Source organism: Erythranthe guttata, chromosome 4 (assembly GCF_056151865.1).
Source record: "Erythranthe guttata isolate IM_541 chromosome 4, IM_541, whole genome shotgun sequence".
Classification (NCBI taxonomy): Eukaryota; Viridiplantae; Streptophyta; class Magnoliopsida; order Lamiales; family Phrymaceae; genus Erythranthe; species Erythranthe guttata.
The window spans coordinates 7,039,464-7,100,861 of record NC_142536.1 but is presented as its reverse complement, the minus strand read 5'-3'; the positions used below and the strand labels follow the sequence as shown (position 1 = coordinate 7,100,861).

Below are 61,398 nucleotides of genomic sequence, written 5' to 3'. Positions count from 1 at the left end.
AAAAAGAAAAGAACAAAAGAAAGGAGAAAACGCGAATAGAGATAGCAGAAGCTTGGGATACCCTTCCATTTGCACAAGTAATAAGAGGTTGCATGTTACTAACCCAATCTATTTTTCGAAAATATATTATATTACCTTCATTTATAATTGCGAAAAATGTTGGACGTATATTTCTATTTCAATTTCCGGAATGGTCTGAGGATTTGCAGGAATGGAATAGAGAGATCCATGTTAAATGTACCTATAATGGTGTTCCATTATCCGAAACAGAATTTCCGAAAAATTGGTTGACAGACGGTATTCAAATAAAAATATTATTTCCTTTCTATCTGAAACCTTGGCACAAATCGAAACTACGATCTTCTCAAAAAGATCTAATGAAAAAGAAAAAAGAAAAAGATGATTTTTGTTTTTTAACAGTTTGGGGAATGGAAACTGAACTTCCTTTTGGTTCGCCCCGAAAACGACCTTCCTTTTTTAAATCCATTTTTAAGGAAATGGAAAAAAAAATTGGAAAATTAAAAAAGAAGTATTTTCGAGTTCTAATAGTTTTCAAAGGAAAAACAAAATTACTTCGAAAAGTTTCAAAAGAAATAAAAAAATGGATTATCGAAAGTGTTATTTTTTTTAAAAAAATAAGAGAAGAACTGTCAAAAATAAATCCAATTCTATTATTTCGATTAAGAGAAGTAGAAGTATATGAATCGAGCGAAATTAAAGAAGAAAAAGATTCCATAATAAGCAATCAGATAATGTACGAATCGTTTAGTCAAATTGCATCTGCGAGTTGGCCAAATTATTCATTGACAGAAAGAAAAATGAAGGATCTGACTGATAGAACAAGTACAATTCGAAATCAACTAGAAAGAATCACAAAAGAGAAAAAAAAAGTAACTTCAAGAATAAATAATCTTAGTCCTACCAAAAAAAGTTATAATGATAAAAGATTCGAAAAATGGCAAATATTAAAAAGAAGAAATGCTCAAATAGCCTGTAAATTACCTTTTTTTTTTCAATTTTTTATTGAAAAAATATACACAAATATATTTATATATATTATTAATATTCCCAAAATAAATACGGAATTCTTTCTTGAATCGACAAAAAAAATTATTGATAAATACATTTACAATAATGAAAGAAAACAAGAAAGAATTAATAAAAAAAAGAAAAATTCAATTCCGTTTATTTCGACTATAAAAAAGCCACTTGATAATATTAGTACTATTAAAACAACAAATTCACAGATTTTTTATGACTTATCCTACGTGTCACAAGCATATATATTTTACAAATTATCACAAATCCAAGTTAGGAACTCGTCTAAATTAAAATCTGTTTTTCAATATCAAAGAATCCCCTTTTTTCTTAAGCCTGAAATAAAGGATTTTTTTGAAACACAAGAAATGGTTCATTCGAAATTAGGAGATAATAAACTTCCGAGTTATGAAATAAATCAATGGAAAAACTGGTTAAGAGGACATTATAAATATGATTTATCTCAGATCAGATGGTCTAGATTAATAGCAAAAAAATGGCAAAATAAAGTTCATCAGCGTCGTATAGCTAAAAACGAAAATTTAAACAAACCGCATTCATATGAAAAAGACCAATTAATTGATTCCAAAAAACCAAAAAAATTTGGAGTATATTCATTATCTAATCAAAAAGATAATATTAAAAAATACTATAAATATAATCTTTTATCATATAAATTTCTTAATTATGAAAAATGCTTTTTTTATAGATCTCTGTTTCAAGTAAATAAAAATAGATATTTTTCTTATAACGTGCCTAAAGAAACCTTTTTTGATATGCCGGGTAATATCCTTATTACTAATTATCTAGGAAAGATTGATATTCTATATATGGACAAAAAGATCGATAGAAAATATTTTAATTGGAAAATTCTCAATTTTTATCTGAGACAAAAACTCGATATTGAGGCCTGGATCATGATTGATACCAATAGGAATCAAAATACTAAAATTGGTATTAATAATTCTTACAAAATTTCTAAAAAAGATCTTTCTTCTCTTATGAGTCCAGAAATAACTCCATCAAACTCAATCAAAAGATTTTTTGATTGGATGGGAATGAATGAAAAAATGCTAAACTGTCCCGTATCGAATCTGGAACTTTGGTTCTTCCCAGAATTTATGTTACTTTATAATGCATATAAAACTAAACCTTGGGTTATACCAATCAAATTACTTCTATTAAATTTGAATAAAAATGAAAATAGTAGTGAAAATAAAAAGATCAATGAAAAGAAAAAAGGAAGTTTTTTGATAGCATTGAATAAAAAGCATCAAAATAAGGAAGAAAAAGAACCCACAAGCAGAGGAGATCTTGGGTCCGGTCTCTCACAAAAAAAAGATATTGAAGAAAATTATGCAAGATCAGACATGAAAAAGGGGAAAAAGAAAAAACAATACAAAAGCAACACAGAAGCAGAACTAGATTTATTCCTCAAACGGTATTTGCTTTTTCAATTGAGATGGAACGATACTTTGAATCAAAGAATGATCAATAATATCAAGGTATATTGTCTCCTGCTTAGACTGATAGATCCAAGAAAAATTACTATATCCTCGATTCAAAAGAGAGAACTTAGTTTGGATATAATGATGATTCAGAATAATTTAGCTCTTACAGAATTGCTGAAAAAAGGAATATTGATTATAGAACCCATTCGTCTGCCTGGAAAAAAAGATGGACAACTTATTATGTATCAAACCATAGGCATTTCGTTGGTTCATAAGAGTAAGCAGCAAACAAATCAAAAATACCAAGAGCAAAGATATGTTTCTAAAAATAATTTTGATGAAACTATTTCACCACATCAAAGAATAACTCGAAATAGAGACAAAAATTTGTTTGATTTGCTTGTTCCTGAAAATATTTTATCGGCTAGGCGCCGTAGAAAGTTGAGAATTTTAATTTGTTTCAATTCAAAAAATCGAAATGACATAAATAGAAATTTCATATTTTGGAACGGAAAGAACGTAAAAAACAGCAGCCAAGTTTCACATGACAATAACCATCTTGATAGAGATAAAAAGCAATTAATGAAATTAAAGCTCTTTCTTTGGCCTAATTATCGATTAGAAGATTTAGCTTGTATGAATCGTTATTCGTTTAATAGTAATAATGGCAGTCGTTTCAGTATGTTAAGGATACAGATGTATCCACAATTAAAAATTTGTGAATAATACACCCTTTCTATATATCCTATACCCTAGAATAATTTTAATATAAGGTATATGAAAGTAAACAAATATACAGATCGCGTGTCTTGTCTCATATTTCATTCTAATATCCAATATGAAATGAATAACGTCTCAATTAGATCTCGAAATGAATCAACAGGACCTTCTTAATTTTAGGTCTAAATTTTTCGACGCGAAAAAGTACTAATCCTTTTCTAAATCCAATTTGAAATCAGATTTATTTATTTGAATTCAGAAAATTAGGAGTTCATAAAGATATTCAAATTAGATTATTGTATATACCACATTTAAATTAATGGCATTATTATTACTGATCAGTAAAATCCATATATGTAAAAAGGGAAGGGGGCGTTTTTTTATGGTAAAAAATTCATTCATTTCGGTTAGTTCTCAAAAAGAAAAGGAAGAAAACCGAGGATCTGTTGAATTTCAAGTCTTCAGTTTCACCACTAAGATAAGGAGACTTACTTCACATTTGGAATTGCACAAAAAAGACTCTTCATCTCAGAGAGGTTTGAAAAAAATTTTGGGAAAACGTCAACGACTGCTGGCTTATTTGTCAAAAAAAAATAGAGAACGATATAAAGAATTAATTGGTGGGTTGGATATTCGAGAGAGAAAAACTCGTTAATTTGAAGCGTGATATCATTTGAACTTAGTCGTTTAAATTTTGATGAACTTCTTTTTACTTTCAGAAATGCATGGAAGAATGACTCGAAAAAAAACTTATGATTGCACCAACTACAAGAAAAGACCTCATGATAGTCAATATGGGCCCTCACCACCCATCAATGCATGGTGTTCTTCGACTGATCGTTACTCTGGATGGCGAAGATGTTATTGACTGTGAACCGATATTGGGTTATTTACATAGAGGAATGGAGAAAATTGCAGAAAATCGAACAATTATACAATATTTACCTTATGTAACGCGTTGGGATTATTTAGCTACTATGTTCACAGAAGCAATAACTGTAAATGGACCCGAACGGCTAGGAAATATTCAAGTACCTAAAAGGGCTAGTTATATCAGAGTTATTATGTTGGAGTTGAGTCGTATCGCTTCTCATTTGTTATGGCTTGGCCCTTTTATGGCAGATATTGGGGCACAGACCCCTTTCTTCTATATTTTGCGAGAACGAGAATTGATATATGACCTATTCGAAGCTGCTACCGGTATGCGCATGATGCATAATTATTTTCGTATCGGAGGAGTCGCTGCTGATCTACCTCATGGATGGATAGATAAATGCTTGGATTTTTGCGATTATTTTTTAACCGGGGTTGATGAATATCAAAAGCTTATTACACGGAATCCTATTTTTTTAGAACGAGTTGAAGGCGTAGGCATTATTGGCTCAGAAGAAGCACTAAATTGGGGTTTATCAGGGCCAATGCTACGAGCTTCTGGAATAAAATGGGATCTTCGTAAAGTTGATCGTTATGAGTGTTACGACGAATTGGATTGGGAGATTCAATGGCAAAAGGAAGGGGATTCATTAGCTCGGTATTTAGTACGAATCAGTGAAATGACAGAATCCATAAAAATTATCCAACAGGCTCTCGAAGGAATTCCAGGGGGACCCTATGAGAATTTAGAAATCCGACGTTTTAATAGAATAAAAGACACTGAGTGGAATGATTTTGAATATCGATTTATTAGTAAAAAACCTTCTCCAAGTTTTGAATTGTCCAAGCAAGAACTTTATGTAAGAGTTGAAGCACCAAAAGGAGAATTGGGAATTTTTCTGATAGGCGATCAGAGTGTTTTTCCTTGGAGATGGAAAATTCGACCGCCGGGTTTTATCAACTTGCAAATTCTTCCGCAGTTAGTTAAAAGAATGAAATTGGCTGATATTATGACGATACTAGGTAGCATAGATATTATTATGGGAGAAGTTGATCGTTGAAATGATAATTCATACAACAGAAATGCAAACTATCAATTCTTTTTCCAGATTGGAATTCTTAAAAGAAGTCTATAGCATCATATGGATGCTTGTCCCTATTTTAACTCTTGTATTAGGAATCACACTAGGTGTATTAGTAATTGTTTGGTTAGAAAGAGAAATATCTGCAGGGATACAACAACGTATTGGACCCGAATACGCTGGGCCTTTGGGAATTCTTCAAGCTCTAGCAGATGGTACAAAACTGCTTTTCAAAGAGAATCTTCTTCCATCTAGAGGAGATACTCGTTTATTCAGTATCGGGCCATCCATAGCAGTCATATCCATTTTACTAAGTTATTCGGTAATTCCTTTTAGCTATCACTTTATTCTAGCCGATCTTAGTATTGGTGTTTTTTTATGGATCGCCATTTCTAGTCTTGCTCCCGTTGGACTTCTTATCTCGGGATATGCATCAAATAATAAATATTCCTTTTTAGGTGGATTAAGGGCTGCTGCTCAATCAATTAGTTATGAAATACCATTAACTCTCTGTGTATTATCAATATCTCTACGTGCGACTCGGTGAGACAGAAAATTTCCCCTATTTCTTTCTAGCAAGAAAATGAAATAAGTTAAACTTTTTTTATTCATCGTTGGAATTGATGAATTAAACCAGATAGTTATATGAGTGAAATAAAACGGCTTATAAATTTGCTGTTAAAGGAATTCAATCTCATTTCCTATGTACAAGAATTAAGTCAAAGGAAATATAAGCACTTGAGACTGTTTATCCCAACATCAGTTGACAAGATTGGTTCATTAGTCATCATGGCTTGAAGCCGTTTCAAACGATCAATCATATGGGGTTTTTACTATCTATTACCATAGATGTATTACCCTAATGCGAGATTCAAATCAAAAAAATGAGTGGATGGTTAGTAAGACCAAGATACACAAAGGATTAGTAATGGAGATTCTGTAAATTATTCAAAAGGATATTTCTTTATAGAATAATAATTTTAATTGGGGCTTTAAGTTGGTAGAAATGATTTAAGAAGTACTCCCCACGATTTCGATCCAGAGTATGTTCCTATCCACCGATTAAGTAAATAACTATCAAGAACGAAGAAATCTTTTACTTTGGGTAATGCCCTTATTTTTTTCTGAGAAAGTAGAATAGGAACGAAAAAAATCTAAAGACTAGAATTCTAATTGCAAAAGGATCTCTTTTTTTTATTCATAATTATTTATATTTTATTGATTTTTATTTCGAGAAAAAAATTCTTGTTATGTAATGTCTAATTATTTTTCGTAATTTAAAATAATAAAATGATTAGGTTGAAATATCTATGCGATATTCCTCTAAAAAGTATTTCTTTATTCAAAGATAAAGTTATGAATCAACAAAGAAAAATGAAAATTCTTAAAAGATCAGATCAATTCAGAAGCACTTTTTATTATAAATTTAGTTATTATAAATTTAGCAGACAGAATTCCATTGGTCTAATTCTAAGCCTTAGGATAATAGTTTGACTCTCTATCGAGCCTACAAACACATCAAAATTAAATAATGTTGAAAGATCCTTCGATTTATTTGTGACCTATGAGGAGCCGTATGAGGTGAAAATCTCATGTACGGTTCTGTAATAGCGATGGCAACAGTGATGTTATCGTCGACTATGATTATCTAACAGTTTAAGTACAGTTGATATAGTTGAAGCGCAGTCAAAATATGGTTTTTGGGGATGGAATTTGTGGCGTCAACCTATAGGGTTTATCGTTTTTCTAATTTCTTCTCTAGCCGAGTGTGAGAGATTACCTTTTGATTTACCAGAAGCCGAAGAAGAATTAGTAGCAGGTTATCAAACCGAATATTCAGGTATAAAATTTGGTTTATTTTACGTTGCTTCGTATCTAAATCTACTAGTTTCTTCATTATTTGTAACAGTTCTTTACTTGGGGGGTTGGGATCTTTCTATTCCATACATATTCGTTCCTGAGTTTTTTGACATAAATAAAAGAAGTAAAATTTTTGCAACAATAATCGGTATTTTTATTACATTAATTAAAACTTATTTGTTCGTGTTCATTGCTATTGCAACAAGATGGACTTTACCAAGACTGAGAATGGACCAACTATTAAATCTTGGCTGGAAATTTCTTTTACCTATATCTCTAGGTAATCTATTATTAACAACTTCGTCCCAACTTCTTTCACTGTAAAGGAATAGTCTATTTTCACAACTTGTCTCAAACAAGAGAAAGAAACAAGTCAAATTATTTATCGATATTCAGATATGTTCCCTATGCTAACTCAGGTCTTGAATTCTGGTCAACAAACAGTACGAGCTGCCAGGTACATCGGTCAAGGTTTCATGATTACTTTGTCCCATGCGAATCGTTTACCTGTAACTATTCAATACCCCTACGAAAAATTGCTCACATCGGAACGTTTCCGAGGCCGAATCCACTTTGAATTTGATAAATGCATTGCCTGTGAAGTATGTGTTCGTGTATGTCCTATAGATCTACCTGTTGTTGATTGGAAATTGGAAACGAATATTAGAAAGAAACAATTACTTAATTACAGTATTGATTTTGGAATCTGTATATTTTGTGGTAATTGTGTTGAGTATTGTCCAACAAATTGTTTATCAATGACTGAAGAATATGAACTTTCTACTTATGATCGTCACGAATTGAATTATAATCAAATTGCTTTAGGTCGGTTACCAATGTCAATAATAGACGATTACACAATTCGAACAATTTCTTCGAATTCACCTCAAATAAAAAATGTATAAAACCCTTGATTCAAAAAACATTTACAAATTCCAAATAGCTTTTTTGGATCTAAAAAAGGAAGGGGGTTTTTTTTTGGTGAATAAAAAAAAATGGTTGGTTGGGGAAAATTGCAGCTTCATTTTGATTGAAAATTGATTTATATTCGAATAATAATTTCAAAAAAAAATAGAAAGTTTCAACCTCTGCTTTCGATAGGCGAATAACTGTATCTACATCAATCCAAGCTACCCCCATTTAAGTTTCATTTAATTAAAAATTATCCTAAAAAATAGCATAACTTCTTTTTTTGTCCTGGTCAGGTCAACAAAGGCATGAAATATTTAGATTTTTTTCTATAAAATCAAATGGATTTACCTGGACCAATACATGATTTTCTTTTAGTCTTTCTGGGATCGGGTCTTATATTAGGAAGTCTGGCAGTAGTATTACTTCCGAATCCAATTTATTCGGCCTTTTCGTTGGGATTGGTTCTTTTTTGTATATCTTTATTCTATATTCTATCTAACTCGTATTTTGTAGCTGCTGCGCAGCTACTTATTTATGTCGGAGCTATAAATGTTTTAATCATTTTTGCTGTGATGTTCATGAATGGTTCAGAATATTACAAAGATTTTCAGCTTTGGACTATTGGGGATGGAATTACTGCAACGGTTTGTACAAGTCTTTTTATTTCACTAATTACTACTATTCCAGATACATCCTGGTATGGGATCGTTTGGACTACAAAATCAAATCAGATTCTAGAGCAAGATTTGATAAGTAATAGTCAACAAATTGGAATTCATTTATCAACAGATTTTTTTCTTCCATTTGAACTGATTTCAATAATTCTTTTAGTCGCTTTAATAGGTGCAATTGCTATAGCTCGTCAATAAAAAATTTTTTAAATGAGTAATTCAAATAGAATCAACGGAAAATGAATGTTATAATCCTTTTATTTTATTTGAATTTTTGTCTAAAAAATAGAATAGAAAGCCTTTAGTTTCTTATCTATCTATTACCAATCTATTCCCTTGTTTTGTTCCATATTTGTTAGAATCGAATCGAGTGAATTATTGTTCAGATTGAAATGAATCAAGATTGATAAGGAGTTCAAAATGATGCTCGAACATATACTTGTTTTAAGTGCCTATTTATTTTCTATTGGTATCTATGGATTGATCACAAGTCGAAATATGGTTAGAGCCCTTATGTGCCTTGAACTTATATTAAATTCAGTGAATATCAATTTTGTAACATTTTCTGATATTTTTGATAATCGTCAATTAAGAGGAGACATTTTTTCAATTTTTGTTATAGCTATTGCAGCGGCTGAAGCAGCTATTGGACCAGCTATTGTTTCATCAATTTATCGTAACAGAAAATCAACTCGTATTAACCAATCCAATTTATTGAATAAATAGCATTTATTATATAAATATATAAATAAAAATTTGAATATTCATAAATTAATTCAAATCCGCAGGTTGGATACGGGTAAGATATGATCGTGGTTACAAAAACATAAGAAATCAAAGTATTTTGGCCCTCGCCCATAATCCAATTGGGAAATAGATTGATTCTGATCACTCATTGATTCGTCTGGTATCTAAATATCGGATTCATTTATAAGTTAGTTTACTAGACCGAAAATTTCTGACGTTCAAAAATGTATAGATCCAATGTCACATTCAGTAAAGATTTATGATACATGTATAGGATGTACTCAATGTGTCCGAGCGTGTCCCACCGATGTATTAGAAATGATACCCTGGGACGGATGTAAAGCTAAGCAAATAGCTTCTGCTCCAAGGACAGAGGACTGTGTTGGTTGTAAGAGATGTGAATCTGCCTGTCCAACGGATTTTTTGAGTGTTCGAGTTTATTTATGGCATGAAACAACTCGCAGTATGGGTCTAGCTTATTGATACCTTCCATAAAATTATACTTGAATCCATTTTATTTTTTTTACCGACAAAAAAATCCATGCTCTAAATATTTAGAGCACGGATTTTTCTGGCCCAAGAAGCGTATCTTGTCTTTACCACGAACCATTTTCCTTTCTTAACACTAATTGTAGTTTTGCCCATATTTTTAGGTTCCCTAATTTTCTTTCTTCCGCATAGAGGCAATAGAGTAATCCGTTGGTATACTATATGTATTTGTATCTTAGAACTTCTTCTGACGACTTATGCATTCTGCTATCATTTTCAATCGGATGATCCATTAATACAACTAGTGGAGGATTATAAATGGATCAATTTTTTTGATTTCCATTGGAGATTAGGAATAGATGGAATCTCTATAGGACCCATTTTACTGACGGGATTCATAACTACTTTAGCTACTTTAGCGGCTTGGCCAGTTACTCGGGATTCTCGATTATTTAATTTCCTGATGTTAGCAATGTACAGCGGGCAAATAGGATTATTTTCTTCTAGGGACCTTTTACTTTTTTTCCTCATGTGGGAGTTAGAATTAATTCCCGTTTATCTACTTGTAGCTATGTGGGGAGGAAAAAAACGTCTGTACTCAGCTACAAAATTTATTTTGTACACAGCGGGAGGTTCCATTTTTCTGTTAATGGGAGTTCTGGGTATCGGTTTATATGGTTCTACTGAACCAATATTAAATTTTGAAATATTAGCCAATCAGTCCTATCCTGTGGGCTTGGAAATAATATTTTATATTGGATTTTTGATTGCTTTTGCTGTCAAATTGCCAATCATACCCCTACATACATGGTTACCAGATACCCATGGAGAAGCGCATTATAGTACTTGTATGCTTCTAGCTGGAATCTTATTAAAAATGGGAGCGTATGGATTAGTTCGGATCAATATGGAATTATTCCCCCATGCTCATTCTATATTTTCTCCTTGGTTGATGATAGTAGGCGCAATGCAAATAATCTATGCAGCTTCAACATCTCTCGGTCAACGTAATTTAAAAAAAAGAATAGCCTATTCCTCTGTATCTCATATGGGTTTCATAATTATAGGAATAGGTTCTATCACCGATATGGGGCTCAATGGAGCCCTTTTACAAATAATCTCTCATGGATTTATTGGTGCTGCACTTTTTTTCTTGGCCGGGACGACGTATGATAGAATACATCTTGTTTATCTTGACGAAATGGGTGGAATAGCTATCCCAATGCCAAAAATATTCACGCTGTTCAGTAGCTTTTCGTTGGCCTCCCTTGCATTACCAGGTATGAGTGGTTTTGTTGCCGAATTAATAGTCTTTTTTGGACTAATTACTAGTCAAAAATATCTTTTAATAACAAAACTCCTAATTAGTTTTGTAATGGCAATTGGAATGATATTAACTCCTATTTATTTATTATCTATGTTACGTCAGATGTTCTATGGATACAAGATATTTAATGTTCGAAACTCTTATTTTTTTGATTCTGGACCACGAGAGTTATTTCTTTCGATCTCCATTTTTTTACCCGTACTAGCTATTGGTATGTACCCAGATTTCGTTCTTTCACTATCAGTTGAAAAAGTTGAAGTTATTCTATCTAATTCTTTTTATAGATAGTTTTTTTGCAAAAAAAAATGATAATTTTGAAAAATGTTCATTTACAATGACAAAAAGAAGGCTTTTTCTTCTTATCTTAAGTAAAAAAAATGAATGTGAACTGGATAGAACCCCGCGAATCACTACAATATTTGATTCAGGGGGTTCTATCCAGTTCACACAAAGTTTTTTTATCTGATATGCGCTGTACACTTTTCGATTCCTATTCGAAAGAACCCCCTTTTTTAATTTAATTAGATGTTAATGTAAATGAACCATAACTATGTAGTCCTATTCCTAATAGATTGACTCCAAAATAGCATATCCAAATTATAAGAAATCCAATAGACGCCACAATTGCTGAATTTGTAGCGTTCCTTTTTTTATTGGTTCGAGTATGTAAATAAATCGCGAATATGATCCAAGTAATAAAAGCCCAAGTTTCTTTTGGATCCCAACTCCAATAGGATCCCCATGCTTCATTAGCCCATACTGCTCCAGAAAGAATTCCTATGGTTAAAAAGATAAATCCTAGACTAATAATCCGATAACTCCAATAATCCAATTGTTGAATCAATTGCGACCTGTAATAATTCCTTGGAGAAAAAAAAGAAATATTTTGTAAAACATTACTTTGTTCATTCATGTATTCGATTTCACCAAAGAAAAATGATTCATTTAAATTTAATAAATGATTACTCGTAGAAAAAAATTTTCTGTTTTTTCTAACTCTAATGACTAGAAGTGATACTGATAATAATGATCCACATAAAAGGGCCGCATAGCCCAATATCATCATACTTACGTGCATTATTAGCCACTCGGATTGAAGGGCGGGTACTAATATTGTAGATTGGTGTATTTCAGTTAAAAGACCTGAAGTAGCAAAGCCCTGGGTAAAAATAGTACTTGGGCCGATTATTATGCTTAGAATATTTTGATTCTTTTTGAAATACGTAACTATATGAGTAAGGGAAAAACTCCATGAAAGGAAAATTAAGGATTCATATAAATCACTTAGTGGAAAATGTCCTGAATAAATCCAACGAGTAATTAATAATCCTGTTATACAGAAAAAAGAAATTATCATGCCCTTTTCGGAAATAAAATAATTAAAGACCAAAAAACATAATTAATTTTGGGTCCAAAATAGACCCAAAACCAAAGCCCAACGACCCACGGGCAGGCCAAATTGGTTGTGACGGCACGCGTATGGCTTTGTACTAAAGCTCATAATTGTTTATCAATAATACTATTCCACTTTTTAAGTGTTCTCATCAATGTTCTTTTTCTAATGTGGGATATTGCATTTTCACCTTCTCATTGACTACATTAGATTCATCTACTCGAAACGTAGATCGTGAATTTAAATTATATTTCTCTTACTCAGATGAAACTCTTTTTTTTTAGGGTTAATTCCACTTTACCCCCTTGTACTTTGGCTGGATATTGTTTTACCCCCTTGTACTCTCAATTGTATCGATTTGCCCCCTTATACTTTGGTTCGATATCACTTTACCCCCTTCTACTCTCAATTCATCCATTTGCCCCCTTGTACTTTAGCTCGATATCACTTTACTCCCTTCTACTCTCAATTGCATCGATTTTCCCCCCTATATTTGAAAATTTATCTCAATGTGGCACTGGCCGTTAGTTTTCAGACCTTTGACCTTAATACCGTTTAATCTAAGTTTGAAAATTACAAAAAAAGTCACCCTCCCAATTTAAATAATTATTAATAAAATAAAATAAACAAAAAAAGAATTGTGGCTGGCGTCGTGGACTATGTTTTCTCGTTGTATTGATTTTTTTTATTATTTTTTTTTTGTTGTTTCTTTTTTTTTTTTAATAATTATTTAAACTGGAAGGGTGATATTTTAGTAATTTTCATACTTAAGTCAAACGGTGTTAAGGTCAAAGGACTGAAAACTTACAGCGAATGCCACATTGAGACAATTTTTCAAGTACGGGGGCAAATCGATGCAATTGAGAGTAGAAGGGGTAATGTGATATCTAGCCAAAGTACAAGGGGCAAATCGATGAATTGAGAGTAGAAGGGGGTAAAGTGATATCGAACAAAAGTACAAGGGGGCAAATCGATGCAATTGAGAGTACAAGGGGGTAAAGTGATATCCAGCCAAAGTACAAGGGGTAAAGTGGAATTTACCCTTTTTTTAATATGGAAAATGTAGAATTATCATTAGGCATAAATAGCCAAAGAGGGAGGAAGAGAAATTCCTTCCCAAAGTGTCAAGAGTTACAGCTCTAGATAAAGCATGAGCAAAAATCTCTTTACAAAAGCAAAACAGAAAAAAACCAATAAGTAGTTTGAAAACATACACTTAAAAAAAAAATACTTTAAAAACAAAAGACAGTCTTCAATGAAAGCACCATATGAAGTAGACATTATATGGAACAACATAAATAACTTCGATAACAAAAGAAATCCAAAATTTTCGATGATTAAGAAAACATGCGTCGCTACATCTCTAAATCAAAATACGATGTTCAAAACTATTTGTGCTCAATCCATAATAATACAAAAAAGTAAATTAGAAGTTATCAATCGCTGTCTTCGGTTCGTGACTTCTTCTTCTTCGACTTTGATTTGCCTTCACTTATAGCAGATGGAACATCTTCCATAACGACATCTTTACTCTTCTTCGTCTTCTTCTTTTTTGCAGTTCCATCTTCCCCACTCAATCCATTCACCTCTACTTTTTCTTCATCAAGTTTTCGTTTTTCCTTCTTTTTCTTCTTGTTTTCCGTCTTTGGCTCCTCGTTCGCATCTCCATTCACAGCGGCTTTCGGTTCGTCATTGTCTGCCAAAAGGGTTGAAAAAAAATCAAGTTTTTCATTCAGACGAGCAAAAAGCACAAAGTCGAACTTGGAACTTTGATGTTTTATTTTTATTTCATACAGCTGAGAAATGGATTGCAGTTAGCCCAGAAAGATAAACACAAATAGACAACATATATTTTTTTTCCTAAATATGCGAAAGTGGGCCTAACCTTTGCCGTCAGCTGTTTCAATAGCAGACTTCATCATATCAATGTTCTTGCGAGGAGCAACACCTTTATCGTAAAAATCTAGGCGCTCCTCGACTTGTTCACGGAGTTTATCTCCAAAAACGGTAGTACTTTTGTCTGCAACAAAATATATATCATCATCATTCACCACTTACAAAAAAATTATAGAGCACAAGAAGAGATAAACCAAACAGATGTTCGAAAAAAAAGACAAGATAAATTGTTACCCATGAAACAATCAATGCGAGAGGCAATCGAGCACTTGTTAGCAAGATAACGAGCCATCCGCCCTTTATTACGAGCAGATGCACGACCAATGAATGAAGAATGGAATATAAGACCATACTTTGGAGTATTCCCACGTGTTTTCAATGCCCTGAAAACATTCAGTGCAAGACATATAATATAAACGAGAACTCATTTCCGATGAATATTCCATAAAACCAATAAAGCAAATAATCGTTTACGATGCTTTAGTAGGAAGTACCTAAAGAGAGCCTTTTCAGCTCCAAGAATCTGAAGGGTGGACGAAGGACACTTTGCCAAGTTTGTCAAACTACCGGCATGAGATATTAAGCGGGCCCCAACAACTTCACCGATCAATGCAGCCAAATTAGGTGCAATGTCATTCATTTTGGCGACGAGATAATCGTACAGCTTCTTCCTGTACTCGGCAAGATCCATCACTCTTTGTGCAAATTGCTTCACATTCATCAAGTCTATCGGTGACAAATCTTGTCCTGCAAAATACAAAAAGAAAAAAAAACGAGTGTCAATTATACGATAAAATCATGCACCAAGACAAACGAACATCAGACACCGTACCCATGGATGCTTTGGCAGCCTCTATGATTTCCTTTGCTTTATCTTCGTCTCCGACAATGTCTGTCAGACCAGATAACATATCCTCAGACAACTGTGATTTATCGTCTACGTATTTAGCAACTTTGGCATACAGATAGTTGTCATTGACGATTTTCACTAGTTCGGGAAAATGCCACGAGTACCATTCTCTGCACAAAACGCAAAACAACTACGTAAGCACAATGTAATTACATAAGCCAACAGTTTAAAAGACAACACACGAATAATTAAACCATTATAAGAGGATTATATTAACAGTAGAATTAATAATAACTAACCTCACTCGCATGGAAAACGAATTGATATCTTTATCGAGTGTATCGAGGATAAAGATTGCTTGAATAACCATATTATCGACTCTGTTCACATTGAATTTCACCTTAGCCCTGCTGTAACTATGGCCGAGACCCAGTTGTGCTTTCTCCAAATCTCCAGGCTGTTCAAATTTCACGGCAAGAATGAGTAAAACATTTACTTCATTTCTTCAAATTGTAATAACACAAATCAAGAAGCAATATAACTAAAACGCGAAAAGATTGGAAAACGGCCCCACCTTTAGGTTTTCAATGAACCTATCAAAATGCAAACGCACACCGCGAAGAATCTCGAGAACAAACTCGTTGCTTTGGCACGGAATCTTGGTCACTTCGAAAATATGTGACCCGAGCTTCGGCTCGGCCAATCCCAAACTGAACTTCGACTTCTTTCCTTCTTTCACCTTGGGTAAACTATTCTCCAGAAAGTTCCTCAGTTCATCAGTCATTTGACCTTAATATCCCATATCATCAAATCCAGCAAAAAACGTCAGTCGACTTTCCGAATAACCAACGGTTAATTTACATTAACAAAATATCAGAAACCACAACTGGTAAATTCGTTGCAAGCAACAAAAATCGAAGCATGTAAAAAACTTAATTTCATCTCAAACAGCATTTAAAAAAAAATCCATTCCCTTATCAAACAAATTAACATACAGAAACTCAAAATTAACTCTTCTCAAAAAAAAAGTACAGCAATTTAAGGCCTAATTCAAAACTTGTTTTTAAACCCGTTTTACCTTCGGAGACAGCGTTGCATTGGTTGAGAGCATCGAGAGCAGAACCGTAGGGGGTGAAAGCGACGAACTTGACCACCTTGCCGAACCGGTTGAGGTCGGTAACGGAGGTCCGAACCGCCTCGGTGTTCTGCCCGATTTCATCAATACCGTGAGCTAAGAACAAGCCGTATCCCGACGCCGACTCGTACAGTACGTACAGAGCCATCACAGAGAGCAAGAAAATACGGTTTTCCCCGTTTCTCCGCCGTGTATATGCAAGTGTGGGAGTGGCGGTGCTTGGCGGGTGGGCGGAGGGGTTTTGTAATTTGTGAAATTAGGGTTTTGGTGGGGTTTTATTGTTGGATTGTGGAACGAGTGTGAAAATACGGGCCCACATTATGAAATAAAATAAGGTTATTAATAAAATTAAAATATATAAAGAAACATCTTATCAAAAAAAAGTACAAACAAAAATATATGAATAGTAAAATTAAAATAGTTTTGATTTTAAAGGAAATGTAAACATATTAATTCAAATAAAATGTAACTAGCTATTCTCCTCCTGCAATGCACGGGATAACATTGTAAAAAAAAAATTGAATATATGATAATTAAGTTGTATTAAAAAAAATTATATATTATTAAAAGAATTAGTTGTGAAATTTAAATTACCAAAACAATATAAAAAGTTAAATTAGCAGGGCAAAATGATTATGAACAAAAAAATTCACATCAATGTGTGTAAAAAAGAGAGATTTATAAAAAAAATAAAAAATTAGAGGGATTATGATTTTGCTAGCCGATTTGGAAATCTGATTTGATATGAAAGTAAAAGAAACTCGAAAAAAGAAAATGAAATAATGATAATAATATTAATTTACAAAGAATTATAAATATGTCATTAGGATTTTTTAGATTGCACTAGCGTTTCTTTCTTTTGTATATAAGATTTAATTAAATTTTATCAACCATGAATCTTAATATTATTTGTTTTTTTTTTTTTTTGTATATAATATCTGGTATTTCTTTGTTAGGTGATAATAATATTGCTGCAGCACTCTATATATTGTAATGAGAAATCAGAAGTACATAATGACATACCTCAGTTATTTTTTCTTAGTTAGAGCAACTCCAACGGGAGTATCAAATGGATTATCAAATCCATAAACCACCTTTTTTATATTCCTAAATTAAAATTATCCACTCCAATGGGAGTATAAAAATGGGTAAGTATTTTGATATTCTACCTCTTTGAATGTAAAAATACATCCCGGAAATTGAGTTATCAAAAAAATAACTACCTAAACATCCAATCAAAAAATGACACGTGGCAATTACAAATAAAAACACTAAAAAACTTCCAATTGATTATTGATTTAGATAACTATGGTTGGAGTAAATAAATTGTAAATGGATATTAAAATATTATCTTAATTATCAAATGAGTATTTGATAATCCAATTTTGATGTGTAGCATTGGAGTTGCTCTTATTATCGAAATCAATTGACAAAAAAATGCATATTACAACTCATGTACATGGGTCAAACACAAGTCTTACCTAAACTTTATTTTGCATGTGTTTTGGCCTTTGGACGTTCACTCGGTTGTCAAACCGACCGAATCGAACAAAACAAAAAGAATCGGTAAGTGTAAAATACCGAATCGAAAATTCGATTCAGTATTCGGTAATATATGTTATATTTTTTGTTAAAAAAATATGTTAATCAAATTAAGTTATAACAACCGAAGTATTATTACAGATAATCCATAAATCATCTATTTCACAAAATTTGTAACACTTTCAATCAAACACAATAATTCCAACAACTTAACATAAACAATAATAATTTATTTTTTTATCAAAAGAAATTATTAAAAATTCGTTAACTACATATATAAAAATGTTACAATGTTACGAATAATTATATTTTGAACGATTTTATTGATTATAGGTTTGTAAGGTGAAAGAGAATATTTTAAAATTGATTACATATTATAAGTTTCTATAAATAAATATTATTCAATAAAAATAAACTTCGCACCATTTTTCACTTGCTCTTCTATCTCGCTAAATTTACAAATACATAAGTGGGAGAATAAATTTTGTATAAAAAAATTAAAAATAAAAATTGACACATCATCCGTTGTAATAAGGTCTCCCTTGCGGCTCCGACGACACAACAGCGAAACCCCGTCCCGTATCCTTCATAACCAAGAATATGGGTTGGATTATGTTCAGTCCCATTTGCGTATGGCATAAAACTTCGTTCAATTAGTATAAACACTCGATCATTATGCTACTCTAAGAGTGCAAGAGGATTAGTGATATACACACGAAAAAAGCAATGATGAAAAACGTGAGAAAGATTAATTTTAAGAAAACTTGAACAATGAAGAGAAACAATGGGAATACAAAGAGAAGATAACATGTGTGGAAAATGAAGTTAAGATGTTTAAGATATGTGAGACGCAGTTGGTTCGAAACTGATGATGAAAAACAGTTTTTGCAGGACAAATTAAGTAATGTGGATGGTGTCGGAACTTTTATGGTTTATACTATGATTTCACTAATTAATATTGGGTAATATTAGTTGAGTTGTGTTATTTCAATCATCAATAAGTTGAGTGAAAATTATTTTTAAAGTAAATATATCGGATTGGGAAGAAAACATAGATGGTCAAGATTCGAAAAATAACGGGCGGGTTGGGTTTAAACTTGGGCTTGGGTTTTCAAAAGATATTACCCTTTTGAATTAGAACAATTGAATTTAGCCATTTAGTTTTTAATTAAATAATTGAATTGTTGGGCCCAATTTAAAGCCCAAATCAAAATATTATGGTGCTAATTGTGGATATATAAGTTAACAATGTTGCATATCTTCAGATTCGCCTTTTTTTTTTTTCGGTGCAAGTTCTGAACAAACACGACGAATAGTTATGTCTGTTTTGGAACAATGTTTCACTCTGACATCCAAATTCCTTGAAGAGTTGATTTTTCAAATAGCGAATGTGTACTTTCAAGTTCACCATGGATTGGATATTGAAAATCGATTGTTGTACTTTGAGAAACTACCAAATAAAGTATGTGTACTTTCGGCAGCCCATAAATATTATCTCAAATGAATTTTTTAGCAAGGATCAAATAGTATTTTGTGTTTCGCAATTCCAGTTCTTTTCGACAAACAAGTAAGTATTTATGTCGATGCAAATTGTTACATTTACTAATAATCTTAAGACAATACAATTTCTGAGTTTTTTTTTTCTTTGCGCACATCTTATATTCTAGTTTGAATTTTTGCCCGAAATTTGTTTATGTACTTTCAATAGAGAAAAATACCTGACAAAATCAGTCTATGCTTTTTATATATTTCAGCAAAAAAAGTTGCATAAAACGAATCTATTTATTGCAAAACTTTTGTTATTTTGTTTTTTGGAAAACGGCATAATATTTGCATAATGAATCGTGTATAGTCTGACTTTGTTTCAGAGAAGTTAAATTGAAACATCACGTGGACTTAATTGTTTATGAGAACGACAATGTGCACATTTAAGCAGTTGTAACAGAGGTCTACCTAGTGAGCGATACTCGAGGGTTGTAAGTAGACATTGGGATACTCGTCACATTTGTTATGACAAGAGCATGTTCTTTTTCAAGAAGTTGTTGGAGCAATAACAAAAGCTCTTCATGGAAGAACAATGTCAAGCAGGGGCGGAACCAGGATCAAAACGTAAGGAAGGGCAAACTAAATTTTGGATTTCGAGGCAGCGCCTAAAAATAATTAGGTTCACAATACATTGCTAAAATAAGTTTGTATTGTTCATTTTTTTTAATTAAAGTAATATATATTATAATCTTATCATATTTCATATGAAAAAAAAATATATACTAATTAATCCAAATGATTCTAATAACGTATTGCACTTAATATTTTGGGGATTCGATGCATTGTCCTAGATTATATTTTAAACATATTGATTAAAAAAATATAAAAAAAGAAGAAGTAAATATTCATAAATTTTACTTAAATAGTACAATTTTTTTCCATTTTATTTTATATTTCTATATTAAATATGATATATACATCGATAATTATTTCAACATTATGGAGAAGAAACAAAAAATGACGGTTAAAATAATTAAAAAAAATGTAATTAGGCCAAAACTAATATTAAAAAAAAATATAATTACAAAAATACCTAAAAAAATTTTTACCCCCGCCCCCCACCCACAAATAGTACCGACGTGATCGTAAACTTCACTTTTAAGAAAGACGTTACCTTGAATGATGTATAACGTGTTCCGGATATTAGAAGAACTTAATTAATGGTTTTGTTCTAACAAAGAAAGAGTTCAAATTAACTTGTGTCAATAAATATGTTCTAATCAAATGAGTGTTCTATGTAGGAAAAGAATACCTATGTGATGATCTCCTTTAAGCAAATGTAACCGTTACCCGCAAAAACTAAGCTATTAAATAATATTAATACTATTTAGCATATTTGATTAAATTTATTTTTGTGATATGATTTGTAAGATCCAATTATATCTTGGTAGAATATATGTGTTAAAGTATGTAAACCAAAAACTTTGATTCCAAATTATTAGACCAATAACTCTTTCTTCAAAGTTGCCTTGGTCATTAAATTAATTATATATGTTATACACTAGTGCCAAAGTAGTATTAGTTTCAAACTATTTACATAATAAAATTTTGCGTAAAATCACTTGCCGTTACAAATTTTGATTTTACATTTTGATTTGAATAACACTCATGTATAACATATATTCAAAATAACTTTCTAACTTTTAATCACTTTTTATTCAAATTATTTTTCTTGGTTTCACAATTATTATAAAGATTAGTTTGTGTGCAATCTCTGTGACAACTAACCAGATTATGTTCTATATGTTTCGAGTAATTAAGAAAATGCTTGCTCATGTGTGTTCATGGATAATTCAGCAAATCAATGCACCATATTCACATCGAATGAGGTAGCCAAACAGATAAATCAAAACTTAAAGACATGATTAAACTTGAGTTTATCGGACAACTTATGGAGAACTCTTTTTATGTCTAGTGGCATATCAAATAGATTTCCAAACACGAAAGATGATATACCATCGTCTCAAAATGTGGGGTGTTTGACTGCAAGTGAAATATGCTCGAATTGGTACTTGAGGAATATAGTAATGCAAACTGGATATTAAATTTAAAACCAAACTTGAATACTCGGCATGATCGCCATAGATATAATACCGTGAGACTGTTCCTCTTTAATGGAATAATTTCCATTAATTTTGCGAAATCCAAAGATAACCTAGCGAATCGATTACTAAAGGTACATCTGATCATGAGGGAGTGAGTTTAAAGCCTAAACATGCCTACATTACCTTATACGAAAATCTATCTTGGCAACTGGAGGTCTTACGGGCCAAGTTCGATAGGACAACCAGTTATGTGTAGCTTAAACAAGTGTAACACTTTGGTTAATTCCATTTTATTCTTATAATGCGATTAGTGCAAACCTATAACATTAAAATAGTAAGATACAATTTTTAATACATCTATATCTTGTCAAATACAAGTGTTGTACTCTTCAGCCATGTTTTTATTAGACAAAATTAATCGAGACCAAATAATTAAGATCGAAGTGACAGAACCCATAAGAGGCACAATGTTCTTGAACTAGCCCGAGAACGAGATCCGAACAATTTTCTACATGGCTTGGTCCAAATTCTTGCTTCTTGGATCAATAAGAATAAGATCCAATTTGTTTCTCCAAGGAAAAATATTTTTGGAAAAAGAATTTCAAAAAGCAATTTGTTTAATCGAAAATAAAATATTTTTATTTTGAAAAACATCTTGAAAATTCAGCATTGATACGAACGAAAATCCCTTTGAAAAATAGATTGATTCATTTTGAAGGTAAAATAGATTTGAATTTGAAAATATCTTTTATCTTTAGAAAAAAATTATTATTCAGATTATTTGAATAAATTTTGAAAAATATTTTTATGGTCAAACATCCGAGTGATAATCAATATTTCCGGATATGGCAAAGTTCAAATTATTTTTCAATCTTATGAATCAAAGTTTCAAAATATATAAGTTGTCTGGTAGTTGGCAAGTTTGTCCTAGAAGTTGTTGAAGCTCTTGTAGTTGTTTTTTTTTTTTATGAGAGAAGATGTATGTAGTTGTTTAGTTGAAAAGCGTTTTTGAAAAAAAAAAACACTCCTCTTGAGTTTTAAAATTCAAACGCTTACCATATTTAAGTGATTTGATTGAACATAGTCAGCTGGATATCAATTACACTCATCATTAAATCAATGAACAGCTTAAAGATTGATCTTTACATTTCAAGAGATGAAGAGCTACACCTATAAATAATGGACCAATAATTCAAAACGAATTTTGACAAGAGCTAGTCATTTATTTGTTGTGTATTTCAAAATTCTCTTCTTACTTATCACTTGTTTCATTATATATGTTGAGAGGAATTCTATAAAGCTCTTAGATAGCAATTCTTTGTTGTAAGAGCTTGTTGAGTGCAAAAGATATATCTCCTGTAAGCATGTTGTTTGTGTGAAAGAGTGAATCTCTTGTAAGCACGTGTTGATATGTGAAAAATAGTGAGTCTCTTGCAAGCACGTCGTTGGTGTGAAAGTCATTAGAGTCTTGTAATCACATATTTTTTCGTGTGGAGGATCCAAAAATCTTGGAGGCACGTGGAATAAAAATCCGAGAGCCTGGCATAGTGGAGTAGATGAATTTTTCAACCACTATAAATTTGATAAATTTGATGTTATTTACTTTATGCACTCTATTTTATCGTATTTCGAAATAAGTTTGCAAAAAATCTATTACTTATTTTCCTCAAAGAAAAATATATTTTTCTAGAAATATTTTTTTTGAAATTTAAATCTGCAAAAATATTTATTAAAAAAAAGCCTAATTCACCCCGCTTTTAGGCATATTTATTCTCTCAGATACTAATCATATATTCGGTCTCGTAGTTTGTGTGAGTTGGGTCAGCTCATTGAGAATTCGTAAAGTCTAAAATTCTCTAAAGTACTCACAGAACTCAAGAGTGTTTAGGGTCAAAATGAACACACGGAGAACTTGTAACTAGTTTGTTTAGTATAGTTTTAAGTTTATTGTTTTAGTTTCAACAAACAGCCGGCAATTCAAGATAGTAATTCACTGATTGGCTAAGTAAATTCAATAAACATATACTAGGGAAGGTTCAAAATAAAAAATAACACCTATCTCGATGACATACTTATAAAGAATATTTTGACAGTTATGTCTCATGCAATAAGATTGATTAAACAATTTTATTCATGTGGTGGATTGTTTGAACTTTCATAGTTCATAGTTTATACTATACTTCCCCCGTTCCTAATTATCTGTCACTTTTGATAATCTTTCTTGTTCCATATTATCTGTCACTTTACAATTATAATACTACATTACTAATTTCCAATTATACCCTTATTAACCACCTCCAATACTCTCTCTTCATAACTCACTTTTTTAATCTCTTATTAATTGTATTTATAAAAATAACAACAATTTCAACATAGTTAATACAATTTTTTTTTAATTCCATGCGTACACTTATTCAGAATTATAAAGTGATCTTTAGTGTCTCCAAATCTTCATCTTCTCTTGCTCTTATAAGAAACTCACTCATGTGAAGATGAAATGAAATAACAAAATAAAATATAAAAGGACTTTGAACATAAAGATGAAGAAGAAACGAAAAAATTGAAAATCTACCGGAGCTTGAACAAAAATATGAAGAAGATGGAGAATCAAGAGTCCAACAATCCATGCCATCAAATTTTGAAGCTTTGTCGGTTGTTATTCCAAATCAAAAAGTTGTACGTGATTTTGATTTAAATGTAGTTGCGGATTGTGGATTCGTTTTGAACAAGTTTCCAACCGAAGGAGAAGAAGCTTTTGAGGACGAAGAAATTCAACAAATTATTAGGATAATGTTAAATATTTATTTTCTCAACTTTTATTAGACAATTATATATTTCATATTAATCTTAATTCGATTTTTTATTTTTCGATGTGGTTGAAGCTATCTCACTTATTCTGATAAAGCAAAATTGTGAAGAGATATAAATTACAGTGGGATAAAGCAAAATTCTTGCTGCATGGTTCAACTATTTTTGTTTAAATTATTTTTTTCTCCTTTTTTTGGTCGAGTGGGAGATATAATACCTCATATGTAGATTATATGGATAAAATTAAATATTGTCAATTAGATTATGCTATTGGTAACAAAAAAAAAACTCATGGAATTTCATTGCTCATTAGACACAAAAACATGACACAAAAAAACTCCAAAATAATTAAATTTGGTGATAACAAAATAATTGTTGCATCCCTCTTCTGTGCAAACACACACAAATTCTTGTCATTTTACTTAATTAACTTTAATAATCAAGCACTTCTTGTACTAATTCCGGATCACATTTTAACTGAGTAGGAAGTTGTCCGGCCCTTTCCAACATGGCTTTCTTAATGTATGGGATCTTATATTTCATAGAACCTTTGGCTCGCATAATTTCTACCATACATGCTTGTAGGGTTAAAAATTATACGATTTGACTTTGTCACTTCAAAAGCTTGGAATGATCTTTGAACGACACTAACAAGCTCGTCAATGGTTTTAACTGGCTCCTTATGCTGCAAGGACTAAATAACCTTAAAAAATCCAAGATCATGGATATTCAAATCTGGAGATTTCAGAGGTTGAGACGTTAAATGGATATCAAATCCACCTTGCGCAGCTGCTCGGCAAAATAGATCATCGTTGCGATCAACATGCGTTCTAGCATTGACTTGTTGAATAAATATTGAACACCTTGAATCCTCTATCGGCCATTTTTCTTTAATAGAAGGTAGGACCTTTTCAATTAAAAACGACCTTATAATTTCTCTTTTCACCGAAGGTATGGTTTTTGTCTCCATTGTACCTGCAACTCTATTGACACTCGTCCTTTTAGCAGGCTTTTGTGTAACAAAAAGGAACACGCCAATTTTTCCAGAGAATAGTTCATTCCCTTCCGCATCAAACCTTGGACGAGCTATAACGGCTAAAAACATCACTTTTCCAATGAAGTTTTTGCTTTTACAAGTATGTAGTGGTTCTTATTCATCCGGTAACAAGTAGTAATTCTCTGACTTTTTTGTCATCCAAAACCACTTTTTGTCGATGTGAACTGTATTATACATCCCAATGAAAGTCGGATCATGCGGCATGCTATTACTATCAAGCATCGATAGGCAGAATTGTAGTCGAGCTCTCTTGTTTTCCTCCGTTAAAAATGGTTTTATAGCACTTGAGTGTCGTCGTATTTGCCCTGACTTAAGACGTCTAAATAATGTTGTCTTTTTCACGTTCATAGAGCAAGATAAATAACGAAGAGTTGTTCGCCGGTGTAAAGGGATTTCACGTATTTGTTCAAGGTTAATTTGAACTCTCTTACGACCGCAATTTCTTGTCTTTCTATGAGATACATTAGCGTGCGTGCCACTGTACCCAGATTGTTTCCAAATACGTTGAACTGTTCGCATAGAGACTGAAAACTGTGATGCTATCATTCTTGTCACTCCTTGTTTGAATTTGCCATTAAAACTTTATTGCTGCAACATATTGTAAATAGCTTGACGCTCCCCATTGCTTACAGTTTTCAATCTGTTTACGTGACTTGATGGTTGTGGTAGTTCTTCATTTGCATTTACATCTCCATCTTCATCCTCATTTTCTTCATTGATATCCTCATCTATTCAATAGTTAAAAAAAAATTAAATATCCATGGATTACTATTATTGTTTTAACTGATGAATGGATGGACTTCATTACAAATTCTATCGACCAAAGAAAAGAACTCCTGACTAATAAGGGTAAGAATTAGAACATATACACTAGTATGATATTGATTTTTGTCCAGTTGTTACTCATGAAGATGAAGAGTTAAATAACCTATCCCATCAATGGTGTACTTTGTGCTATTTAAAATAAATTATACAGATGATATGCTTGCATGTGTTTTGGCATAACTGTAGGAGCAAAAAATTGCCATATGATGTTCGAAATTAAAAACAAATTGTACCTATACTATGATCGAGCCCAACAGGTGTTTGTAATGCAACTTCCACAATCGTATCATCTTCAATATATGTCGAACTTAGATTGAGATTGAGATCGGGAATTAAATATGCAACTTGTTGATTTGATTGGCTATTGAAGGCTTCATTTTCTGTACCGATAACCATAGCAATGTCAAAATTCGGCGACTTCGCATTTAGATCTATTCCGGTTAATGGTGTATCCATTTTGTTTTAATCGTCAACAATCATGTTAATTTCATTTTATATAAGTATTTTGGCTGAAATGAAAAATATTTGAGGCAAAATTAGCAGAAAATTTGAATGTTTAGGAGGGAACATGATATTTTGGCTGGAAAGTTTTGAGTGTTTTTCAAAAAAAATATTTAAATGCTTTGGATGATAACAAGGTGACGATAGGAGTTCAATCAGACTGTTTATATTCTTAGTTTATTGTTTAGAAAAACATGTTTTCATAAGAAAAGAAAAAAAGGAAAAATATGGTAGATAAGATGACTTTAGAACGAATATATATATATATATATATATATATATATATATATATATATATATATATATATATATATATATATATATATATATATATATATATATATATATATATATATATATATATAATCACTCAATGCCATTGATATGGTTATAATAGCCAATTAATGAGGAGAGAAATTAGTGGAGACTAAGGAGAGATTGAGTAAAATAAAGGGTAATTTAGTCTAAGATTATATTTTTTCCTAAAATTAAGCAATAATTAATGCTATTCTTAATCCATGTGCTGAGCTAAAAACGTCAATTATATGGGAACAGAGGGAGTAATTTTTACCAATTAATATTGAGTAATATTAATTGGATCATCTTATTTGTACATAGGAAGATTAATTTCATTTATTACTTGTTTGAAACTATGAATTAAATTGAATGAAAATGTCTCAAAGGTAGAAATCTTGGATTGAGAAGAAACATATATGGTCAACGTTCGAAAAACAAACCAACGGCCGAGTTTAAACTTGGGCTTGAGTTTCCAAGAGGATATCACCCTTTTTTGATTAAAACAAATTACTTTGATCTTTCAATTTTTAATTATATATAAATAGCTTTTAACCTATTTAAAAGCCAAAATCCAACTATTCTAGTAGCAATTGTAAATATGCGCTACTAATGTTGCAGATCTCCAGTTCTAAACAAACATCATTAATAATTGCTTAGCAAGCCTCAAACGATATTTTGTGTTTCACAATTTCGATTTGTTTCCACAAACAAGTAAGTATATTTGTTTACGCAAATTGTCATGCTTACCAACAAGAGGTAGAGTTGTTTTTTTAATTTTCGAGGTAGAGTTAAATGTATTTTGTTTAATTTCATATTATATGATAATTAATAATTTTATTTAGAAGATATAATATTTTAACTTGCTTTATATCTTTAGACATTATCATCGTGTGTATAGAATTTTATTTACTTAAACCTATATTTATTAGCCAACGTTTTGAGCATCGTGATAAGGCATTTGCACATGTAATCATGGTTGTCAAACTCTTAAGGTTTGCGATTCGATCGATTCGTTTCGAGTTTTCAACTTTTCAATTTGAATCTAGACATAATTTTTATTTGACATAACTCTATTGTTTTTGTGTTGGAACCACGGCTGCACTTTGATGATTGATCACCGAATTGGCGGATTGAAGCTCGTCCTCTATTTGCTCTCTCTTTTCTTAGTTGATAATTAGTTGCAATAATATCCACAATAATATGGAGATAGGCAAGGTGAGGCACGGACTAGGTCGCTTTCTTAAGACGAATTTCACGACCCCTTCCATAATGAGGTGCAAAAAGGTTCCGATCGTGTCGCCTATGGGATACAACAACCCAGCCTATCTCTCCGTTGTAACTTCACCGAAATTACACGTTCAAGTGAAGTAGAAACTTATACGCGACACACAACAAGAGCTCAACATATAATATATATAGGATCTTTAGAAAGTTATTTTTTTTTATCCTCTCTTTCTCTTCTACATGCAAAGCCACAATATCCCTTTATATAACATATAATATAACCCCCATAAAACCTCAATTTAATATAGAAATTATGGTATTTTATGTAGGAAAATATTGACTTTGAAGCTTTCAAAATAGTGGTCTAATGAACCTCATAAGAGTGGTCAAAGTCATTATTAAAATTTATAATAAAATATATTATTTTTATTAAAATAACCCAACATTTTGTTTTTGCAATTTATTGCGATTTTCTATACAATTTTTGACAATTCAATTGGTTTTATATGTTAAAAATAAAATTTAGCACCCTATTTGAAACAAAATAATTTAAATTATTTTTTTAACAATATGACAAACTTCTATATCAACATTGTTTCGAAGCTCATGGATATAGAACAACTTTGATGATGATGTGCTTTGTTTCGGATATCTTGATATAGCAGTCTTTAATAAGAGCAACATACAAACATTGTCTTCATATAACAATGTTGCTTTTTATTAAAGATAATCCACTTATCCTTTGAATATAGTGTACCATAGATCTCAACAATATACATTCACAACGTGCTTCATACAATGCCATAATTTTAGAATAAATTGGAAGAATTGAATCTTGATGTTTGCTTCACTCAAAGCCACAATATAACAACAACACCACAAGTAAAGATACATATCGACTTCAAGGTATACTACTATACACATAATCCACTAATGGGGTTCTTAACTATTTTGAGTAAAATAATCTCATATCGGCTGATCCATGAAGTACCAAAAAATATGTTTAACTATCTCAATGTCTTCCGTTTTTTGTGTCTAATTATATATTGACAATAATTTAACTGAAAATGCAATGTCAAGTTTTGTGATAAGATACACTAATACACCAATAGCGTTCAAATAAGCTAAACGTAATCCTCTATAGATAAAAAAATGGTATTTCTTTACATCCATTGATCACACAACCAACCATAAGGCTATTCAATGGATAAATGTATTCGTATAATTTATTTTAATTATTTTTTTTAGAAGTTGATTAACGAATAAAGATTTTATTTGATAAATACTTTATAGAAAATTTTATGTGTCCAAGATTTTAACATTTTACATTCTTTAATCATCAATTGACGGTCTTTGTGAACTCTTCGGGAATCATTACGAGATTTATACATCCATATAAAGCACTCAAGGATCAAAGATATGTGCTAAAAACAATCAAGTCCTTTTGTAGCACTTAAAATAAATTGTGAATTAATTTGTTACATCACATATAACATATAATCATAATTTTGAGAAAAGGTTATAGATAATAAATATAATTCATATAATGTTGTTGTAGAAAATCAATTGACGTTCTTTCAAAATATATTTAATTGGATATTTTTCAACCAATTTTGAAGGCAAAATATATCTTTTACCCCTAAAGTATCAAATTGAGATATGGTTATTCTTAATTTAAGAACGTTATTCAGAAATCACATTTCATGTCATATTTTAATAATTTAATACTAAAACATCTTACCTATGCACTAAGTTACGAATCAATAGGGGATCAATACAATCCAATCTAATTCAAGTTAAGCATGTAATCAAATAAGACATTCGTAACATATTGGACTCTTTATTTCAATATAATGGTAAAACAACTAAAATACCATATTAAACAGGATTTCATCATAATGTCACTAATTTACAATAATTCAATCATATTTTTAGTGTATCATTAGTAAAATTATTCTCTTTTTTTAGTAGCCACCAATAAATTTAATTGAATTGACTAGTCAGTTCCAATTTTTGTAGAAAGTGTAAATGACATTACACCTAATTTTATTCCGAATAAGCACATTTTATTTATTTATTAAATATTAGGAAAATTCATTTTGTGTTTATGTTGAGCAAAATATCCCATATTTTCATTTGAACTAAGTTCATCCCAATTAAGCACGTGGCCAACACCGATCCACAATAGCCAATCCCGCTTGCAGGACTGATAGCGGACTAAATTAATTTGACTAAACGCAAATCGACTACATGCAAATCAACAAGTTAATGATTTTGTTTGTTGGCTAACAATCACTATTTTGCCTAAACCAAACCACATTAACCACAAATAAATCACATGTTCCATCACAACAAATAGATCTCTACACAATTGCAGTTTGAGAGTTCAACCCTACTTTCAGGAAGCCGGCTAAATGCAAGTCGACTACATCCAAATTTACTAATTTTTTTGTTAGTCGACTAAATTTTTTTGTTGGTCAAATAAGTTTTGTTTGTTACTCAACTAATTATTTTGTTAGCCAACAATTTCTTTTTAGTTAATGAACTGAATTTATATGCACGCTCGTACGAATCAGTTGACAGAGTGTTTAAGTCAACTAAATCCAAATCAAATAATATTTAGTCACCTAACTTATCGTACTTTCTCTATATGAAATATCAATCGACTAATATCATGTGATCTAGTTTATTTTTTATATTCTTTGTAAGTCTCTATTACAATCTGCTTGTTAAATTAGTGTTTAAACCCATATAAAAAACACTATTTACAATCGACTTAAGCCAATATTTAAAAACTAACTAAAAGAGCAATGCCTTGTATGGAGCATTGCGGAACATTACCGTGGACACTGATTTTCAACTTCCATTGCAACGCTGCGACTTTGTTGTTGCCATAATGAATAAATTTCAGTTCAAAATGCTAAACATAGATTTATTTCAAATATATTTACCAACATTACAATAGATAATATGCAAAGTATTATTACAATTTCAAAAATAAATATTATAACAATATTGCATAAAATGACATGCAATATTAATACCATGTAGTATGTTGTTACCCCCTTAGTCGGTGATATCGGTAATGACTCGAGTGTGGCCGAGTCATGACCGAGAATGGGTGCCAAGCAAGGGTTGGCACAAGACAGCCACACAATTGGCCAATGAGTGGTTGAGTGTCGGGCAAGCATTCGGGGTGTTTGTCCGAGAAAGCAAGGATCGGCTTGGTTCAAGTGGGAACGGTGATCGAAAGTACTAGTGGTTGGCACGGGCGTTGCTCGGCAGCAAATGCGGACAAGCGTGGGCAGTGATCGGCATGCGGCCCATAACTTAGGCAAACGAACGTTCGAAGGAAATCGACCAAGACTTGACGAGTGTGGGCAAGTTGGCACAACGGATTGGCAAGTCAATGAAGGCAGCCCGATGTGTGGGCGTGCCAAAGACCGTGTGGGCAAAGAAATGGTGCCAAGAAGTGTTGGCACAACGCAAGCTACACATGGGCCGAACGGTGGCCGAGAGTTGGACAAGTATTGAGGTGCTTGGCCGAGAGTTACAAGGCAAGGGTTTCGAGTGATTGGCAAGCATTGAGGTGCTTGGCCGAGAAAGGCATGGCAAGTGTGGGCAAGGCAAGCGAGCTGAATTGCACGCGTGCGGGCGGATTCGATCCTTGGGCGCGCGCGCGCGCCGATTGGGCAAGCCGGACAGCTAATTGACTCGGGAAGTTAAGGAAGGCAGTTGCGGAGCGGTTGGCATCAGCAATGGCTTAGAAAACCGTCCCTTTATGTTGTATTAGTGTGCCAAGTGGCTGGCCTGCGTGCCGCCATGTGTCCCTTGGCAGTTTAGTGTGTAAACTGCATTGTAACTTGTATTTATAAGCCCTAGAGTGCACAAATCCGACCCATCCAGATAGAGGGACTCAGATTGCAATCGATAGCATCTGTTGTGAGGATTCTTTGTGTGCACCAAGGGCTTTCCTTGTATTGTTCGTGAGTGAATCAATAAAGGTTGAGCGTTGCTCGTAAATTGCTTGTGTTGTTCGATTTCCGCTGCATACTTGTGATTGTTGCTGTTCATTTGATACAACGATGGTGCCATACGTTTGTGTGAAGAATTGTTGAGTGGGCTGACTGATTTAGTGCGTAACATATGCCAAGGTGAAGGTGGTTCAAAGTTTTCAAGATTTTCTCCACATTTCTTCCAATATCACATTATTATATGATACATTCAATTATGAGTACAACATTTGTTATTACCCATTACATAAGCTAAATTGTAGTTGTTCCGAAGCCGCTCCACTATGTTCCATCCCATTTCGACCACGACAACGACAAGCTCTATTTTTTGGTTAAGACTTGCCTGTTCTCGGCATTATTGTAGTGTTCTGGCGCGTCACAGTGAAAACAGAATTGTTAGGAGAAATATAACCGAACAAGAAATTAACAAAAAGTTTGGCTCCTCATTTTAAAGATAATATTAAAATTGTAAACATATGGTAGTAAATAATTGCAATTCTATATAATGTCCACTATTTTACAATAATTCATTCATATTTATAGTATATTAGCAATATTATCGATCTTTTCCTTTTTAGTCATCACCTACAAATTTAATCGGAAGATGCTACTAATTTTATTAAAAAATAACATTAAATTTTTTAAATGACCGTAATTAGTTTGAAATTTTGAATATTATCATATTGGTGAATAATATATTTAATTTCTAGAATTTAATAGTGAATTAAAAAACCAAGAATAAGGCATACATAATTAGATGATGAGATCAAAGCACAAAAATAAAAGTATCTAATAAGAGCAAAAATCACATTCCCCTAACCTTTTCTTCAAGAAAAAAAGAAGAAAAGTGCAAAAGCACCGTCAACCGCATGCGTAATTTAAGCGGCGCAATTTAAGAGCGGCCAGCTGACGCGAGCACGCTTTTGTTAACGTGAGCCTCCGACGGTCCGAGCACCGTTAGCCCCCGTGTGACAGTATTTGCATAGATACCCCTGAGGAATCGGGTATTACTATTTTAACCCACAACTTACACTCTCATATTTCACTACGATTCTCTTATTTTCCTCCCTTTTAATTGCACAGTGTAAGATATTCCCATAAAATAATATTCTCTCTCTCTAAAAAGAAAAAAAAAAGATATATCGCATTCAAGAACAAAGGGGAAGAAGAAGAAAAAAGCTGAAATGGTGTCGACGAGGCGAAGTGGATCTCTGCCGTCGAATAACAGTAAGAGATCGTCTTCGCCGTCCGATGATACTCACAACAAACCTTCCTCCCCAAAGCGTCAGAAGGCACTCTCTCTCTCCAATCTCTCTCTAAACGCTCGTTGATAAAGAGCTGTTGGGCTTCTTCATCTCTTGGATTACTCAATCAGGGCCGTTGATTTCTGAAGCGTTCTTTTTTTTTTTTTTGGTTTTGGCGTAGGGTGAAAGCTGCGGCGACAAGATTAACAGCACCAATCCGAGCGCGTCGGTGGCTTCGCCGGCGGAGATTCCGAAGGAAGTAAGCTCAACTGATCCGCCGGCTGTGCCCATCACCGCCGCCGCTGACGCCGCTGACGCCGCTGACGTCACCGCCACCGCCGCTACAACCGCCCCAGATGCCGACGCCTCCGTGTCCTTGGCTACTCCTGTGGCCGCAGAAGGTTGGGTTTTATTACTTTTATTACTTCGTTGAAATCAATGTAGAAAGAAATTGTTTCTTGATATGGTGCATGTGTGGAAAAAACTGAAAATTGGGGGAAATTAATCGAAATTTTTTTAGGGGTTGCGCCGGCGGCTGCCGCCGCGGACAAGACTAGGAGCTCTTTCACTTCGTGGAAGCAGCACCAAGGTTACGAAACAACCTCCCCTTGGTGTAGGCTTCTCACAGAAACTTCACAGGTGATTTCTTTTGCCTTTATTTTCTTGTTCTTGGTTCGATTTAGTTTGGATTTTTTGTTTCAATTAAAAAGCTCCAATCTTTATGGATTTCTTGATGTTTTATTTGGCAGAACCCCACTGTTTCTGTGTACACAACCAATTTCTTGGTGGGCTCGAGCAAACACGCTAACCTTTTGATCCGGGACCAGACCATTAGTGCCAATCTGTGCTCGATAAGGCTCGATCAGGTTTTATATTGCTGTCAACGATACTAATTATGTGATTTTATGTCATGCATTTGCCATTTTGTAATGATGTTTTCTTGGAAAATAATCAGCGCGAAGATAAAGCCGTTGCGATTCTCGAAAGTCGAGGGAGCAAAGGATGTGTGCAAGTCAACGGGAAAACAATCAAGAAAAACACCAATTGCGATCTCAATTCAGGCGACGAAGTGGTTTTCGGTTTTCTTGGAAACCATACATATGTATCCTTTTCTATTTGCCTTTTATTTTATTTTTATATTCTTTGTACCGATTGGTCCATGTGGAATTTATCCTTAACCCCACTCACGTAGATTTTCCAGCAGCTACCTTACGATAGTATAATCAAGACCCCTTCTTCGACAGATGTCCACACAAATCTTGGAAAGGCAGTCCCTGTCGAACGGAGAGCGGGTGACGCATCGGCTGTGGCAGGCGCTTCGATTTTGGCGTCGCTTTCTAATTTGAGGCAAGATTTGTCTCGTCTCAAACCCACTTCTCAGGCCAGTGGTAAAAATAACCGGGCCCCATCTCCCGTTCTTAATGAAGAAGATGTTGATGGTCAAGAAGTCAACTCAGCTACAAATTTAGGGAGCGAAGATGCCAAGATGCTCCCCGTTGACGGCAATATTGAAGCGGGATCTGAGGCAAGTAAACATATACTTGTGGCGTGAATATCTATTTTACTCGCAACTAATTTTGTTTGCTTCTTGATTTTGAATTTCGTGTAACTCATACGTAAGCATATATTGCTTTTTTGTTTTTTTTATTAAATAGGAAGAAAGGGATTGGATTAGGGATATTGTGCCGGCATCTTTATCAGCGATTTGTTTGCGTGGCGCAGCATTTAGAGAGGACATAATTGCGGCGGTTTTTGATGGGCGAGAGTTGGATGTTTCATTCGATAATTTCCCATATTATTTGAGGTAGGCTCAAATCCATTTACGTACAACATATTCAAAAAACCCGATTCTTATGTCACAATTTTTGTTTCTATTCACCTTGCAGTGAGAGCACAAAAAGCGTGCTTATTGCAGCGTCGTTTATACAACTGAAGCACAGGGAGCAAGTTAAATTTACATCCGAACTTCCGACATTGAATCCAAGAATCTTGCTTTCTGGTCCCGCAGGTCTCTGATTGGTTGCATATTGTCGTATTTTTATTTTTTTTCCGTAAAGTACTCGTCTTTTTTAATTGTTTGTATGTGATCCTTATAATGCGGGCTTTATTTATTATTATTTATTTCAGGGTCGGATATTTATCAGGAGATGCTGGCGAAGGCGCTTGCTCACTATTTTGGGGCTAGATTGCTTATTTTCGACACCCATTCATTTTTGGGAGTAAGAAAGATTACACCAAATAAATTAATATTTAATATTTAATATTGTGCATTGTCGTTTATTGATGATTCTTGTATTGTAGGGTTCCTCTAAAGATGCCGAAAAGTTGAAAGAGGGAAACAATACAGAAAAAGATCCGGGGCCCACAGACATTGCAAAGGATACTGGACTTTCGTCTGCTGAAGCGGAAACCTCTAATTTGCCGACGAAAAATGAAACCGATAACGGACCATCTTCGACGAACGCAACTAATAAGAATGTTCCAATCAAATTTGGTAAATATCATAATATTTTACATTAAAATAAACATTCTCTAATTTTGCTTTACTTCTAACCTATCTACCTGATTATCGGGAATTATAGGTGATAGAGTTAAATTCGTCGGCCCTGCTTCTGGTGGATTATATGCCACTACTTCTGCCAGGTACTTTTGATGATTCAATACATTTTTTTTCTGAGTTAAATATATGTGCGTAAATGTATATAATGACTGTTTTTTTTTTCTAACGGGATTTTTAGGGGCCCCACTTCTGGAATGAGAGGGAAGGTTCTTCTACCGTTTGAAGATAATCCCGTGTCGAAAATTGGAGTAAGATTCGACAAACCAATGCAAGACGGAGTTGATTTCGGAGGTCTCTGCGATACCGGTCACGGTTTCTTCTGCAATGGTGATAATATAATATTCTTCTTCACTATGCTCTTTCACTCTCAACTTATCGTGCTCTATTAAAATAAAAAAAAATAAAAAAAAAATATTGATTTCGTTTTCTTCTCGTTTGTTCAATCTCTAGCCGACGAGCTTCGCTTGGATACCTCAGGCGTGGAGGATCTTGACAAGTTACTTATTAACACCATGTTTGAGGTGATTCCTAATTCTGCCTCTTTTTATTTATCTATTTATGTATTTATTTATTTAATTATGTATTTATTTATTCCGGCTAATTCTAATGCTAAATTATTTGTTGTTAATTATTAGGCCGTATTTGATATGAGCAGAGACACGCCATTCATTTTGTTTATGAAAGATGCGGAGAAGTCCATGGCTGGAAATTCGGAGTCGTATGCTATATTCAAAACGAAGCTGGATAAGCTTCCTAATAATGTCGTAATCATCGGTTCGCAAACTCAGACCGACAATCGTAAAGAAAAGGTAAAAAGTTATTCGACGATCATCCGTTAATACATTAGACGACCTTTTTTAATTATTCTACTGTGGCATAAATAAAAGATTCTTTTTTTTTGTAATTGGTGGTGCAGTCTCATCCAGGCGGTTTGCTTTTTACGAAATTTGGAAGCAATCAGACTGCTTTGCTTGACTTGGCTTTCCCTGTAAGTATCTGTTGATCAATAATAATCGATATTTTTATCATTTATTTTGTTGTTTGATTGTGTATTGAAGAACATCGATTTAGATATTTAATACTTCCTCCGTTTCAATATAATTGTCGTTTAAAGTGTCGGCACATGTATCAAGCATTTAGGAATAATAAGGGCAAATATGGAAAACAAAGTAACTAAATCAACATTGATATTCTGTTGTTTTTTTCGAGGAAACAATTTATATTCTAAAGTGACATAATATGGAAAAAGAAGAATTCTTTAATCTTGCAATTAATTTGAAACGAAGGGAGTATCGAATATTTACGAACATTAATTTTAAATGTTTTACTATTAAACCTTGTTTAGTGACTCATATGATTTAATTTTGGTAAACCTCAGGATAGTTTCGGAAGGTTGCATGATAGAACCAAGGACGTTACAAAAGCAACGAAGCTTCTGTCGAAGCTTTTCCCGAATAAAGTCACCATTCACTTGCCTCAGGTTTTGTTCTCGATTCCCAAACACGATTCGTTCGTGACGATAACATGCAATAAAATAATAATGCTTATTAAAATATTGCAGGACGAAGCACTCCTCGTCAGTTGGAAGCAGCAATTGGAACGAGATGCCGAAACCCTGAAACTTAAAGCAAACCTGAATAATTTACGAACTGTGAGATATTTGATTTAATTTTCTTTTAATGTTTTTTTTCAAATTTCTTTTTTCTCGAAATTTGCCTCATATTATTCTAAAATGCAGGTTCTCAATCGTAACGGGATGGACTGTGACGGACTCGAGACTTTGAACATTAAAGACCAAACACTTACAATCGAGAGTAAGCTTATTTTAGTTTTATTATAATCAAATTAGCAGAAACTTGTGGATAAAAAATTGAAAAGAGTTTTTTTTTTATTTGAAATATTTTCGAAGGTGCGGAAAAGGTGGTCGGCTGGGCTTTAAGCCACTATTTGATGGAAAATACTGAAGCTGCAGAAAACGGGAGGCTCGTTCTTTCTACAGAGAGGTAATAGTAAGTTGCCACTTATTTTTTTATTAACGATAAATAATAGATGCCCGTTGAAAAGTAAATTTGTATTGTACTTTCGTATCGCAGCATTAACTATGGCATTGGGGTTCTACACGCGATCCAAAATGACTCCAAGAGTTCGAAGAAGTCTTTGAAGGTGATAATATACTTAACTGCTCTATATCTTTGGGCTTCGGTTGTTTGGTAATATTGATTGGATTGATTGAATTGGCGATGATGATAATGTAATATGTGATTATCTTGGCTATGTTTGGAGTAGTTTTGGTGCTTATTTTTATTTCGTTTTCGGGAGGAATTTGATAATAAAAGTAATGTTTGTTTATGTTTTGGGAGGAGACGAGAAATACATGTTTAAAGATGTTTGCAAAAAAAAAGTATTTTAGAAGAAAGGAGGGGTTTTTTTTCGTAATTTACCTACTGAAGGAGGGGTTTTTTTTCGTAAGACAATACATAGTTGAGGGGGTGATTGTAATTACCCAAACATGAGATTTTTTTTTTTCGTAATTTGAGCATACCTCAGGGGGTGGCCGTAATTTGCCCTAGAAGAAAATTTGGAAAGTGTAGTGATATTAACATTTTTTACTGTAGCAATCAAATCATCTTGGAGGGAGAAATTCCCGAAACTGTTTGGGGAAAGTTCTTCAAAATCTTAACAACCATAGATTTAAAGCTCGTGTTTGTAATTATACATTCCTTGTATCGCGTAATACCCTTCATATGATTTTGTGTAATAAGGCTTTATTGTGCCAAATCTTGATGTAGCAATGTCGGTTCTTGATTATATTGTCAATCAAGCCTAATCATAAATTCCCAAACAAGGCCTTAGTGGATTAAAATATATTTTTTTTGACTTGCGCAGGATGTTGTGACAGAGAATGAATTTGAAAAGAGGCTATTGGCTGATGTCATCCCTCCGAGTGATATCGGTGTCACATTTGATGATATTGGAGCACTCGAAAATGTCAAAGATACTCTCAAGGAGTTGGTCATGCTCCCTTTACAGCGCCCCGAACTTTTCTGCAAAGGTCAACTCACTAAGGTTAATTTTCCATCCTCACTCCCTTAATTTTTTAATGGCTCGAGTTTTTTTTATATAATTGATTCCCTAAAAAAAGCTAATTATTAATTTAGCACATTGCCAAAAAAAATAAAAAAAATTTAAACAATAATTAATTGAGTATTAATTACTGGTGTTTTTGCAGCCATGCAAAGGTATTCTTTTATTTGGTCCACCCGGAACGGGAAAAACTATGCTCGCAAAAGCTGTTGCAACCGAAGCTGGTGCAAACTTCATCAACATTTCAATGTCCAGTATTACCTCAAAGGTTTCTTCTAATAAATTACTTTTTTTATTTTTATCATTATCTTACGTGTTTTTATTTATTTTTATTTTTATTATCTAATCCATTTTTTTAATCTATCATCTGCAATTGCAGTGGTTTGGCGAGGGCGAGAAATACGTCAAGGCTGTTTTCTCGTTGGCAAGCAAAATTGCTCCTAGCGTTATATTTGTCGATGAAGTACGCAAATATATATAGCCTTTTCACATTTCGTCTTTCTTCCAAAACAAAAAAAAAAAAAAAATCAACCTCATATATTTTTAAATTTTTTTCTTCTCAAGGTTGATAGCATGCTTGGACGAAGGGAAAACCCGGGAGAACACGAGGCGATGCGTAAAATGAAAAATGAATTTATGGTGAACTGGGATGGGCTTAGAACTAAAGATACCGAACGAGTTCTTGTACTTGCTGCCACTAATAGGCCCTATGATCTTGACGAAGCTGTTATTAGGCGGCTCCCACGCAGGTATAATAAATCAAAGACGGATAATATTCTTCTAAAATAAGTTTTAATTATTATTATTTATTTGGCCTGAAAATGTTTTTTTTTGGTGGTGGCGCAGATTGATGGTCAATTTGCCAGATGCTGCTAATAGAGGGAAGATACTCGGAGTGATACTAGCAAAAGAGGATTTGTCTCCCGATTTGGATATGGATTCTGTTGCAAATATGACGGATGGTTATTCCGGAAGTGATCTTAAGGTTCGATTTATTAGACATGCCCGATTCCAATCTGCAATTTTCCGATATTTGAACAATATTTTTCATTCCAAATTCTGATTTATGATTTTTACAACTTTTTTGGACCGGAACTGGAATATATATATGCGATTCCGATTTTCGACCCGATTTTAATTTCCAAAAATCCGATTTTTACCCAAAATTTTAGACTTATGGTATCATTATTGTTAAGTATTTTATATTTTATGTGGCTAAAAATTGGAAATTTATGAACTTCGCCGATTCCGATCCGGAATTGTCCAATTTTGGAACAAGTGTTTTCATTTCAATTTCCGAAGTTCTGATTTTCTCCTTTTTTTAAGGAACGGAATTGGAATTAGTTTTTCACTTCCAAAAAAAAATCGGAAATTTTCCGCTAGTACTAATTCGGATAGGATCTGTCTAAGTGATTTGCAAGACCGGGCTTATCCGTAATATTTTCTTTTTTTCTCTCTTTCAGAATTTGTGTGTGACGGCTGCTCATCGTCCAATTAGAGAGATTCTGGAGAAGGAGAAAAAGGTAATTTTGCTGTGTTTGATGTGAGCTTTTACATTTGATTAATGTCGAGGGAGTCTTTTAAATTTTAATTCGCGATTACGGAGATGAGAAAGTTAAAACTAAATGACATCTTTATCTTTATATATATAATTATCATTGAAGAATAATATATTTAGATTAAAGATTGAGTCCTTTTTCTTCGGGTAAAGTGTCTATGATTTCATCTAACGAGAAGAGTCGATTACAGGAACAGGATGCTGCTCTTGCCGAAGGTAAACCAGCACCAGCTTTGAGTGGCAGTGCTGATATTCGCCCACTTAATATGGACGACTTCAAATTTGCTCACGAAAGGGTGAGTAACTACTTTTTCGTGATTCCTATTATACCCCGACCGTCGCTAGGTTAAAATATAATTAACTGTGGTTAATTCGGTAAAATGTGATTTGGCGTCACAATTAATGAACTTAAGACACCCTCGAAGGTTTTGAATAATTTTATTTTGTTTATATTTTTCTTTAAAATATTAGTTTACAATCCTAAGTGAAACCAATTAAATTATTATACAATATATGATAAATGTACTCAAAATTTTATAATTTTTCAATAATTGTATTTTTGGTTAGGTATGTGCGAGCGTTTCGTCGGAGTCAATAAACATGACGGAGCTTATCCAGTGGAACGAACTTTACGGCGAAGGTGGCTCCAGAAGGAAGAAATCCCTTAGCTACTTCATGTGAAAGGTGCCCTCTGTACAAATAGTCCTCCCCCCCCTCGTTTCGGCGTTGTAAAATGGCGTATAGGTCTTTTTTTTGAAGTTTAAAAATTTGTACCGAGTTTTTTCTTTTTCTTTTTTTTTTCTTTTTCGGAGACGTTTAAAGGAAGTATTAGCTTTTGGTTTTGTCGAATAGGAAAACGGGAGATGGGTGGATTCAGTTGATCATATCCCCAAAAAATAGGTGCAGGTTCGGAGAAGGGAATTAATTATAGTTTGTGATCCTGTCCATATATAGTTGCTACCATTCTTCATTTGTTGTTTATGTAACGAATAATAAGAAATGAGACGCTTTTTTCGTTTCTTAATAATACTTTGCTCTTCCTATTTCTTAATTCATTTCTTCTATATGTCGTAATAATATAGGGTAATTTGCATCCATCTCCTCTGAATTTTGGTCTTTTGGCAAGTACGTTCCAAACGTTTAATCATTTGACATATACATCTCCTTCATTCATTTTGCCGTCAGTCGTCCGTTAGTTTTAGGGGTAGAGTAGGAAAAATAAGGGTTTTTTTTTTTTTTTTTTTTTTTTTTTTAAATTAATTTGTGAATTTTACATCTCAAATTTCTTGGACATTATTTTTATTATTTATGAAAATTATATATAAATTTTAAAAAAATATTAAGAGTTGGGGCAATGAGGGGGCACACATGGATTAAAAGACCTTTTGATTAATGTTTTTTTTTACTTCATTATATAAGTTCACAATTGCTAGTAATATAATTGTTTTTCTTGTTATTGCATCTACAAAAAAATGTCATGCCATATACGTAAATGTAATACGGATAGGTTAAAAGAAAAATGAAATACTGATTAATTGGAAATAAATTTTGAATTGGATAGGTTAAAAGAAAAAATGAAATACTGATTAATTGGAAATAAATTTTGAATTGTGTACGTCCAAAAAAAATAGACATTAACCAAATAATTAAATTTGATGAAAAAGGGCTGCATATTCCGAAAAAAGAAAGAAAAAAGAATAATAATGGTTGCTAAAATACCAAAGTAAGAGAAGGTAGATGCACATTACTATATTATGTTCAAAGTTAGAGGATGTAGATGCAAATTACTATATTATGTTCAAAGTTGGGGAAAATGTGTATTTTCCACCAAACCACTAAGAAAAATTAGATAAAGAAGATGCATATGCCAAAATGTTAAACGTTTAAAGTGTGCTTGCCAATGGAGAAGAAGATGCAAATTGCACATTGATCCAATCAATGAACATCAACATTATTGAATCCCACTTTTGCTCACATGTTATTTATGGGAAAACATATATATATATATATATATACTAGTCTTGGGCACCGCGCAAGGCGCGGTGGCAATGCCCAGTAAATGTAGTAATTAAAAAAGAATACCAATGCATTTACACATAATCTAAATTAATCTTTGTGCAACAGAATCACTCAAACAAAACCTTGTTGTAAAAGTATCAGGAACATCCAGCGCAACAGCGGAAGCAAAAAATATTACAAGCGAAAATTACAACAATCAGCAAGGACGGAATTTGCAGCAATGCACAAAACTTAGGTGGGGAGGAACGCGGAAGACTGAATAAACAAATTGAAGAATCAGACGCGAAAGAAATATGTTATATAAGCGTGTCATAGGCACAGGCTGCAGACACAGATTCAGCCAGCTGAATGAAAAATAAATAAATTCTTCATCAAATCTTCACCTGAAAATCAGCAGCCTTCTGAAATGCAACAATCTTGTGCACTAAACCGAAAGCTGATAAGACCTACACATGAACTCCAATTTTAGCATATTACAGAGAAACAAAACTAAAAACGAGAAGGAAAGAAGGAAGAAGGAAGCAAGATATATATAATTTCCAAAGGAAGTGAAGAAAGCTATCACCAATAGAAACCTGTCTAAGATTGGTAATAAACCAGCAAATGAGCCTAAATGGGAAAAATCCCTTCAAAACACATGGAATAGTTTAGGAAAAAGTGATATGCAATGTTTTATTAAGTTCCATATTTTAACTCCACCAGAAACACTCCTGTTATTCAAAACTGTAGAATAATTGGCCTCATTTATTCAGAGTCCAAAATATCAGACGTACTCAAATTGAATAAAGCACTCAAACAAGTTGCAGTCAATTAACAAAAAAGAATATAAAGAAAATTTGGTAAGGCTCATAAATCAGAACAACTCAAATTAAACACGTAGTAAAAGAAGCTGTGATGGAGAAGATACATCCACAACCATGAACATACAAACATAATATCTCTACGACATAGGACATTTCTATATGCTGAAGAACTAAAACACCATCAGAAAAGAAAATGGAGAAGGGAAAATTAAGCATATAGTAACTTTCGACAAATCACAAAACGCGAGACTGGAATTTAGTAAGTAAAAATAAACTTTCTAATTTGTAGTTTGGTATCTTAGTTGTCCTCATTGTTGTTAACCTTTCCTGTGAGTTCTTTCATTTTAAATAAAATTTCAAAAAAAAAATTCCAAAATGGCCACAGTTGATCCTTTATCGGTTTGGCAACATTCGAAGTCGCATCAAGTCCTTCAAGCACCAAACATAACTCAATAAATAACATATACAAAACAAAATTACGCTTTTTTTCATCATAATACAACAAGTCTGAACACAATTCGATTAATTACCTGTCGATATTCAACAATTGTTGACCCAATCAGTATCGAGTGGGCCCGCCAGATTGATCTTGGCAAGACAGTTAACGTGCACGATAGTATATCACTAAACATCGAAGTTCCTAAATAACCTCGTCTTGCCATCTTCGATCATGCCGCCTTCTTTAAATTCGCCGGGGAACACCAGAAGCAAGCTAGAAAGCCTAAACAATTGATAGCAGACGATCAAGACCAGACTCCAAAAAATCAAATAACCCATAAAAAATAATACGGTATGAATATCAGTGAAGAAAAAAAAAAGATTACAGAGCAAACAAACGGTGGAGTTGCCTCCCCCAAAGAGAATATGTATATTACACGACAGCGGTGGAGAATCAAGGTCATTTAACCAACCTAAATTCGATGCCGACGAACTTCAATTTCGTTGCTCTTCTAGATCTTCCGCTACCACTCTTTTTGTTCGCCGCCGTCCTCCAAATTTAGAGGAATCTCAGATGAAAGAAACGCCGCAACGTCGCAGTGTTGGATTCTTTGCATATTAAGCAAGGCTAAAGTTATAAAAATAATCAGGTTCATGATTAAATCTTTACACTTACATTCTCCTCAAATATAAAAATTCCAAAGAATCAAGAGATTTTCCAACAAATAACCCAATATTTGCACTTAATATATTAGGTCACCTTCGCAGAACAAAGGAAAGTGTTCAATTTATAAAAAAACTTGGAAGAACCATGCAATAAGAAATATTAAATGCGAACTCACATCAACGTCAAAAGCAGAAACTTCAGTAAGTGTTGCTACCGGCAGTTGAAGCTCGTCACTTTGTGTCTTGTGTCTTTCATAGTCCAGAAGAGACTAATGCATATAGAAGGACAAATTAGGGTTTTGACCTAAATGTAGCACCTAAAACACATTTCAAATTAAACGACAACGAAAAAAAATGTTAGCCTAAGAAAATGTTACCATCTCAACGTCGTACAGAATATCAACTTGTATGTTCTCACGCGAAATGAGATTGCAAAAAAGGAAAACAAAATTGAACCATTTTAACTTCGTATAATCAGAGTGAAACAGAGCAAAAGAAATACTCAACAATTAATATTGAAATTATGAAAAATTGAAAAAAAAATCATTGTGTCTGTAAACTAAATCCGGTAATGAAAACATGTTCGAATAAATCATTCCAGAATCAGGCTAATGACTAATCTATGTCTGGTACAGACTGATCATCCAAGAAACCCGCTCAACATACAAAACAGAAAAACAAAAATTGGTAAGGCCGACAAAAAACAAAAAGAAAAAAGGGCCATTATGTCCGAATACTTGAGAAGATGCCGTTTGGAGCAATAATTTAAGTACACTAATTGGTGGCAAGATAGAAACTATATTGAAATTTAGCAGGGGTAAATAAATTGTATAGCATATAGTCAATCCATTAGGCACAACTACTAACATAGCTAACATGTATTTTATCAGCAATAAACCAGCCAATATCTTGTGCCAATAGACAATTTCATCGATGACATTAATAATTTCTGATTAAGATAAGGTTGAACTCACCCATCGAAGTTGTTCTTTTTACAAAAGTTTCTGAGGGCAACACACAAACTATTCACCCTCTTTGCACCTATGCTGGTAATTTAAACCCAAAAAGCTCAAAATCAGGAAATTTAATTGCCGAAATTGTCCTCGAGTATATGAAATAATAGATTAAAAAAAGGACAAAGAAAAAGACATAAATTTCTCCCGGATAAAAAAAACATACACACAAAGAACGGAACAACAAAGACAATAAATTATTACCTGAAAGTGCTACGGCTGAAGTCGTGAAAATGAGCATCAACCTAGTTAAATCTAAAACATGTTGACCACGTAGATTGAAATTGGTATCAAAATAAATTAATAAACACATTAGTAATAACGGAAAGGTAAAAAGAAAACAACATAGATAAAGAAAATCAAACTCACACGGCAAGCGCCAAATTGTTGAGAAGCTGCTCAAGATCCTCAAAGAAAAGGGAAACAGCTTCGAATATAACATCTGGGTAAATATTCCAACATTACTCATGCATCTAAATGTCTAAAAGCGAAGCATCATATTATACTCTACGTATTCAAGAGCATTAACATATTAATACTATCTTCTAAGGGGCTGCCCGAAAGTGCTGAAATGGACTTGAAAGGAAGTTGAGAATATATTATCCACATATATTAGTCTTATTCTTCAAAAACATCTAAACTTGTTCATCACAGACATCATTAGGCAAACAAGTGAAAAAAAAAAACTTCTTATGTTCAAACTGTATGAACAAATTTAATTTGCATTCACACTCGGCTCATTTTTCGTCTTCTTCTGCTTCGTCATCTTCATAACCATCACTGTTCTTTTCTTGCATATAAATACATCATATATTATATTTAGAATGAGACAAATATAGAGCTATACATAGATTAACCATAGTTTATCTTCGCTATCAAATTATTTCCATTTAGCAAGTCAGAGAAACAACAAAAGTAACTCACGTGAGTCCCAGCAAACTGCAAAAGATTATCTTAAAAAAATTGAAAACTAACAATATTATCATGATATCAATTTTTAGTTTGTGAAAAACGAGCAAATCAAAGCATTAAAATTATAGGAAATAATACACCATTGAAGCAGACATGCATTTAGTAAGTAATAGAAGTTGCAATAATAAAATCCATTTACATAACTGCAAAATAAGTGCATTTACCTCATCATCTTCGTCATCATCCATTTCAAGTTCATCTTCATCAGCCTCCTAAAGCAAGGTAAATCAAAACGAAAAAATATAAATAAGTCGAATGGATAATACTTTATATTTAAAATTGGCAAAAAGAGAGCCAAGGAGCAGAAAACATACACTGTGAAAATATGTAAGATGATTTGTAGCTCTCCTCTCTCTCTCTGCCTTAGCTCGACTGCAAGCGTCGGTGGAGGTGACCGGAGGACCGACAGAAAGAGCAAAACAAGAGGGAAAAGTTTTATCGAACAAATCGGGGGCAAAAGAGCACAAAACCTGGCAAGTTGGTAGCAGAAAAGGGGTGGAGAAGAAGAGGAGGAAGATAATAGAATGAATGGCATGGGAATAGAAACTGGGAGAATTGGAGAAAAAGGTTGTGCACCCAAAAAATTACGAGCCCACAAGTCAGAGTAATCCAATTGCGGATGAGATCGAAAGTGAAGAAGCCTGCAATTGGAGGAAAAAAAGGTGGGAACTGACGTTGGCGGCAGGGGCGGTGGGCATCGAACGAAGCGGCGTCGGCGACGACGGTCATCGAACGAAGCGGCGGCTGCGTACGAGGCGGCGGTCAAAGTCAGGAATTGTAGGCCTGTGGATCACCCGTTGAAGCGTCGAAGAATTTTGAAAATAAGAAAAAGGGAAAAGAAAGAAGCACAGAGGTCGATCGTGCATATTCCAAAAGAAAAGAGAAAAGAAAATAAAGGCACACGGTGATTGGTGGATTAGTACCAGACGACGCCGTTTCAGATTAAAAGGGGCAAAAAATAAAGCGTGGAAAATAGGGGGGCGGGATTTGGGGGCCATAGAGATATATATATACTTAATATATATATATATATATATATATATATATATATATATATATATATATATTATATTATATTTTTCTTTCAATTTTATATATTTTTATTTTCGATCTTTTTTATCACAATCGGGCTTTTATGCACGATTTTGATTTTTGATCCGATGTTAATTTTAATAAAACAACTATGAAAATTCCTTTTCTTTTTGGTCCTTCAAAAAAATTATACTTATGAAAATTCTGCCAACTTTATTTGAAAATTTATGGAACAATTTTTTTTTTATATTTCGGTTTTCAAAATTTAAATAAAAAAGTGTAAACTATATTCCAATATTATTAATTTTTCTTATGTTTGTTCTTTAAAGAAAATATGTTAGTAAACATACAAACACTATTTAATGAGTTTAAATTCAACTTGCAGTTAAAATAAAAAATTAAGGGAGATCTTTGCAATATTTTAAAAGGACTCTTTACAAATAAGCCTATTTAACAAAAGTCTACACATGGTCTTGCGGTTATTCATAAAGAAATCCGGACAATAAACTCTTTTAAAAAACATCTACACATCGTTCAGATTTTTGTAAGAGACTAAAATAGCCCCTCATACTTTAATATGGTCCAGTTTCATCCTTTAATTTTATTTAACCTCAATTTGACACCAAATTTTACAATTATTCAATTTTGACCTAAAACACATTTTTATGGACAATTTCGTCCGTCACCGCCGGTCAACCACCGATCTCCGACGTTGACTTTTTTTTTCCTGATTTTTCTCCCGGTTTCCGGCGTTGACTTTTTCGATTTTTTTTTCCGTTTAAGCAGCAATATGTGGTTGACAGTAATTAACTATATTACTGTTACACACAGTAAAATTAACTATACTACAGTTTAACACAGTATTAATCTCTAGCATAGTAATATTAACACAACAAAACTCATTATTATTGTGTAATAGAGTAATATTAATATGTTGACTGTTCAATAAATGTAAACATAATAAAAAGAGAAAAGAATTAATATTACTGTGAGTGACAGTAATATTACTATAACAACAATAATATTACCGTTAACCACAGTAATATTACAATAATAGACAGTAATATTATTACGTTACTCCTTGAATAAGTCAAGCAAAACAATAAAACCCAAACAAAATAATAATATTGATGTGGTTGACATTAATATTACTATAACAACAGTAATATTACCGCCAACCACAATAATATTATTATGTTTACAGTAATATTACAATAATTGACAGTAATATTATTACGTTACTCCGTAAATAACTCAAACAAAGCAAAAAAACCAAAAAATAAATAAATAATATTGATGTGGTTGACAGTGATATTATTGTGTTTACAGTTATTTTACTGTCAACGACAGTAATATAATTACGTTGACTTGTCAATAAGTGAAACAAAATTTAAAAAAAATAACAAAAAGATATTAAGTTAATTTACTGTCAACGGCAGTACAATTACATAAATGTATTGTCAACGGCAGTACAATTACGTTAATGCACTGTCAGTGACAGTATAATTACGTTAATGTACTGTCAGTGACAATATAATTACCGTTAATGACAGCACAATCACGGAAAAAAAAAACACTAAAAAAAGTCTACGCTGGAATCCGGCGGCAAAAAAAAAAAAAAAAAAAAGAAGTCAAAAGTGGATTTTTGTGGTCAAAATTGATTAAATTGGGGTTACAATTAAGAATTGGGTATACATGGTTGGTATAATTTTGTCATATACATGAATTTTTCCTTTATTTATAATAAATATTAAACGGATGTGCTTATTGGTGAAAAATATATATCCCCTAAACCTAGAATTACAAAGATGCATGGTTAGGGACTTATGTATAAAAACCCCATTTTAAAATACATAAAATCAAGATGTAGTTAGATCTAATCTTAGGACATGAGTATATGACAATGTAACTTACTCAATATCTGTCACGAATAAAATAGAATTTCAGAAATTCAATGGTGAAATGGGCTAAATATTAGCTATAATTAAACTTGAGACAATTTATCATAGTTTTTTAAATATGAGGGTTGAGGTAGGTGTAATTTGCACTTCTATTTAATAAATACAAACTTCAGTTAGTATTATTTATAAAAATAAATTAAATCATAGTAACTTGAAGATGTCACTACTAGTGATTATTTCACGTTCGCTAGTAATTATAAGATATTGAAAAAAGTTTACTTTTCCTACTTATGAATCACTTTTCAAACATCTCCTTTTATTTTATTGTAGGGAAAACTAGTTCTCTCTCAGAAATAGTTTAAAGAACACGTGATTTTTTGCTATTTGCTAAAAAATCATTAAATGGGTTGTTATGAATCTAAGGTGATCAAATGAGTGATTCTACAGTTATACTATCAACACACACACTCATGCACACAAATCACACACACACACACACACACAATAATCAAAGAAGCACGATGAACACAAACAATTTTACGAGGTTCGAACTCGGTGTGAGTTTTACATCCCCGAGAGCAGCACACTCCAATCCACTATATCCAGAGATTACAACAATTACACGTACACAACAATAAGATCAGATCATGAGCACAAACCAGCTCAGATCTAGCAGAAACCCTACCCAAACCACGAGAAGTTTCTCTTTCTCTCTCTCTCTCTCTTACTCTCGCGTTTTCCAGTGTATTGCTCTCTCTCTCTAGTGTTTCTCACGTTGATCTTCAGCACAACAGATATGATGCTATATATAGACAAACCGAGGCACATGATCCCATGTGCCTTCCTCTTATATCAGCCAATAAGAGCTCTTTCTTTTCCTCCAAGAATCAGCTTCACCTACCATCTACATGTGCAGCTCACGTGACCAAGATCATGTGCAACTCACATGCATAATTTAGGTGGATTAAGTGCCATTAACAGTAGATTAGAACCATAGTTTAACAAATCTCCACCTTGGTTCAATCTACAAACACCTTGTACTGCTCCATCATGCTCTTAAAAGCATACAACCAGGGTAATATCCTGATTTAGTTCTCCTCATCCAAGTCTTGAACTTGCACTAAGTCCAAACAATGTTGAAACTTAGTAATTGGTAATGCTTTAGTCAAAGCATCTGCAGGATTCTCCTCACTGGCTATCTTCTCCACTTTAATCTGACCAGAAGCTACAACTTCTCTGATAAAATGGAACTTGATAGCTATGTGCTTTGATCTCTCATGAAACATTGGATTTTTAATGAGAAATATAGCACTTTGACTATCACAATGTAAGATGATCTTCTCATCTTTTCCAAACAACTCCTCATTGAATCCTTTCAACCATAGCTCCTCTTTCACTGCCTCAGTAGCAGCCATATATTCTGCTTCTGTAGTTGAAAGAGCTACCACCTTTTGCAGACAAGATTTCCAACTCATAGCTCCTCCATGAACTGTGTAAATATAACCAGATAAAGACTTCCTTGTATCTACACAGCCAGCATAATCAGAGTCTACAAAACCTTGCACTGCAAAACCATCTTCCTTGTCTCTCTTATACAAGATTCCCAAACCACAAGTACCTTTTAGGTACTTCAGCAAGCTCTTCAAAGCAATCCAATGTGCCTTTCCAGGCTCTGCCATAAATCTGCTTAATATGCTCAAAGCATAAGCAAGATATGTTCTTGTTGACACCATACAATACATAATACTTCCAACAACATTTGCATAAGGAATATTCTGCATATACTGCTCTTCTTCAGAAGATTTTGGCTTCTGATTTTGACTTAACTTAAAATGAGCAGCCAAAGCAGTTCCAACTGGTTTGGAATCAATCATACCATACTTAGAGAGGAATTTTTCTAAGTATTATTTCTGTGATAGAAATAACTCCCCCTTCTTTCTATTCCTTTTAATATCAATTCCAAGAATTCTACTTGCATTTCCCATGTCCTTCATTTCAAATTCCCCTTTTAGTTTGATCTTGAGGTTTCTGATCTCTTTAATATGTTTCCCAATGATCAACATATAAGAGAATAAGAATTTGATCCTTACGTTTTGATCCATTCCGATAAACACAACTGTCATAACTGCTCTTCTCAAAGTTTATTGACAGCATGAACATATCAAACCTCTTGTACCACTTTCTTGGGGATTGCTTCAATCCATATAGAGACTTTTGTAACAAGCACACCATGTCTTCATCACCATTATGAAAACCCTCAGGCTGCTTCATATATATAGTCTCTTCCAACTCTCCATGAAGAAAGGCAGTGGTGACATCCATTTGTTCAAGTCCAAGATCAAACTGAGCTACAAGAGATAGTGCTATTCTGATTGAGGTTTGCTTCACAACTGGTGAAAAAATCTCATTGAAATCTATACCTTCTCTCTGAGTAAAGCGTTTTGCAACAAGCCTTGCCTTGTACCTTGGCCTTTCAACACCAGGTATTCCTGTTTTCAATTTGTAAATCCACTTGCAGCCAACAAGTTTTTGATTCATTGGCTTTTTCACCAGTGTCCAAGTGTTATTCTTCTTGAGAGATAACATCTCCTCTTCCACAGCCTTCAACCAATGCCTATTCTCAGTACTTTCAGTAGCTTCCTTGTAGCTTGTAGGTTCACTCTTGTTTGCCTCATTTGCAACAACAAGAGCATATGCAATGATATCTGCATATCCCAACCTGTTAGGCACTTTCTTTTCTCTTCTAACTCTATCCCTTGCCAACTGATAATTTTGAAGATTATCAACTTCAGTTGATTCTTCCAATGTCTCTTCAATAGGTAGTGATTCATCCTCTAGAGTTTCATTTTCTGACATTAGGGCAGGATCAGCAAACTCCACCTCAATTTGAGCTCCCCTTGAATCAGAAATGTCAGAAGATGAAGCCTCCATTAACAACGGCATTTGATCTTCATTGAAAGTGACATCTCTACTAATTATGCACCTTTGATTCCCTTTTTCTATGCACCATAGCTTATAGCCTTTTACTCCCTCTGGATAGCCTAAAAAAATGCACTTAAGTGCTCTAGCTTCCAGTTTATCCTGCCTGATATGAGCATAGGCTGCACATCCAAACACTCTCAAATGATCATATGTGGGAGGTTGTCTGGTCCAAATCTCTTGAGAAGTTTTAAACTTCAGAGCAGATGAAGGACTTATGTTTATAAGATAACAGGCTGTAGTGACTGCCTCACCCCAAAATTTTTTAGAACAACCTGAACTTAGAAGCATGCATCTCACCTTCTCAAGAATAGTCCTATTCATTCTCTCTGCTAGACCATTCTATTGAGGTGTACTCCTTACAGTCATGTGTCTGGTGATACCAGACTCCTCACATAATTTATTAAATATTTCTGACACAAACTCCAAACCATTATCTGTTCTTAGATATTTGATTTTCAGACCAGTTTGAGTTTCTACCTTTTGTTTCCATGCTTTGAAAACTGAGAATGCCTCATCCTTAGTTTTCAACAGATAAATCCACACCTTTCTGGATTTGTCATCAATAAGTGACATGAAATATCTGCAACCTACCATAGTCTCAGTCCTTGATGGCCCCCACAGATCAGAGTGAATGTATTCAAGATTGTGTTGAGTTGTGTGAACAGCTTGACTGAACTTCACCCTTTTTGCTTTTCCTAGAACACAATTTTCACAAAACTTTAGCTCTTTAATCTTGCTTCCATCAAGAAGCTTCTGCCTCACTAGCTCTTGCATTCACCTCTCACTCATGTGAGCAAGCCTTTTATGCCATAAAGTGGTATCATCCAATACTACAACATCAGCTGTATTAGATGCTACAGAGCCATCTAGGAAGTAAATGCCATTTCTCAATATACCCTTCATCACTATCATAGATCCTTTTAGGATTTTCATCACTCCACTCTTAGCTCTCATTTCATAGCCAGCTTCATCCAACATACCGATAGATATAAGGTTTCTCTTTAAGGCAGGAACATACCTCATTCCATTTACCAGCTTCTTCTAACCAGAGGATAATTGTAAGTTTACAGCTCCAATTCCCAAAATCTTGCAGGCTTTGTTGTCACCAAGAAGTACCATTCCCTTCTCTGATTCCTTGAAGTCTTGAAACCATTCTTTGTTTGGAGTCATATGAAATGAGCATCCAGAATCAAGTACCCATTCTCCACCTGAATTTGGGTATGATGCGACTAAAACATCTCCCTCTTCAACATAGGTTGCAGTCAATACATCAGCTGATTCATAGCCATCAGATGCTACAGACGCATCTCCCTTTTCACTGTAGTTAGAGTCCACTTTCTTCTGTGTTCTTTCTGGACAGAATCTTCTAATGTGACCTTCCCTTTTACACTTGTAGCATCTTCTGGTATCTTTGTTAGGTTGTCTAGATTTAGATCTAGATTTTCCTCTGCCTTTCCTTTGGTCCTTCTTACAGCGCAGATCATGAGCACAAACCAGCTCAGATCATGAGCACAAACCAGCTCAGATCTAGCAGAAACCCTACCCAAACCATGAGAAGTTTCTCTTTCTCTCTCTCTCTCTTACTCTCGTGTTTTCCAGTGTATTGCTCTCTCTCTCTAGTGTTTCTCACGTTGATCTTCAGCACAACAGATATGATGCTATATATAGACAAACCGAGGCACATGATCCCATGTGCCTTCCTCTTATATCAGCCAATAAGAGCTCTTTCTTTTCCTCCAAGAATCAGCTTCACCTACCATCTACATGTGCAGCTCACGTGACCAAGATCATGTGCAACTCACATGCATAATTTAGGTGGATTAAGTGCCATTAACAGTAGATTAGAACCATAGTTTAATAAATCTCCACCTTGGTTCAATCTACAAACACCTTGTACTGCTCCATCATGCTCTTAAAAGCATACAACCAGGGTAATATCCTGATTTAGTTCTCCTCATCCAAGTCTTGAACTTGCACTAAGTCCAAACAATGTTGAAACTTAGTAATTGGTAATGCTTTAGTCAAAGCATCTGCAGGATTCTCCTCACTGGCTATCTTCTCCACTTTAATCTGACCAGAAGCTACAACTTCTCTGATAAAATGGAACTTGATAGCTATGTGCTTTGATCTCTCATGAAACATTGGATTTTTAATGAGAAATATAGCACTTTGACTATCACAATGTAAGATGATCTTCTCATCTTTTCCAAACAACTCCTCATTGAATCCTTTCAACCATAGCCCCTCTTTCACTGCCTCAGTAGCAGCCATATATTCTGCTTCTGTAGTTGAAAGAGCTACCACCTTTTGCAGACAAGATTTCCAACTCATAGCTCCTCCATGAACTGTGTAAATATAACCAGATAAAGACTTCCTTGTATCTACACAGCCAGCATAATCAGAGTCTACAAAACCTTGCACTGCAAAACCATCTTCCTTGTCTCTCTTATACAAGATTCCCAAACCACAAGTACCTTTTAGGTACTTCAGCAAGCTCTTCAAAGCAATCCAATGTGCCTTTCCAGGCTCTGCCATAAATCTGCTTAATATGCTCAAAGCATAACCAAGATATGTTCTTGTTGACACCATACAATACATAATACTTCCAACAACATTTGCATAAGGAATATTCTGCATATACTGCTCTTCTTCAGAAGATTTTGGCTTCTGATTTTGACTTAACTTAAAATGAGCAGCCAAAGCAGTTCTAACTGGTTTGGAATCAATCATACGCCATACTTAGAGAGGAATTTTTCTAAGTATTATTTCTGTGATAGAAATAACTCCCCCTTCTTTCTATTCCTTTTAATATCAATTCCAAGAATTCTACTTGCATTTCCCATGTCCTTCATTTCAAATTCCCCTTTTAGTTTGATCTTGAGGTTTCTGATCTCTTTAATATGTTTCCCAATGATCAACATATAAGAGAATAAGAATTTGATCCTTACGTTTTGATCCATTCTGATAAACACAACTGTCATAACTGCTCTTCTCAAAGTTTATTGACAGCATGAACATATCAAACCTCTTGTACCACTTTCTTGGGGATTGCTTCAATCCATATAGAGACTTTTGTAACAAGCACACCATGTCTTCATCACCATTATGAAAACCCTCAGGCTGCTTCATATATATAGTCTCTTCCAACTCTCCATGAAGAAAGGTAGTGGTGACATCCATTTGTTCAAGTCCAAGATCAAACTGAGCTACAAGAGATAGTGCTATTCTGATTGAGGTTTGCTTCACAACTGGTGAAAAAATCTCATTGAAATCTATACCTTCTCTCTGAGTAAAGCGTTTTGCAACAAGCCTTGCCTTGTACCTTGGCCTTTCAACACCAGGTATTCCTGTTTTCAATTTGTAAATCCACTTGCAGCCAACAAGTTTTTGATTCATTGGCTTTTTCACCAGTGTCCAAGTGTTATTCTTCTTGAGAGATAACATCTCCTCTTCCACAGCCTTCAACCAATGCCTATTCTCAGTACTTTCAGTAGCTTCCTTGTAGCTTGTAGGTTCACTCTTGTTTGCCTCATTTGCAACAGCAAGAGCATATGCAATGATATCTGCATATCCCAACCTGTTAGGCACTTTCTTTTCTCTTTTAACTCTATCCCTTGCCAACTGATAATTTTGAAGATTATCAACTTCAGTTGATTCTTCCAATGTCTCTTCAATAGGTAGTGATTCATCCTCTAGAGTTTCATTTTCTGACATTGGGGCAGGATCAGCAAACTCCACCTCAATTTGAGCTCCCCTTGAATCAGAAATGTCAGAAGATGAAGCCTCCATTAACAACGGCATTTGATCTTCATTGAAAGTGACATCTCTACTAATTATGCACCTTTGATTCCCTTTTTCTATGCACCATAGCTTATAGCCTTTTACTCCCTCTGGATAGCCTAAAAAAATGCACTTAAGTGCTCTAGCTTCCAGTTTATCCTGCCTGATATGAGCATAGGCTGCACATCCAAACACTCTCAAATGATCATATGTGGGAGGTTGTCTGGTCCAAATCTCTTGAGAAGTTTTAAACTTCAGAGCAGATGAAGGACTTATGTTTATAAGATAACAGGCTGTAGTGACTGCCTCACCCCAAAATTTTTTAGAACAACCTGAACTTAGAAGCATGCATCTCACCTTCTCAAGAATAGTCCTATTCATTCTCTCTGCTAGACCATTCTATTGAGGTGTACTCCTTACAGTCATGTGTCTGGTGATACCAGACTCCTCACATAATTTATTAAATATTTCTGACACAAACTCCAAACCATTATCTGTTCTTAGATATTTGATTTTCAGACCAGTTTGAGTTTCTACCTTTTGTTTCCATGCTTTGAAAACTGAGAATGCCTCATCCTTAGTTTTCAACAGATAAATCCACACCTTTCTGGATTTGTCATCAATAAGTGACATGAAATATCTGCAACCTACCATAGTCTCAGTCCTTGATGGCCCCCACAAATCAGAGTGAATGTATTCAAGATTGTGTTGAGTTGTGTGAACAGCTTGACTGAACTTCACCCTTTTTGCTTTTCCTAGAACACAATTTTCACAAAACTTTAGCTCTTTAATCTTGCTTCCATCAAGAAGCTTCTGCCTCACTAGCTCTTGCATTCATCTCTCACTCATGTGAGCAAGCCTTTTATGCCATAAAGTGGTATCATCCAATACTACAACATCAGCTGTATTAGATGCTACAGAGCCATCTAGGAAGTAAATGCCATTTCTCAATATACCCTTCATCACTATCATAGATCCTTTTAGGATTTTCATCACTCCACTCTTAGCTCTCATTTCATAGCCAGCTTCATCCAACATACCGATAGATATAAGGTTTCTCTTTAAGGCAGGAACATACCTCATTCCATTTACCAGCTTCTTCTAACCAGAGGATAATTGTAAGTTTACAGCTCGAATTCCCAAAATCTTGCAGGCTTTGTTGTCACCAAGAAGTACCATTCCCTTCTCTGATTCCTTGAAGTCTTGAAACCATTCTTTGTTTGGAGTCATATGAAATGAGCATCCAGAATCAAGTACCCATTCTCCACCTGAATTTGGGTATGATGCGACTAAAACATCTCCCTCTTCAACATAGGTTGCAGTCAATACATCAGCTGATTCATAGCCATCAGATGCTACAGACGCATCTCCCTTTTCACTGTAGTTAGAGTCCACTTTCTTCTGTGTTCTTTCTGGACAAAATCTTCTAATGTGACCTTCCCTTTTACACTTGTAGCATCTTCTGGTATCTTTGTTAGGTTGTCTAGATTTAGATCTAGATTTTCCTCTGCCTTTCCTTTGGTCCTTCTTCTCTGTTCTTCCTCTTACTGTGAGTCCATCACCATTTACATTTGAGCTCATTCCTTCCTTCTTCTGTAGCTCCTTGGAGTTTAGCACTGACTTGACCTCTGTCAAAGTGAGTGTTTCATTCCCATATAGCATTGTATCCACAATATGCTCATATGTCTTTGGTAATGAACTGAGGAGGATAATAGCTTGATCCTCTTCTTCAATTTTAACCCCTACTGCATGCAGATCAAGGATTATTCTGTTGTACTCATCCAAGTGCTTTCTGATTTCAGTGCCTTCTTCCATGTGAAGTGTGTACAGCTTCTTCTTCAGATACAATCTATTTGCCAGAGATTTCTTCACATAGATTGACTCCAATTTCTCCCAGATGGCTAGGGTAGTAGTTTCCTCTGAAACTTCTCTCAACACCTCATCCCCAAGGCTCAGAATCAGAGCACTGTGAGCTTTTGATAATATCTCTGGAATTTTCTTTTGATCTTCAATGGCAGCTAAGGATTTAGGATCTAAAGCTATAGAAGTACCTTGATGGACCATTAATGCCTTCATTTTTATCCTCCAGAGTGTGAAGTCATTTTCACCATTGAATTTCTCAAATTCAAACTTAGAAGAACTCATCTTCTTCAGATCTGAATCTGTGACTGTGTTGAAGGTGTAGATCTGTGTTTACAGATGCACAATTTGAATTAACCAATCACCTTCAATCGATCCACGTTCACCACACCACTTGTTATGAATCTAAGGTGATCAAATGAGTGATTCTGCAGTTATACTATCAACACACACACACTCATGCACACAGATCACACACACACACACACACAGTAATCAAAGAAGAACGATGAACACAAGCAATTTTACGAGGTTCGAACTCGGTGTGAGTTCTACATCCCCGGGAGAAGCACACTCCAATCCACTATATCCAGAGATTACAATAATTACACGTACATAACAATAAGATCAGATCATGAGCACAAACCAGCTCAGATCTAGCAGAAACCCTACCCAAACTCGAAGAAGTTTCTCTCTCTCTTACTCTCGTGTTTCCCAGTGTATTGCTCTCTCTCTCTCTAGTGTTGCTCACGTTGATCTTCAGCACAACAGATATGATGTTGTATATAGACAAACCGAGGCACATGATCCCATGTGCCTTCCTCTTATATCAGCCAATGAGAGCTCTTTCTTTTCCTCCAAGATTCAGCTCCACCTACCATCTACATGTGCAGCTCACGTGACCAAGATCATGTGCAACTCACATGCATAATTCAAGTGGATTAAGTGCCATTAACAGTAGATTAGAACAATAGTTTAACATGGGTTTTGTACCATTTAAAGTTACTCACTCTAATTGGGTTATATGATTCTAGAATTTAACAATATATGAATATAAGCAGACAATAGCATATAAAGTTTAAACGGACTAAAACATAAAGTTTAGACGGATGACACCAGAGAACTTAGACTGAGTATTACTCGTATATGAATAAATACACGCCACATGACACACTCTATGAACATAGGTACAATGAGAGCTTATTGACAGAGTTTAGACAGAGAAGTATACACGGTTGAGAGTACACAGAGAGCTTAGTTACGAAGCTTAGACATAGAAATATACACACATGAGAAATATATAGTGGAGAGTACAAGCAAAGCTTCGTTAGAAAACTTAGTTATGTTCAATGGTCGTCCTCTACCATGGAATACTTACATATTTACAATTATCTTTGTTTCAAATCCTGTAGCTAAACAAAGTGAACCAAAAACTAATGTTCGTATTCGCCGAAATGTGCATTTACAAAATACGTAAATCAGATTTTCCAAACGACTATTATGCGTGAATGAATATGATTATGTGTGCATATATATGGAAGAGTTTTGACGATGGCAACGAATGTGAGCGGGAGTGAGGCATATCTAAAGAGTAATTGCAGCAAAGATCAGTGGCGGAACAAGATCAAAATGTAGGAGGGGACAATTAAAATTTCGAGTTCGGGGCAGAGCCTTGAAAAAAAATTAGGTTCACAAACATTGCAAAAAATAAGTTTATATTACTAATTTTTAATTAAAATATCATATATATATTATAATTATATCATATTTTCATCATCACAAAAAATTCTAAATTAATCCAAATTATCTAATAATGTATTGCACTTAATATTTTGGGGATTCATGGCCCGATTACATATTATTTTTTAAAGGCATTGATAAAAAAATTCAAATATAAGTAATATTCATAAATTTATTTAAAATAAATAAAACTTTTAACCATTTCATTTTATATTTTCATATTAAATACGATATATATATATATATATATATATATATATATATATATATATATATATATATAATTTATATAAGATTATATATGGAGAAGAAAAATAAAATAAAAGATTAAGATACATATTTACAAAACCTTTAGGAGGCCAAATATAATATTCAAAAAATACAATGCCAAATACATAATTTTTTTTAATCTCGGGGTCAACAGGCAACAGCCCCTTCCCCTTGTAAGTACCGCCAATGGCGAATATGGATGTGGTGATTGAGAAGAAGGTACGGATAAGATTTTTTTTAGCAAAATACTAAAATTTCAGTATCCTAATTTGAAAGGGCATTAAGTGTCCATAAATATTTAGCAAAATACTAAAATTACCACTTTATATAACATGTCATTTGGGAATTGTTGTGGTATGTCTAGGGACGGAATATTAGGCTAGCTATTCCAATTCCAAAAAAATGAGAATCTTAAAATTGGTTCTAAATTTAAAATACCTTGGAAATTTTAATTTCTTATTTTTGAAAAACTTTTGGAATAGATTTTTCACTTAATAATTATTCATAACATGTATCCACGAATATAACATTAAAACATAATACCATCCAACTAAATCGTAGATGGGTGTGTGGAGACTTTGAAATTATAATAATATTTGGAAAAATAGATATTCATAATTATTTCAAAAATTAAAACCGAATCGAAAATCAGAATTTCCAAAAAAATGTATAATTTCGACTTCGATAAAAAAAAAAAAAACGAAAAGGTTATAAACCAAAAATTCAGAAATCGGAATGAAAAATAATGGTTCCATAATAGAATTTTCTGGTGATCGAAATCGACGGATTTCAAATATTCAGTCCCGATTTCCACTCCTATGTATGTTACATAAACACTTTTTGTTCGTAGTTCCTTGCTTCGCTACGAGAAGTGGAAACCTAACTGGCTGGCACGTGCCAACAAGATTTCCTGCACAAAAAAAGAAATCTGGCACTCCATATGATATGATGATAAAAGAAAGAGAAAAAACATTTGAAGAAATGATGGGATTCGAAAGGGCTCCCACGTGCCAATCTGGGCTTTATGTGCTGAAAAAAGTTGATAACTTTTTAACATTATAGGCAAGTGGGCCGACAGGGCTAGGCCCACCATCCATAAAAAGCTAAAGAAAGATTAAAAGGCCCCAAACCAAACCACACATACTGCACGTGCTATTGTAATTATTGCTGCTTAA

The 61,398-nt window shown here is 33.6% G+C and overlaps 3 protein-coding genes, 2 long non-coding RNA genes and 2 pseudogenes across 6 annotated transcripts; 2 read left to right on the top strand and 5 right to left on the bottom strand.

Annotated features, from left to right (window-relative positions):
- The first annotated feature begins 3,264 nt into the window (after positions 1 to 3,264).
- Positions 3,265 to 9,362, top strand: LOC148771024 (NAD(P)H-quinone oxidoreductase subunit H, chloroplastic). Its single transcript, XM_088816749.1, has 2 exons — positions 3,265 to 5,697; positions 6,810 to 9,362. The coding sequence occupies exon 1, from the start codon at positions 3,962 to 3,964 to the stop codon at positions 5,141 to 5,143; it is 1,182 nt and encodes a 393-aa protein (XP_088672875.1). The 5' UTR covers positions 3,265 to 3,961; the 3' UTR covers positions 5,144 to 5,697; positions 6,810 to 9,362.
- A 4,481-nt stretch (positions 9,363 to 13,843) lies between these two features.
- On the bottom strand, positions 13,844 to 16,759 carry LOC105951680 (nucleolar protein 56). Its single transcript, XM_012975128.2, has 8 exons — positions 16,388 to 16,759; positions 15,884 to 16,098; positions 15,609 to 15,766; positions 15,292 to 15,479; positions 14,954 to 15,206; positions 14,694 to 14,842; positions 14,449 to 14,583; positions 13,844 to 14,259 (listed from the first exon to the last, which is right to left on the bottom strand). The coding sequence occupies exons 1-8, from the start codon at positions 16,590 to 16,592 to the stop codon at positions 14,000 to 14,002; spliced, it is 1,563 nt and encodes a 520-aa protein (XP_012830582.1). The 5' UTR covers positions 16,593 to 16,759; the 3' UTR covers positions 13,844 to 13,999.
- A 16,405-nt stretch (positions 16,760 to 33,164) lies between these two features.
- On the top strand, positions 33,165 to 41,798 carry LOC105951678 (uncharacterized). 2 transcript variants are annotated; one of them, XM_012975127.2, is made up of 28 exons: positions 33,165 to 33,593; positions 33,727 to 33,946; positions 34,066 to 34,184; positions 34,295 to 34,411; positions 34,501 to 34,647; positions 34,738 to 35,070; positions 35,201 to 35,349; positions 35,432 to 35,553; positions 35,673 to 35,764; positions 35,847 to 36,039; positions 36,128 to 36,188; positions 36,284 to 36,432; positions 36,556 to 36,626; positions 36,741 to 36,914; positions 37,022 to 37,093; positions 37,484 to 37,585; positions 37,667 to 37,756; positions 37,844 to 37,919; positions 38,015 to 38,108; positions 38,199 to 38,268; positions 38,992 to 39,171; positions 39,335 to 39,457; positions 39,569 to 39,652; positions 39,754 to 39,938; positions 40,036 to 40,174; positions 40,653 to 40,712; positions 40,939 to 41,043; positions 41,315 to 41,798. In XM_012975127.2, the coding sequence occupies exons 1-28, from the start codon at positions 33,486 to 33,488 to the stop codon at positions 41,426 to 41,428; spliced, it is 3,549 nt and encodes a 1,182-aa protein (XP_012830581.1). In that variant the 5' UTR covers positions 33,165 to 33,485; the 3' UTR covers positions 41,429 to 41,798. The 2 variants fall into 2 exon arrangements, with proteins under 2 accessions (XP_012830581.1, XP_088672873.1); XM_088816747.1 differs by having other exon boundaries at positions 33,368 to 33,593; positions 34,738 to 35,074; positions 35,205 to 35,349.
- A 983-nt stretch (positions 41,799 to 42,781) lies between these two features.
- On the bottom strand, positions 42,782 to 45,811 carry LOC105950625 (uncharacterized). The gene is made up of 5 exons (XR_016030782.1): positions 45,648 to 45,811; positions 44,850 to 44,942; positions 44,481 to 44,616; positions 44,100 to 44,290; positions 42,782 to 43,212 (listed from the first exon to the last, which is right to left on the bottom strand). It is a non-coding gene; the product is annotated as an uncharacterized LOC105950625 (long non-coding RNA).
- Positions 45,812 to 45,870: 59 nt separating this feature from the next.
- LOC148771023 (uncharacterized) lies at positions 45,871 to 47,564 on the bottom strand. The gene is made up of 3 exons (XR_016031016.1): positions 46,973 to 47,564; positions 46,823 to 46,870; positions 45,871 to 46,128 (listed from the first exon to the last, which is right to left on the bottom strand). It is a non-coding gene; the product is annotated as an uncharacterized LOC148771023 (long non-coding RNA).
- A 3,115-nt stretch (positions 47,565 to 50,679) lies between these two features.
- LOC148771022 (secreted RxLR effector protein 161 pseudogene) lies at positions 50,680 to 51,465 on the bottom strand (annotated as a pseudogene).
- A 3,052-nt stretch (positions 51,466 to 54,517) lies between these two features.
- On the bottom strand, positions 54,518 to 55,303 carry LOC148771021 (secreted RxLR effector protein 161 pseudogene; annotated as a pseudogene).
- Positions 55,304 to 61,398: the final 6,095 nt, after the last annotated feature.

What these genes read in the sequence shown, in the direction of transcription:
- LOC105951678 (XM_012975127.2), top strand. Translation starts at nt 33,486, where the DNA reads ATGGTGTCGACGAGGCGAAGTGGATCTCTGCCGTCGAATAACAGTAAG. An exon ending in TATGCCACTACTTCTGCCAG is followed by an intron (nt 36,189 to 36,283) that starts GTACTTTTGATG and finishes CGGGATTTTTAG; the next exon opens with GGGCCCCACTTCTGGAATGA. An exon ending in GTTCGAAGAAGTCTTTGAAG is followed by an intron (nt 38,269 to 38,991) that starts GTGATAATATAC and finishes TGACTTGCGCAG; the next exon opens with GATGTTGTGACAGAGAATGA.
- LOC105951680 (XM_012975128.2), bottom strand. Translation starts at nt 16,592, where the DNA reads ATGGCTCTGTACGTACTGTACGAGTCGGCGTCGGGATACGGCTTGTTC. An exon ending in TCGTTTTCCATGCGAGTGAG is followed by an intron (nt 15,480 to 15,608) that starts GTTAGTTATTAT and finishes CGTTTTGTGCAG; the next exon opens with AGAATGGTACTCGTGGCATT. An exon ending in GGCTGCCAAAGCATCCATGG is followed by an intron (nt 15,207 to 15,291) that starts GTACGGTGTCTG and finishes TGTATTTTGCAG; the next exon opens with GACAAGATTTGTCACCGATA.
- LOC148771024 (XM_088816749.1), top strand. Translation starts at nt 3,962, where the DNA reads ATGATTGCACCAACTACAAGAAAAGACCTCATGATAGTCAATATGGGC.